Source organism: Microtus pennsylvanicus, chromosome 9, assembly GCF_037038515.1.
Source record: "Microtus pennsylvanicus isolate mMicPen1 chromosome 9, mMicPen1.hap1, whole genome shotgun sequence".
In the NCBI taxonomy this organism is placed as follows: domain Eukaryota; kingdom Metazoa; phylum Chordata; class Mammalia; order Rodentia; family Cricetidae; genus Microtus; species Microtus pennsylvanicus.
Genome location: NC_134587.1, coordinates 56,827,706 through 56,899,794, shown reverse-complemented (window position 1 = coordinate 56,899,794; position 72,089 = coordinate 56,827,706). Strand labels below are relative to the sequence as shown.

General features: G+C 44.8%; 1 pseudogene; it reads left to right on the top strand.

The window, feature by feature from the left end:
* Positions 1 to 19,972: 19,972 nt before the first annotated feature.
* On the top strand, positions 19,973 to 21,161 carry LOC142856846 (NAD-dependent protein deacylase sirtuin-5, mitochondrial pseudogene; annotated as a pseudogene).
* The last annotated feature ends 50,928 nt before the right edge of the window (positions 21,162 to 72,089 follow it).

The window sequence follows — 72,089 nt, the reverse complement described above, 5'->3', positions numbered from 1 at the left end:
TTTTCTTTTATTCCTGTGTCGAGCTCCACAGGAGATGGCTTTTTGTTCCTGGACCACTTCCCCTTCCCCTTGCCAACTAGGTCCTCAATAAATACTTGTTGGGTAATTGGATGGAAATGCCTTAGCTCCAGTTCCTCTAAACTTCCTAACATTCTCAGTAGGGCTGGGCAGATGGCTGCCACCCTGCAGCACGGAGGGAGGTGGCACTCTCCCCTTCATGTCAAAACTTTCGAGATAGCTGAGTGGCCTAGTGGGCTCCCTAAACAAAAGAAAGTTTAAATACTTTAAACTCGTCTATAAGATTCTTAAGTATCTGTCTCCTGAAAATATTGCCAGATGGATTTCTTAATACTGAACCTGGCACTGAGACTCCGGGCGTGAGCCTGTCCTGATCATTCTAGCTACAAAGCATAACAAAAGTCCAACAAAAAACTGTCAGGTTCACAGCACATGAGATCTCATTTGTAGCTTCCCACTAGAGTGATCCAGTGCTTGGCCACTTGAGTTGCTGAACACCGCTGTCCGCTGCTGGACCCTTGACAGATTTACCCCATGCTGGCGCTGACAGTGATTTTTCTTCATTGACCATTTTTATAGAACAGAAGTTAAATGAGCCCAGGCTTCTGCAATTAATTTTTACAGCATCATTGATTAGATTTCCCCAAATAATTTATCCCTCACTTCATAGGTTAGAAGGCAATCCCATTACCTATTGTAGTACAGCATTTTAAAGCAGACTGCCTTGACGTCCCATTGAAAGATTTACACGGGTCTGAAATAAGAGCTGTTTCTGCCTAATGATCTGTATGCAACAGTGGTAGAAAATATAGAAGGTAGGGGGAATCAATCTATAAGATGCTATACATCTCCCAAGATTTGTCTGCTTGTTCAGGGGTTTCCTGGTGTGGGTGGTTATGTATTACCCGGGCTTTAGGTAACTAAACACTGAAAATATATGTTTCTCCTGTATATATAACATTACTCCTGCACAGCTGGGACAGTAAACCATTTTGGGTGGTCCATTCAAATATACAGCCTAATCACCTAATTCAGTCAGTAAATAAAGCAAAGTGTTCATCTGAGCTGAGCAGGTACCTGTGAGTGTGTGTGAATGTGTGTGTGTGTGTGTGTGTGTGTCTGTGTCTGTGTGTCTGTATGTGTGTGTGTCTATGTGTGACAGAGACACTCCTTAATCTGGTGCAGTTTCTCACCAATGATATTTGAAGACACAATTTGAAAATTAGGTTGAATGCCCTTTTCAAGAGAAACTTCTGCCTCGCTGCAAGATAATACAAGGGTACCAGGAGGAGGGGAGAACACGGCATCACGTGAAGTCAACACATACCAAGCACTCTTAAGCACCTCTCCCTTCGGGAGCCGACCAAAATCTACAAGTGTAATTTAGGTTGATAACTTATACTTCATAGGTCATTGAACTCAGAGCAAGAATTTAGTACAGAGTTCAAGGGCAGAAAAGTGAATGAATAGTTTTAATTCCGCATTCAGTGGTGGCCAGCATCACTTATCTTAGTCGTCCCCTTGCTACGCAGAGTTCTGCCGATAAACATAACATTAGCAGAATAATTTTAGGGCTGACCCTCCAAAATACTACCTATTTTACTACTAAATAATAGGAGATTTGGAGGGCTAAGTTACTTGCTCAAGCCAGTGTGCCTAGGATGGGAAAGACTGGAGGTGGTAGACATGAACCCCACAGAAGGCTTGCAGCAGAAGCAAGTGTTGGTCTTAGGGAAAAGGTGCATGAAGAATTGTGCACTGCTTTCCCAGGTGTGAGGACGTAGCCTAACCTCTTGCGTACGTGATCTAGGATTAGGCTCAAAGAACGATAGTTCTTGAGTCTTTTCTAATTTAAATTGTTATTTGACAAACTCACATGGATTGGTGGGCTTGCAGAGCAGTTCTTTGCCCGAGCTCATCACTCTTATTTCGGGTTTCGCAGATGTTTATAGACAGATTCTCAAGGCGTCTAATTCGGTTTCTTCATAATTCTCTCTCCTGGCATATTTTACTTGAACGTGAGTTCAATGACTTCTTTGCCCCTTACATATGCGTGGTTTAATTTCTAGAGCTGACATTATATTTTCATTATAAGTCCCCAATTGCAGTTCGGCCTATGACTTATTTTCGGTTGAAAGACCTAAAACCTTTCATCTCTTCCTCTCCCAGCCTCCTAGAGAGGTGGCATCTCAAACCTGGCTCCGGGTGAGTGCCCTGAAAAGATGTGTGGCTTTACATTCTGTGACCATGTGCAGGCTCCGTGTTCCACAGCAGCTATAACGGGGACACCAAGGGTTTTAACTCCCTCATCGTGTGCTTCTGGCTGTACTCGTCTCAGGAGCTTCCAAAGCAGGAGCCACTGAGATTTGAAGTAAGAAACAGGCATTCTCTGGTGACCCTAAGACAATACCATTAAATAATAAAAAGACGCGTTTCCCCGACCAGAACAGTCTTCCTCGGTCCCGGTATCACCTGCATCCTCTGCTGGTACCATCCTGATTCTCTCCAGGAATTTTTAATAACAGAGAGTAACTCTTCAAATGATGGAGCAGGCCCTCTCCTTGCACTCAGACAATGCTCTCTGATAAAAGTGGAAAAGTCAAAATAAAGCAAACCATGCAGACAGATTAATTTGTGAGTGTCTGTGTGTGTTGTGTGTGTGTGTTGTATGTGTGTCGGGGTGTAACAACACCATGATATATATCAATATATCATTTTTTTCTTCTGGATCAACAACTAAAACAAAGACTAGACATAAAGAATCTCTTCCTGTCTTGAAAGCCACCTGACCCTGACCCTTATACAGCACCTGACTCTACTTTTGTGTGGGGGAATCATTTCTAACGATGAGGTGAAGGCTTTGGCTGTTCTGTGCTCCTGTGGAAAGAAGCTTCCGGACACCGAGAAAGCACAAACAACTTCGGATCTCAACGTTTCCGTGTTCTAAGTATTTTCACATAATCATGGCAAGATGACCAACTTTTTGAGGCATTCCTGACATGTCAAGATGTAACTTTCATCATAAATAGAAAACCAGGTTTATGTGATGAGGCCACAGAGGCCACCTTGGATCTTCTCCAGACATTGATTGCTGGCGGGGCAGCTAGGAAATCAAGTTATGACATCATAGGATGCTCACAGTATTGATTCTTGGTCATGCCACTTCTAAGAAAAACAATATCATTCTTGTCCTCCCCCGGAATTCAGCGCAGTGGATTTTGCCTGTGGCCTTCCTAATCAATGTCAGATCTCCTTGGAGACAATGTCAGAATCAGAGTCTGGTGAGTGGAGTGACATCGTAACTGGAGATTGGGATGAAATTATTTCCATCCACAGCTAGCATAAAATTATGTTTACTTTGTCTCCTTCACTCCATTGCCCTGGCAACACATTTATGCTAAACACATGCAGCCTGTTTAAAAGATTTGGTATAGAGTGAAGGAGAGTGCATTCTGAGTATCTATGTCTGATAGCCTCTGCGAACGTGTGTCACGTGCTTTAAATTCATCATAGGAAAACAGATGTGGCTCCTAGATGCTAACATCTTTCGCGTTGGGGTCAACAGGTCATTAAGTTGCTTCTGACCTTAGGCTTTGTGCAATGCATGTAGCATCCTGGCTTTGGCTTGCGAGGCGGACTCAGGACTTAATGCTAATGATTTCTATTGACAAGGTTATTGGATTCAAAATGAATGTTTACCTTGAAAAGGGACAAGTGTCAAAGAATCCAAAACAGATGCTCCCAACAGGAGGGACTTATCGTGGCTTAAGCCCTTCGCTGTGTTCCCGCTCATGAAAGCAAAGACAACAGAGGACATGGGGATAAGTGTAATGAGGAGAAACAATAACAGAATCCGAGGGGTTAATCCAGGCACAGCAGAGTTAATCTACAAGAGCCAGCGGAGGTTTCAGGCTAAAGACTTTGGCAAAAACTTGTTACTTTTTGATCCAGTAGGAGCTAATGAATGAGTGCACTGGCAAAGAAGATTCCAGGCTCTCGAGAGGTCACAAGGAACCCTTGGTTTTTTTTTTCTTTCAGCACACTTGTGTGTTTGTTGAATATCCTAATTTTCATCTCAAACAACAAAACAAAAGGAACCAAACAATACAGACACTTAAGGAGGCACAGAATGTGACCGGATGTCAAAAAGTCCTGTGGAGCAAGACTGTAAATTCAACATATGCCAGGTTAGTGTGAGGTGCAGAGGAATAGAATTTATTCGTGCCCCAGAGTGAACAAACAGAGAGCTGAGTAATTATCACTTGCAGACGCGATGCTTTGAAACTGTCACTTGGTTTTGTTGTTTTTGTTTTGTTTTTTTTATCCTGACTATTTCATCTAACACACAAAGTCAGTCAGTGACGCTACTTCCAAAGGTGCTAAATTTGAGTTGGAAATCTGCTTTCTCACCAGCACAATCTCTGCCTCACAAAGCTCAATGTACTAATTTTCAAAATAAGAATGAATTGAACTTGTTCAAGTTTTGCCCAAGACAAGATACCAACCATGGCCTAACATTGACGCAGAAATATAAAGATCAAATCAATATGTCTGAGAACTAACACAACCTTTGAATACCCTGCCGAGCTTCCCTGTCGATGAGTTTCCCCACCAGCAGGCTTTGAGACTGCAACACAGATACCACCACTGCCCTACAGCTTCTACATAATGGCGAGTGAAAGAGGCAAATGAAACAAAACCTCAGCCTTTGGCAGCTGGACAGGAAGCAAAGGAGATGCTGCAGCCCCACGTTCAGCCAGGGACTCTTCTGATCCTAACCGAGGGCTTCCGTGTGTTCTGATTCTAGGATGGATGCTCAACTCCCACAGCAGTGTGGGGTTCTTTCCTGCGGCATCTGAAGTCTTAATATGGAAATGCATCGTGTGGAATGGGAACTTTCTGTTAGATCCACCTAAGGTTTTTTAAAAAGTGCATCTCAGCCTAAACAGGTAACATAAAATTATGATAAAGCCTCAGGGCTGTTTGAAAGTGTACCTACCATTGCTATTTCCATCATTTTAAAAAATAAGCGTCACAGCAAATGAGACTCATTTCCCTCAAATCATAATTTTAGGCATTGGTAAGTGCATTAGAGAGTGAATGTATCTATGTTGTGTCCTTTTGGGCCCCACGAGTGCAGTCGTATTTGCTGTTATGATCTAAACTACTTTTACATTCTGGAGTATTGTTTTTACATTGATCAAGACAGGATAAAGCTGTTGCAGGAGGTGGCCACTTATTCGTCCCGGCCAACCAGAACCAAAAAAAAAAAAAAAAAAAAACCACACAGAAACTGTATTAATTAAATCTCTGCTTGGCCCATTAGCTCTAGCTTCTTATTGGCTAACTCTTACATCTTAATTTAACCTATCTCCATTAATCTGTGCATCACCACAAAGTCGTGGCCTACCAGCAAAGTTCAGCATGTCTGTCTCTGGTGGAGGAGGCTCCATTGTGTCACCTTAACAGATAAATAAACCTTTTGTTAATATATTGCACATAATATTCCATATTAACAAACCCCTTGTTTTCCACCAATCAAAGAGCTATGCATGGTGCCAGATGGCATCAAATGCCTAGTTCCTTTTCTCTTGCTTTCACTCGCCTGCCTTGTGTAGGCAGCTGAATGTACTTTTATGACTTTTCCTTGTTCAGTTACTAAAGCGATCAGGAAATTGCTACCTCATTGGAACTTGGAAGCTGGGCTAACCTAAACCTATGGTGCCTAGCGTGGTCACTCATATTTGGCTCCAGAATAAACTACATCTTATTCTCTTCAAGCTGAGAGCTGTGTTTCTACAGTGACCCCTGGTAACTTCAGCCTAGGAGGTGGAGATGGAACCCCCAAGGGACAAGCTAGACTAGCTGGAAGTGGTGAGCTCCTGTGTTCCCTGAAGACCCTGCCTTGATAAGTAAAATGGAGACGAATCAAGAAGAGACAGGACATCAATTTTAAGTGCACCTCATACTACAAACACCTGTCTGTACATGTATGTACAGCACACATGTACAGCACACACACCCACCAATACAGAGGTATGGGTTTTCAGCTGTTTTCTGTTACATCCAAGCTTAGAATCCTTATCAAATCAGGAAGCAGCTGACTGAAGAAGCCACAGGAGGTGACTGACAGAGCAGGACAGAGATGATAAGCTGACATGCACATGCTCCCAGCCCCATCAACATTCAAACTTGGGATCTGCTGTTGGGGTGAACCAAAAAGAGCATGCTGTCTTTCACGGGGGGGGGGGACATATTGCATCACTGATATCACTTCTGCCAGGAGATATCTGTCTGCACAGAAGGGCTAGGTAACCAAAGCAGAGACGGCACAGCCTGTAGGAGTCAACGCCCTTTTCCACATTTCTCAATGAGTTAGCAGATAGACAACGTTGCCCTGGGTCTCAGATGGAAGCTTTGTTGTTTCAGACTTCAGCTTCTTGTTCCTGAAGAGCAGAATAAGGAAAAGAATTTCTTTCCAATGATTAATTATTGAAATCTCAGCCTGATCTCAGCAGAAACGTCAAACTCCAGAACAAGAATATCTGTCAGCATACCTGGTCAGTGTCCTGCACTGTCAGAGGTGCCAAAGAAGGAGCAACAACAAGAGAAAGAAAAAGGCAACAATTCTCGTCCACACCTTTTCTCTGTTTCAGTGCATCATCTTGCCCTAGATGTCTCTTCTGGGCTGTGATAGGATGCACACAATGCCCAAAGCAACTCTCCATGTCAAAGCCCAACACTGAGGGAAGCCAGGGCAGGAGCATGAAGCAGGAGCTGGAACGAAGACCATGAAGGAACACTGCCTGCTTCCTCTGGCTCGCTGAGCTACTTATGCAGCCCAGGCCCCATCTGCCTAGGGATGGTACCATCCATGGTGCGCTGGACCCTTCTACATTAATCAGCTGTTAAGAAAATGCCCCGCAGACATGCCCATGGTTTAACTCTTCCCAGGTGATTCTACCTTTGTGTCAAGTTGGCCGCGGAAACTATGACAGATCTTAAAGAATTTTGTAGATAATTCTTCGTATTTTAAGGGTGAGTGGTCATCAGTGTAAAATTAAGATGGAACAGCAATGAAAAGGTGAGTGATAAGAGTCCACAGGCACACGCAATGACAGCTGCGTGTGGAAGGTTATACCATCCGTCTGGATGCCTGAATTTACCAGGATGTGTAGCCCATGGCAGAAGGTGGTCCATACAGAAGCAGGTGTGTCTGTGTGGATTTCATGATGTAAGAGACCAAAGTTATTTGACAAGTTCGTTATGTGGGATATTGGAGTTATTCGAAACTTGGCATCTTTCCCCCAAACACCACCTGGCTGACTTTCCTTTCCATTAATCACTGGATATGACTGTAGTCCCTTCTTAGCAAATGACTAGAAATGAGACTTAGGTGTCACAAGCTATGGATAATATTTTAAGGTTTGTCAACGTCACCAAGTCACCGTCCAAGGTCTTTGTCACTGAATACTTTAACACGCCGAGTCTGTGAGTGCCTACGAGGCTCCTCCCTAGTTAAATCAATGCTTCCTAAAAGATACCTACAGAGATCTTTCTATATGCCGTGTTTATAACCAGGAAAAGCTCAAAATGTGAAATAGATTACTGCATAATTTCTAAGAAGAAATGCTCAGAGTTTAAAACCATAGTCATCAGTACTAAAAAATGCATTGGTGTCTTAAATGCATCGGTTTCTTTCCTTAATGCTTTGCTATAAAATATAAATTCATATTATTAAATATAAAGCATGTTAAATAATGAAAGAAGAAATAGGCATTTATTGGTGGATATATGCACTTTTCTAGCTCCCATTATAACGAGACTTCAATTAAAATCAGTTCAAAAGTGGGTTTATGTTGATAAATTCGGTAAATTGGAGATAGATCAATTGAGCTCATTTGTAACATAACCAGGAAATGTGGTGTTATTACCGTATAAGGAATGTCTTTCAGCCAGCACTCACAAAGCGTCCAGGAAGCCGGATAGCAAGAGTCCCAGGCCACCACATCCAGAGATGTGGTCCCAGATGTTAGTGTCATCTCCTGCCCCAGGGGCTTTGAGATCCTTGCAGGATCCTTGGAAGCTCAAGTCCCCAGTGGCTTCTACCTCTACAGTTGGAAAATGAAAGACCTTCGCCCCTCCTGATACTGGGAGCCAGCCCTGTCTGCACCCGCTCTGCACATGCTCTGAAGCTCAGGGTCTGTCTCCTGCATGGGTTTTCTCTTCTGCAGATGAGAGTCGAGGTTGTGACAAGATGTGCTGGAGCACACTTTAATCCCAGCACTTGGGAAGTGGAAGGGGGAGGAGCAGGAGGAGCAGGAGGAGCAGGTAGGCCTGTACTACTGCTAGTGAGTTTGAGGCCCACCTAAGCTCCACCTAAGGCCCACCTAAATCTCTCTCTCTCTCTCTCTCTCTCTCTCTCTCTCTCTCTCTCTCTCTCTCTCTCTCTCTCTCCTCTCTCTCTCTCTCACACACACACACACACAATCAGAGATCAGAGGATAGTCAACCTTAATTTTCTAGCTTTCCAAAGCTTTATCTTCCTCTTATTATAGTGACCAGCTGGAATTCTAAAAAGAGAATAACAGGAATAACAAGACATTGAGATAATGACTCGACCTTGCTAAAGAATTTCCCCAAAGGGAGATCCAGCTGACTAGTATATCCAACGTCCAGGGATGTCTTCCCCGACCATAAGAATGGCCTGGGAACTAGCTGAGCAGCGGAAAGGAGTCCTTGAACAACTTAAATGCAAGGAACAAAAATATCTGGGTGGCATGCTGGATGGCAGGCAGCTGTGTATATAAGGGTCGATATCAAAATGATCAGGTCCTATTGTGGTGGCGTCAGGCTCTACTGCAGACAGACTTACAGGATGGTGCTATATGCAGACCTATTCCACAGCGTACATGGGCTACTCCTGGGTGGTGCTGGGCGTCTCCCTCAACTTTGACCTCAGATTCAAGAGTTAGCCCAACAGATAATTAGGTGTAGCATGAATCCCAGAGAAAACCATGGGCCTTCCCTGTTCCCTGCTGCACTGGCCGGCTCAGGGAGCCCCTCAGAGAACAGAGTCCAGGTTTATAGCCTGCAGCATGGTTCATAGAGAGAACATCCCGCTTAGCCATGAGCAGGGATGCTGCTAAGACACACCAGCTCAGGGGATGCCTCGTAGCAAGAAGTAAGCTGTGTCGTGAGTTTCCTGAAGTCTCCACGTGAATGCGAGAGGCTCTGCTTCCTTGAGAAGGCAGCCACAGGCATGTGGAGCTGGGAGCAGAGGGTCACTGCAGTCAAGGGCTTCTGAAGTAACCGTGAAAGAAGGGAGAGAGCTGCTCACAAGCTTTATGGCACTTCATAACAGATTTTAGCAAAACTGTTCTTTCACTTGGAGTGAATCCCCTTTCTGTGTCCACCCAGCCCACACACTCCAAGTTTCTGTGACACCGTGTGTCTGTGCATGCCGGTGCAGTTTGTGGGAGTCTTGTCATGGCTGCGTGCAGGCTTGGGTCCTTTCCTGTATGAAGCTTCGTTCTGATTTCCATTCTTTCCCTCATTTCCCTCCTAGGAGGAAGTCACAGGGACACACTGAGCCATGTCTGCACAGCTCTCTAGAGCCATGGTGGGACTTTAAGGGCCCGAGAGGTTCTGCGTCCCATAGGAGGGTCAGGAGCTGGGCTTCTCGGCTGTCCAGGCTCCACACCTAGCACCACACTTGGAGCTTCCTGGAAAGAGTGTCAACGGAACTGAACAGGGGAAAGGTGAACGTGGAATCAGACTGTCCTCTCCCTGCTTTTCCTGTCGCAGACAGCTCTGCTCTCTGGAGCAGAGACGCCATGCTCCTCTCTCCGGGGCAGGCACACGCGATGAAGCTCCGACCCAGGATGGACGTAGGCTAGAATCTCCCTGGTAAGCACACCTCGTGGTGCTACATAGATTATTAGAAATGGGTTAAGAGGCTGAAACTAGTGGGCCAAGCAGTGCTTAAAAGAATACAGTTTGTATGTTGTCATTTCGGGGCATAAGTTAGCCAGGCGGCCAGGGTGCTGGGGACGCAGCCCCACCGCTCCTAACACTACAAAATGGGGGCGGTGGAACTTGTCCCAACCTGCCAGTTCTCCAATGCAGCAAGGAAATGACCTTGTAAAACTTGGAGTATTGTCCTAAATTGAAGCTGCGGGTTTGGGGGGTTTTGTTCTTCTTGTTGTTGCTGCTGTTATTTTATTTTGTGAGCAGTGGTTTCTCATTTAATTTCAGCACTAGAATCTATTACTCCTGTCCCAATTACTGGCTATAACCGTAGTCCTAAAACTGGACTGGGGATGGAAAGCTCATCCACATGTTTGTCTGAGTGTCTTCAGTCTCACTGCTCCTGGTGGTGACACAGCACACCTGGATGCAGGGAGTGCTGGTGTGCACACGGAGAATCCAGTCTCTGGGTGTCATTATCCAGCCAGCGTGTCCATCTTCAGTTGAGACACGCATGTCTATCCCATACCATACGGCATGCTAAAATCACAAGGTGCTCATTGTTCTCTGGAAAAATGTCTCCAAATTGCCTTAATTTTACGTTAATATCTTTTCTAAGACTATAGAGGTTTCTGGCAGAGAGACTTAATTTCCTGTACGGTCATTGAATGCTGTATGATTGGATGGCTATATGGAAAATCTGGACTGTGTGTTCAGGGCCCTTTCTGAGGAATCTCTTAGTGTTTATGAGCCCCCTTCTTCACTTCCATCCATCCAGTCAAATGCAGGAAAACCCAGCCAATTACTGGGGCCCATTTCCTCTCAAAAAAAAAATTAGGTTTTTCTTGGATGGTAACAGAATTTTGTTAACAAAGATCTAAACAAGCATTTTTGAAGTTAGCAAACTGGTCTATGAACAAAAATTCTGTTTTGTTATCCAGCCTGGAACTGTTTTTGAAATATCTTATTCTTGGACCACAAGAAGAATATTTAAAAGCACAAAAGGAGTAAGCGAGCACGTACGAGATATGCTGGGGATTTTATTTTTCATTCAGAGTCTCACTCTTAATATCCTAGACTCATCTTAAAACCACAGTCCTCCTGCCTCAGCCTCCCAAGTGCTGGGATTGCAGGTATGTGAGCTTGACAGAAGAATGGAGAATTCATTTGAACCAGGTGTTATTATTATATAAAAGCAATCTTGCCACATCTGGAGGATAGTTACCTCTTCATTTTTCCCCCAGAAATAGAAATGACTTTAAAGATGTCCAAAGGATCTCAAAGCTAAATGCCTTTTAAAAACCACAAGTGCTCACTCATTACAGAGAATCTGCATCCTCAGGATGCCAGCCACATTAGGCAAAATCAGGATTCAACCGAGCGTCCTCAGGACACCAAGAAGGCTTTCTCACACATCCTCCGGCTCTTTTTGTCTTTCTCGCCTTCGGGTGGATGGATGGATGAGCAAACTTAAGGAGTTAATGGGCAGATAAAGGCTGAGATGCAAAGGACTGTGATGTTAAGAGTTAAAAGACTCGGGCTCCCTGCTCCTCCTTAGCCACCGTTCCCCCTGTGAACTTTCAGCGCTTCATTCTTTCCTGGAATAGGAAAGGGGGAGGCCAGGGAAGGCTGCCTCCTGCTCCATTGACTCCAGCCACCCTGCAAGCAAGTTTAATGGGTTAGAACTTAACACCAGTGACAGCGGCTAGCAAAGGTTTCCAGGGCAGAGGAGACTCCCCGCTGCTCAGGCAGCTTCCATTTCCTTCCACTCCCTTTTTCTCTTATCTGTGGACGCTTCCATGACAATCAAGGGGGACCCCATTAGGCCACAAAGCCCAGGGATGATAGAAGTGAAGGAAGCCTCATTAGCAAGGGGCTAGGGTCGGTGGGGACTAGAAGAGCTACCTCTAATTACTGCAGGCTTAACAGTCCATGACCAGGGAACAGATAAACTCTTGAAGAGAAAAATCAAATTTCCTTTAAACTCCCTGTCGCTCAGTTTGTCACTGGCATCTGCCCTCCAAGTCACACACATCTGCTACATCTGACTTCTCTTTGCAACATTTCCATATAGTGTTTTGTCAACTAAACAGCTGTCCAGGACACACAGGAAGAATTCCTAATGGATGAAGCATGAAGCCGGTTCTTTCCAGTGAGGACAAGAAGGGACTTTGCCCTCCTCCAGTCTCCCTAGCTCATGCTTGTAATCTGTGTATCGTAATCATCATCATTTTAGATAGGGTCTCAGCGTGTGTGTGTGTGTGTGTGTGTGTGTGCGTGTGTGTATGTTCATGTGTGTGTGTATGCAGTTGTACATGCCTGTGTTCCTATGTGCAAAGGTCAGTGGTCTTGCTCATTTTAGATAGGGTCTCAGTGTGTGTGTGTGTGTGTGCATGTGTGTGCAGTTGTGCACGCTTGTGTTTCTGTGTGCAAACGCCAGTGTATGTGTGTGTGTGTGCATGCCTGTGTTCCTGAGTGCAAAGGCCAGTGTGTGCGTGTGTGTGTGTGTGTGTGTAGTTGTACATGCCTGTGTTCCTTTGTACAAAGGCCAGTGGTCTTGCTCATTTCTTGATAGGGTCTCAACATGTATTTGTGTGTGTGTGTGTGTGTGCGCGCGCGCACGCGCAGTTGTACATGCTGTGTTCCTGTGTGCAAAGGCCAGTGGTCTTGCTTATCTTAGATAGGGTCTCAGTGTGTTTGTGTGTGTGTGTGCAATGTGCACGCCTGTGTTCCTGTGCGCAAAGGTCTTACTCTGTCACTTTCTACCTCTCCCTGAACCTGAAACTAAGCTGATGTACAGCAAACCCCAGAAATCCTCCTGCCCCTCTCCCAGCAGTGCTGGGATCACAAGCCATCCTTTATGGTACTCTTGGGTACTAGGATCCAAAGGCAGGTTCTCACACTCATAGTAAGCACTCTTAGGAGTCGTACCTCTAACCCCATAGGTTGGTGAGTGTTTACAAGTCCCCATAGAACCTGTGCACCATTTACAAAACACAGAGTGCCTTGCCTGTTTGCTTCCCAGGTACTGAAACATTCCCACAAGCAAGGTAACTGAAATTGGTGGTAATTTGACCTCCCCTCTGATGACTTGAGGGGAACTCAGTCTGGTCCAGGCCTCTGTCCTGGCTTGAGAGACAGCTGATTGTGATCTGCATCTGTGTGCTTGGTTGATAGCAAGGCCACTCCAATCCATGCTCACAGCTTTGCATGGCTTTGCCTCTGTGTCTGTGTCTCTGGTGGCTCCCTCCCGTCCTGTAAGGACACCACATAGATTATATAGTTTTACTCCAGTATTTGCAAATGAGGTAACAGGTCCTAGAAGTGGGGTACTAGGGTGGGGACTTCTGTACCTTTTGAAAGTGCTCCAGATAACCCATCATCTTTTCTTGTGGTTTCTACTCTCACAGCCAAGGTGACACATCTGACCTCTGGAAACGTGTTTTCTTTTTAGATTCATTTAAAGTGGACATTTCAAATCTCCTAGTCCTGGGCTAAGCACATAGACTCGTTAATGTAAGTTATTAATTAGTTAACAGCTCAATGGGGAAGAATAATGATGTGTGGGGGGATTACTCAATTTGTAAATTAACATAGCAAGTCATTATTCCTTAGATGTTCGAAAGTCACTCTAAAAACAGTAACAGATTGATCAGAAACAAAGAGCTCTTGAGAGAAGCTGAGAGTCTGGGCATGCCGACCACAAACTGAGTTTTGGGGAAACCTACTGGAGTCGTCAATATGGGCGTCTCTCTCAGGAGAGAGTGGGGATCAGCTAGTAGGCCCACGTGATTCATATCAGTTAACGGAAGCCAGTCACACTTACAGAGTAGGGGTACCCTGTTTCATCAGAAGAAAGCAAGGCTCAACCTTGGTGCCAGGGAAGTTGTAATTAACGTCCTAGTGGTCACAGCCACAGCCAATGAAAGAGCAGCCAGGCCTTGTCAGCACAGCAATTAGCCCACACAGGCTGAGTAAACAGAGGGAGAAGCGACTTTCCAATGGCTTTTCCCATTCTACCACTTAGAATGGTGTCAAACACCCTACAATGAAGACTTACCTAGCAGTGAGTGACACAGGTCTCACTAAACCCCACAATGGCTTCCTCAGTAAACACTTCCTGGGTTTGAGTGCCACACACCCAGTGGGTGGGAATGAATGTCAACAGTAAGTGATACAGATCCTGAGGTTTTGTGTATCTGTGCTGTGTGAATGCTTCGGCAGGATGAACTGAGGCTCCACTGGAGAGCCAGTCTGCTCTGCACGGTCCTACCCATCCATAAAGGCAACCTTCAAACCAAGAGTGAGGGGCAGCTGTCCCTCCTCTGCATACAAATGCGTGGGGGTGGGTGCAGCTAAAATGGAGCAGGAGGGATTTAAGTCCTATGGGCTTAACGTGCTATCAAGGGCAACAGGAATTACTTAACAGAAGCAAGAAGCAGCAAAGGCTATCTTGTTGTAGGCTGCTAGAAGTACAACCACAGTGCTCCAAATGAAGACAGGTTTGTTCTGGGCTCTTCTGGGAATTCTTGTGTCTTGGGACCGCAAAGACGTGAAACACGGAAAGGGCGAGAAGTCATACAGCGCTCTGACTGTAGCAAGACAAATCCTAGAGACTTGGTTCCGATTCAGGTATCACAGCTGTTTTTCACAACCACCTCCTGTGTGGGAACCACTACAACAAAGCAATTTGGTTACCACAGGAAAGACTAACAAAAAGCTGTATTTAGATATCAAAATGACCCGTCTCATGCCATTTCCTAGAAACTGCTTCCAGGGCTTGAGGTGGGGCAGGGGTGGGGGCTTACCTGCCCATAAAGTGCTTTCAGAACAAGCATAAGGACCTGAGTTCAGATCTGGCACCGACATCAGAAGCTGGGCATGGCAGGGTATTTTTGCAATCCCAGACATTAGGGTTGAGGGTAAACAGGAGATTCTCTGTGGTATGCTGGGTACCAATCTAGAAAAACAGCAGTGAGCTCCAGGTGCAGTAAGAGACCCTGTCTCAAGGGAATAAGGGAAACTGGGAGAGGTAGAAATCTTAACTCCTTCCCTCTGCTTATGCATGTATGTGTGCACACACATACAACATGCATACATACACCACACACAAAACTGGGCTCAGTGGTTCATGCTTAGAGTCTCAACACCAGAGTGGTGGAAACAAGTGAGGCCCTGAAGCTTGCTGGCCAGCCAGTTTATCAGTCAGGTTCAGTAGAAGACCCTGTGATTTGGGAGGTCCTTCTGTCTGTGTCTTGCTTTTATTAGTTAATGGATAAAAAACTGCTTTGAGCCTATGACAGGAAAGAACAGAACTAGGTGGAGAAAGCTAGGCTGAATGCTGGGAGAAAGAGGGCGGAGTCAGAGAGAAGAGATGGATGTGAGTGGATCCTGGACATTAGACACGGATGTGAGTGGATCCTGGACATTAGACATGGATGTGAATGGGTCCTGGACATTAGACATGGATGTGAACGGGTCCTGGACATTAGACATGGATGTGAGTGGATCCTGGACATTAGACATGGATGTGAACAGGTCCTGGACATTAGACATGGATGTGAACGGGTCCTGGACATTAGACATGGATGTGAACAGGTCCTGGACATTAGACATGGATGTGAACGGGTCCTGGACATTAGACATGGATGTGAACAGGTCCTGGACATTAGACATGGATGTGAGTGGGTCCTGGACATAAGACATGGATGTGATCAGGTCCTGGACATTAGACATGGATGTGATCAGGTCCTGGACATTAGACACGGGTGTGAGCAGGTCCTGGACATTAGACACGGGTGTGAACAGGTCCTGGGCATTAGACACTAATGTGAGTGGATCCTGGACATTAGACATGGATGTGAGCGGGTCCTGGACATTAGACATGGATGTGAACAGGTCCTGGACATTAGACACGGATGTGAGTGGGTCCTGGACATTAGACATGGATGTGAGTGGGTCCTGGACATTAGACATGGATGTGAGCGGGTCCTGGACATTAGACACGGATGTGAGCGGGTCCTGGACATTAGACACGGATGTGAGTGGGTCCTGGACATTAGACACGAATGTGAGCGGGTCCTGGACATTAGACATGGGTGTGAACAGGTCCTGGACATTAGACATGGGTGTATTTGCCGAGCTAGAATTCAGTTTTGCTTTAGTTTGGTTGTGACTGTGCCCTAGTTCTTCCCTCTTAAAATAAACAACTATTCAGCTTATTTTTGATTCTGTGGGAGTTCCCAGTTGAGAGCCCTAGGACTTAAAAAGATTTTAAGAGACTTTGAACGAGGCTGTGGTGGCACACACCTTTAATCCCAGCACTCAGGAGGCAGAGACAACACACACCTTTAATCCCAGCACTCAGGACGCAGACACAGGCTCAAACTCCGAGTTTGAGGCCAGGCTGGTCTACAGAATGAGTTCTAGGACACTCAGGGCTATACAGAGACCCCTGTCTTGAAAAACGAAAACAAACCATCAAATAAAACACCCACTTATGCACACACACACAAACCGAGTGTTGCAAACTGGAAAGTGGTAGGACTGTTTACAATTATAAAATGTTTTATATTGTGATGTTTATAATATGTGTGATTTTGGGTATGAAGAAGAAAGAAAGGGATGTGGTTTAACAGTTGAATATTTATGTGTCAAGTTAACTAAGCATCAGTTGTTCTGGTGAGTTTTATATCAGCTATAGTCATCAAAGAGATGGGAGCCTCAATGGGAAAATGCCTTCATAAGATAGGGCGTTTTCTTAACTAGTGACTGATAAGAGGGGCTAGCCCATGGTTGGTGGTGCTATCCCTGGGCTGAAGGTCCTGGGTTCTATCAGAAAGCAGGCTGAGCAAGTCATGATGAACAAGCCAGTTAGCAGCACTCAAGACTCCTGCCTCTGAGATCCTGTCCTAACTTTTTTCAATGATGATAGTGATGAGGAAACCCAGGCAAATAAACCCCTTCCTCCACATTTCACTTTTTGATCATGGTGTTTTATCTCAGCAACAGTAATTCTAACACACACACACACACACACACACACACACACACAATTAAGGAGAAAACAACAGGATAATAAAACTTGGAGGGCTTCTTTGGGAACTGGCACGTAAAATTCAGAACAAAGTCCTGTGCCATCAGCAGGATGTGGGTTCTGGAAGGGCTTGGGAACATGTAGTCCTACAGAGAAAAGATCCAAATCAGAGGCCCAGAATCTAGTCTCATGTTCAAGTGATACAAAGAACACCTTCACCATGTGTCCAGCTGCCTTTCTCCAGTTCAGTGGGAAAGGTTCTGTTGAGTCTGAAGTTTTCTTAGACTCTCAGGGGAGAAGCTGGGCATAATTCATGCATCTTTGAGTTCACGCTCTTAAAGACTTGGCTGAGAAGAGCTTGTCGGTGAAGGCTGAAGAAAGATTCAGATGTCACAGAGGGGAGCTGAAGGTTCAGGGGGACACTGGACTTTATCCAGCAAACAGAGGCCGCCATGGCAAGGTTCCAAACAGTGTACTGCGAGGCAAGTGACAACTGAGGTCGGCAAAGATCACATGGTGGCTGTGTGGAGAGTGGACGGTGAAAAGGCAGGAGGACAGCAGCTGTCTTGGGTACCCGGAGCTCACATCACTACTGGGGGCCTTCTGTGCTCCTGAAGATGAGTGATGATGGCGCCAGGGCTGCTGGAATGGGACGTGATGAGAAACATCAAGTGGGAAATGGAGCTGGAGTGAGCAGAGAATCGGGCTTGATTATCAGCCAGATCTGGGGCCAGGTGAGAAAAGACGAGAGAAAGTCATAAATCAAATATGACTCCTGAGAAATCCATGATTGGGGGTGTCATTAAAGAAATTCTGGGATGTCTAGAGAAGCGGAGGACTGAGGATGGGAGAGACATGAGCTGACAGCTAAACCTATGAGCCTTGAGCTCAAAGGAGAGGCAAAGCCTGGTTATTTCAATAAGAGAGTCATCAAGCATATTAAAGCACTTAAGCCACACAACTGGAGGAGATCCCCTGTCAGTTTCTCTTTGAAAGTCCCTCAAACACATCTCTTCCTCCGATTTCTGCTGCCATTAATCTTTGTTTCCCAGAAGATCTGATGCAGTATTTCTGTACGCAGTGTGTAGTCTCGCTCCTTGGCAATCTTTCTTATACATAACTGGACCATTCATCTTCCTGTTATACAAATTAGATCACTCTTCTCTTCAATAAAAAACCAAGTGCTTATTATGTGCAAATCCCTCTGTTCAGGGCTTCGGATGATTCAAAGAAGAGTAAGAAATGGATCCTGACATTGGAAGTTCATAGTCTATAGAAATGATGTATCTGTTTAAAAAAAAAAAATCATGCTTCAGTGTAGAAAGTGACAGGGCCATAGAAAAAAAAACAAGGAGGAAACAAACATTGTAAGCATTTTTGGGGGAAGATGACAAGAGGCTTTCAATATCATGGAGACAGGAAAGTTTGTGCAGAAGGTCATGTTTCAGTTGGAAAAGGATTACAAAATGGTGCCTTCACCCTACTGCTGAAAAGTCTTGGTCCCAGTCTCTCAGCGTCTCCCTTTATGTGGCCGTTCTTCCACTTTCTGACATTAAACACTGGGATTTTTTTTTTTTTGAGAATTCAGTGTTAGATCTTTTCTGGACACAGCAGTCCCTGTCCAGAAGTGTAATGTCACGATACATTTCCACCACGATACTGTCTGTCCAAGGCAAGCCTGATCCCTGCAGGGTCCCCTGAAAGCTAGATCTATGGCTGTCAAATCAACATTCAAACTCTGCTTTTCCCATTTGCTTTCTGGCTCTCACCTCTCTGGAATCCATCTACCCACTTCTTCCAGTGACAGACACTCATCCTGTGGTTATCCCACCACTTGGATTAAAAACAATCCCCTTACACATGTGATTCCCCGCAGTTGTAAATGTCTACCTGGCTATCTCACTCTATGGATTTCCAGTGTTTCACAGGTGGGAGGCCTCAGCTGCACAGGCACTTAACTGGACTTGGTATCTCCTAAGAGACACATCTCGGAGCATTCCTTGAGGCTTAGTTATAGAAGAAAGATCTGCCCTGATTGTGGGCAGCAGCATCCCGTGGACTATCCAGGGTCAATGAAGAGATATCAGAAAGCCAACTGAATGCCAGCACTTTCTCCTCTTATACTGAAACGTGAGGAGCCCTAGGTAACTGTTACTTCTGCCTCCGTGCTTTCAATGGTAAGCCAAAATACTCTCTTCCTTCCTAAGCTGCTTCTGTGCGTATTATGTCACAGCCACAACAAAAGTAACTCATGCACTGCATGAAATGTTAACTTAAGGAGACTGCTCTGCCCCTCGGGACTTCCTGCCTTATACTCCGCACTTTGTCCTTTTCCTTCAGTGGACTACTTCTCTGTGAGGGCAACTCTTACGATGGAAGCATTTAATTGGGGTTTGCTTATAGTTTCCGAGGCTTAGTCCATTATTGTCTCAGCAGAGAGCACGGCAGCACACATGGTGCCGGAGCTGCAGCTGAGAGCTGCATCCTGGTCTATAGGCTGGGGGAGGTGGCTAGCATGCACCCCAGGGACACACTTCCTCCAACAAGGCCACACCTCCCAATCCTTCTCCAATAGTGCCACTCCTTGTTGACTGAGCATCCAAATCTCTGAGCCTATTGGAGCCATTGTTATTCAAACTACCACAACACCGAATGCAGAAGTTAGTGTAGCTATATCCCTCTTATTTTCCTATCTGAAAAATCAACATATGTCTTGCCATGTCTACCATAAGGTTCTGGAAGTAAAGACATATTCAAATCATACATTTAAAATTAGTGATTATCCAGCAATGCATTGGTATTCATGTTTGGGAAATTCTCAACTAGAGAATACTTCGTTCCTACTTGACATTGGATAAAAGGAAGTTACCATTCTCAAATGTGGACTCTCCAAAGAACTAAGATAGGCTGCTTCTGCTTTCCTGGTCTCCGCGGGAACGGTGGTTCTATATGGCAGATTTCCGGAAGTGTTTTGCAAACGCCAAGCACATAGCCATCATCTCAGGGGCTGGCGTTAGTGCGGAGAGCAGGGTTTCAACTTTCAGAGGAGAAAATGGCAAGCCCAGGACCCGGCGACTCCGCAGGCCTTTGCCCGCAACCCATCACAGGTGTGGGAGTTCTACCACTACCGGAGGGAGGTCATGAAGTGCAAGGAACCCAATCCTGGGCACCTGGCCATTGCCCAGTGTGAAGCCCGGCTACGTGACCAGGGCCGACGGGCTGTAGTCATCACTCAGAACATCGATGAGCTGCACCGCAAGGCTGGCACCAAGAACCTGCTGGAAATCCACGGGACCTTGTTTAAAACTCGGTGCACCTCATGCGGCAATGTCGCTGAGAACTACAAGAGTCCGATTTGTCCAGCGTTAGCAGGAAAAGGGGCTCCAGAACCAGAGACCCAGGACGCCAGAATCCCAGTTGACAAACTTCCCCGGTGTGACGAGGCCGGATGCGGTGGCTTGCTGCGACCTTATGTGGTGTGGTTTGGAGAAAACCTGGATCCTGCTGTTCTGGAGGAGGTGGACAGAGAGCTCGCCCTCTGTGACCTGTGTCTAGTGGTGGGAACATCCTCTGTGGTCTACCCAGCTGCCATGTTTGCCCCTCAGGTGGCCTGCAGGGGAGTCCCAGTGGCCGAGTTTAACACGGAAACCACCCCAGCCACCAACATATTCAGGTTTCATTTTCCAGGACCCTGTGGGACAACACTTCCTGAAGCCCTTGCTCCTCATGAAACTGAAAGGGTTTCTTAATTGTCCTGTGGAAAGAAGAGAAGATTGTGTAGCTCATAACCAGGGCACTAACAAGAGAAGAGGTTTTGTGGATGACAAGCTGAACTTTGGAAAACCTAAAAATACCCTTTGAGCCCCTAGACGATCTGTGAAGGGATTGGGCATTAAACACCAACAGCAAATGTGTTTTCTTTGGAGAGGCTGATGGATTGTCAAGTTCTTCCATCTTATTTGATTTCAACTGAAATATGAGTATTTTGGATTTGCTATTCTTGGTCAATTACTGGGAGGGAAAAATTTGTACTTAAATTGCTTGAGAAGAAGGTGATTATACAAACTGTTTGTTTGTATCTTGGGCAAAAATAAAAATAGAGAATTAAAACCCTAAAAGTTAAAATCTAAAAAAAAAAGATAGGCTTATCTGATTTTGAGCACCGTAAATAATTAATCTTAAATTGTTTGCCGTCAGGCTAACGGGATCTTCCTGAAGTGACAGCAGCTCCCATGACTCCCCATGGCCAGGTGGTGAGGGAATTTGAATCCCATCTAGGGAGGACAGCTTGAGAATATGTGGCTGTAACTTTCATAAAAGAATGTGTATGAAAAAGAAACAGGCATCCTGAACATCTTCAGATAGGAAGGGACGAAGACAGAAGAGGATTAGACCGCCTCTAAAGGTCTCCAAGGAACCTTTCTGGAGATAATAAATGCCAAAGAAGGGGGGGGGTCAATATTTACTTAAAATAAAGGAGAACTGAGAATATCCAGAGATTTCCACCGGCAGAATGAATGGAGCTACTGAGTCTCCTTTTATTTGGTGCAGTCAAGAAGTTATGTAACTCTTCACAATGACTCGTGGGGCCTCTAACTTAGCAAGGCTACACCTAGTATTTTTCCAGCCCTAAGAAGACTTGATTCTACCATAAAAATGGGAAAAAATGCACAGATCACTTCTCACATGCAGGGTCCTGTTCTACACATTTTATATGCATTACCTCATTTCTTTGACTCAATAACTATTATTACATCCATGACTAAAGACAAGAAAACTGAAGGAGAGAGACATTAAATAATTTGCTTTGGTTCCCACAGTTAATAAGTATTTGATACCAGGAAATCTTTTTCCAGAAACTAGTCTTTTATTTTGTCTTTCATAATTCCATGACAGATCTAAGTCCAAAGTGGGAGAGGCCCTACCTAATAAAGGGAACAATAGGTAAGGGAAGTTATCGTAGGATTATGTGAAGACAATGCCATTTTGCAAGCCAAAAGGAACAGACATTAGGGAATGAGAATTTTAAAACCTGGTTCTGGACATTTCTTAGTCCCATGTGACAGAGACAAGGCAGGGGCCTCTCAAATGTGTAACCTATCTTATATTTAGAGAACCATATATTTTTCTTATAAACTAAATCTTGTGCACCATGCCCACCATGGAGATGAAACCCTGGAGTCTACTACTTTTGCAAAGTTGGTGTAGGCACTCTCTCGAACCAAGAGAGCACACAAGGGAGCAACAGATGTGATGTGGGGTGCTTCTGATGGTAGGAAGAAGAGATGCATGTGGAGAATCATGGGGGAACAGGAGAGAATCAAGAAGCCTCAATGTGGGGCATCAGAGCTGAGCTTTAGGGAACTTGGTGGAAACAGCCAAGTATGTGGAACCTGGTGTTGAACACAGAAAGTGTCTTGCTCTGCTCCCATTCTGATCTCTGGGAAGACACTGTTCCATGGAATGTGCCTGCATCTATCGGCACAGGGAGAAGAGTGGAGGAGAGCCACTGGTGGGGACTAGAAGTTTCGGAGCATTCTTGAAGCAGGACATGGAAAGTCACCTGTGAAGAGGCAGAAGGGCCATGTAGAGACCCCTTCTTGAGAAGTGAGATTACCCATAGAAGCAAGGATATGGCACCCAACCCATGAGGAGGTTGGAGAGCTCAGCTGAGACCCACAGATGCTGTGCACCAGCAAGAGCAAGTACAAAGGCAACATATGTTGGAGGAGGCCACTTGTTGGTTTCCCGGCTGCTCAGCCCTGAAATAATCACACAGAAACTGTATTATTTAAATCACTGCTTGGCCCATTATCTCTAGCTTCTTATCAGCTGACTCTTACATATTAATTTAATTCATTTCCATTAATCTGTGTATCACAACATGGCTGTGACTTACCGGCTAAAGTTCCAGTGTCTATCTCTGGTGGGGCTACATGGCATCTCTCTGACTCAGCCCCCTTTTTCCCAGCATGCCATTTAGTTTTCACTGCCTACCTAAGTTCTGCCCTATCAACAGGCCAAGGTAGTTTCTTTACTCATTAATGGTAATCACAGCATACAGAGGGAAGTCCCACATCAAACATGAATCTCATTAACGGGGATAATGTCTAGTCCTCACTGTCAGCTTGATCAGGTATTCAATCAATTAGGAGATACACCTCCAGGAGTATCTCTGAGAGCATTTCTACCATGCTGAGTTTGGATAGTACCACATCATAGCTTGGTATGAATAAAAAGGGGAAGGGAAAAGTCAACTGAGTGTCAGCATCCCCCATCACTGCTTCCTGAGTCCACAAGATGTAAGGGTCCTACCCACACCTTCCCACAGCTCTTCGATCACTGAGATGAATAACGAAAGCAGCAGGGAAGACTGGAAGCATTGGCCATGACCAATGGGAAGAGAAGCAGCGCACAGGTGCCTGATTCCATCTGTAGACTTTGGAAGGCACAGGTGACAGTAAGGCACAGCCTTCAAGATACAGGAGTTTAGGGGTCAGAGCCCAGGCTGGCACTTGAGATTGGTACCATTATCATAAAATGAAAGCTATTTTCTTTACCCAGGTACTATCTTGGAGTAAAGGACCACGCAGACATACTTGAATAAAAATAATGATAAAGATTTATACATACATAAATGAAGTTAGGCAAGGCACTCGGGAGGCAGAGGCAGGCGGATCTCTGTGAGTTCGAGACCAGCCTGGTCTACAGAGCTAGTTCCAGGACAGGCTCCAAAAAGCCACAGAGAAACCCTGTCTCGAAAAAAAACAAAAAAACAAAAAAAGGAAAAGCTAATTCAGAGTAATGGCATTGCTTCTTTAGTTGATGATTTAGAATAGACTCCCTTTTCCATCCATCAACACGTGTAGTTAAGAAGGCAAATGGCAAACTGTCGAGAGTAGTTATAATTTGCATTTGAACCTTAAAGTTAAATTTCTTGAACTATTTATACATGGAAGTTAACTTATAAAGATATTTAATTGATTTAGAAGATGTTTCTTCTGGTTTGAAACAAATCTAATAGAAAAAAAATCAAATCTGCAAAAGCGTCTAGTCCAGTAATGATGGTGAGAGGTAAGGCCCTCAGACTTGATTGCCCCTTGCTTCTGACTCTTGCCTGTTGCTGGCTCCCTGGGGACTAGCATCAAAAGTAAATTTTAGTTCCTGGTCCTTTCTGATTTAACATTTGCCAAATGAGTTCTGAGCTGGAACCCGCCGAGTCACCCAGCCATCTCATTACAATTTACCCCAGAGCATCCTTGACCTCACATATGTCATTAAAGGTGTGTGGACACGGTAAAGATAACTACTTTAATCTTGTAACAAGCACTTCTATTCACTGCCTCCTTTTAAGTTAGTGCACATGCTTCAAAATCCCACATAGAACAGTGTGTTGGAAAAAAATACCTGAAGTAGGAACAGGCCATATATGCATTTTAAATAAATTACAAGGGTTTTTAATTTCATACATTGGAGTTGTTGTAATTTGTTCAGTCCATAAAATTTGGGGCTAATACAATACAAAGGATAGTGAAAAATTATAGATAAACTCAATCCTCACAATCAGCTAGATTCTGAAAAACATTTCACTATAACACAGCCTGACCTCAAAACCGCAATCTGTTGCTTTCCCTCAAGATGTCTAAGCAGGAAACGTTGTGCCCCCTGGGAACCTTAGTGATTGCCAGTAGAGTTAGTGTCCTATGCTTTGACGGACCTTAATACACAAAATAGTTAACCAAAATATTAATAAGAAGAACAATATCATAGGAAGAAAGTTGAAGGGAATGTTGTTAAGTTTTGTTGATGTTTGGGGGAAGCCAGAAATAACATATGTGTAAATTCTTGACGTTGTGTACGCATTTAGAATACAAATTGAACAAGATGAGCATCTCAAATCCTGTCTTGACTTTCAGTGAGGCCAGTTTCACAGTGATAAAGAATCAACATGCTTAGGAGAAAATCGAAACCTCCATTAGATGAAGGCATGATCAACCCAGGTCCAGATGCTCGAAGGGCTAAGGGGGTGTATACTGTATGTGCTTCTCTGATCCAGCTAGTTAAAAATTAAATTTGAGCTACCTAATCTTTGAGGAACTCTGGGCACTGGAGGAAAAGGGGGGGAAGGTGACTGTTAACAGTAAGACTAAATACAACTGAAAAGAGATTATTAAAAATTACACAGGAATTTTTTTCATATATCCACAGTTTTGATTAGCCCATCCGTGACTCATGTCTTCTATTACCCCACCCCATCCCTGCTTCCATTTTAAACCCTCGGTGTCCTCTCTCTTCTTTTATTCAATGTGCTCTTCTGTTCTGTGGTGATGAATGAGAAATGTTCCCGATTGTCTCAGCATTTAAACTCATCAGTTGGTGGCACCCTATGAAGGTTTAGGAGGTGTGACCTTGTTGGAGTAAGTACGTCACTGGAGATGACAGTTTCAAGTTTAAAGACTGGTGAAATTTCGACTTTTTCTCTTTGCTTCACACTTGTGGTTCAAAATATGATCCCTACACTTCCTGTTCCTGTGGTCATGCCTATATTCTGCCATCATGAACTCTAAGCTTCTGGAACCATAAGCCCAAATAAACTCTTGTTTCTGGAAGTTTCCTTGGCTGTGGTGTTTTATCTCAGCAATCGAGAAGTAACCAATACATCACCCTTCTGATTATATTTTTAATTGAGTTGCAAGAGAGTAGGATGCCGTATGGCTTCTCCACACACCTTTGGTTTTTGTTAATCTTCTCCACAACTCCCTCATTCCCTGTACTTGTTTAACCTTTTCCAGCCCCAGTATCCTCCCTCTCTATTTTCATCATGTGTTTTCTACCATCCTCCCTCCCCTTAAGGTGCCCCCCATGAAGCCTTTGTTGTTTCTTGGCTTCCACGTGTATTCTGTGTCAAACACACAGAACAAAAGATTTGAAGTTGGAATGCAGATATGAGAGAGAAAATAACACAGAGAGCTGAAATAAAACACAGAGCTGAAATCCTCAAATAATAAATAAATGCATTGCTTACAATTATGCATGAACTCCTAGAAAAGGAGTTTCTGTCATTCTCCAGCAAGCTTTCTTTATTCCCTTTCTAGAAACATCTATCAACAGACCATAATATTGCCTAAATAATGTTAACAATATACAAAAAGGTAGATTGTAGTGCCATTTTGAACAAGGTCTTATTCAAAAGGAATAATAATTCCTAAAATGCATTGACTAATCAGTTGCTCTTAGCCTAAAGTAATACATGAAATAGAAATCTGTAAGACACATCTTTATCCCTATATAGAGGGGAAGCTCATGTCTTGCAATTTATTTTTTAAGAAAGTCAGGTTCTTCTGACAAATGTATCAATAGAATTAGCAAAAGCAGTTTACAAAGTGTTGAGTCACCTTCATTATTGTGTTTTAGAAACTTAATCTGAAAGAACATAAATAAGAAAGCTAACTCATGAGTTTGAATTGTAGTATCAGGATTTCTCCCTATTTTTTCTCTCTGGCTGAGACACTGAAGCTACCCATGGTTGTCCTGGTACACAACTGCTTCAGTGGTTCACTGTGTCAGGTAACATTGTTTCTTCTGATAGTCCAGGGGACTTTGTGCAAAGTACTGGTTGTGATCTGTTGAGCTGCAATGTTTTAAGTAACTGAGGTGGGGGTAATAGGGGCTTCTCTTACCAGTCAGAGTGAAGGTCAACTGTATACCAGAAGAAAAGACCAACAGAGAAAGTGAAGTCCAACTGAACCATGTAGGACATGCGAAACATCACAGGGTGTACCAGGTCAAGAAGGGAAAGTCAAGATGGCAGGGAAATGGAGGAGTACAAACACAAAAGAGCAGTTGAAAACCATGACTGGGTAGACCAGATGGCTCAGTGGATAAAGGCATTTGCCAATAAACCTACCACCTGAGTTCAATGATTCCTTTCACATGGTGAAAGGAGAAAGCTGATTCCTCTGAGTTGTCCTCTGGCTTTTACAAATGTATGCATGTGTAAGGGCATGCACACAAATACTAACACACAAGCACATGCACACACACACAAACTATATATATTTATATCTATATACATATATGTATACATGTATAATTAAAATTATGTGTATATGTATAATATGAATATATTGTGTGTATAAATTATGCATATGTTATATGTACATATATACCTACATATACACATAATTTAAAACTAGCCAGCACACTTGTCCATTAACTGATGAGTAAAGGTCAGAGGTCTTGCCAGGATAGTCAACTGCTTTGGGGAGCCTGACTACCTGGACTCCACTTAATGTTAATCCCTATGCTAGGGTCCAAAATCTCATGTGCATTAAATACCCAAAGAACATTTTTGTAAGAAAATAGCTTTATGTGTATATGTGTTTGCCTGCATGTGCATATGTGCAACATGTGTGTAGAGCCTATAGAGGCCAGAAGAGGGCACAGGATACCCTGGACCTGGAGTTATAGATGGATGCGTGCACTGCCATGTGTTCGCTAGGACTCAACCCTGGGTTATCTGCTAGAGCAGCAAGTTTTCTTAACAGCTGAGCCTTCCCTCCGATCCCAAGAAGAACATTTTAATGACTACAAACCAAAGTAGTCTGTGGTGTTTTGAAACAATGAAAACAAACAGAAGCAACTATAAGTCACGACCAACTAACATACTAACTGACAGAGGGCAGAAATATTTACCCACAGTGCAGCAAGGAGGCATGGATAGGAGGCTTAAACCCTTCCTGCCTGGCTCTGTGGCCTCGGGATTCCAGGAAAGAACTGATGTTCAGTTAGAAACTCTCCAGAGAAGACAAATATGGTGTCGTGAAGGCTGGGGTATGTTCTAAGAGGGAACAAAGAAGGACAGGTGACCCACTGAAGTTGGTGAGGGCAAGCATGTTGTTGAGCGAAGGAGTGTCAGCATCTCACTTAGCTGGTCTGGGGTTAGAAATTTCTATTTCAGGTACTGGAAACCAAGCAGATGACAAAGCTAGGGACCTGCAGACTAAACGCTACAGTGTGTCTCCTATGGTTTATTCAGACTAAAGGCTACAATGTGTCTTACTGTGGTTCATTCAGACTAATGGCTACAGTGTTTCTCACCATGGTTCATTCAGACTAAAGGATACACTGTATCTTCCTATAGTTCATACAGACTAATAGCTACAGTGTATCTCACCATGGTTCATTCACACTAAAGGATACACTGTATCTTCCTATAGTTCATTCAGACTAATGGCTACAGTGTGTCTTCCTATGGTTCACAGAGACTAAAGGCTACAGTGTATCTTCCTATAGTTCATGCAGACTAAAGGCTAGAGTGTATCTTCCTATGGTTCATGCAGATTAATGACTGCTGTACATCTTCCTGAGGTGCACAGGCCTGTGGTCAGCGTGTGAATGTGGAGACTCCCAAAGAGTCCCAGGAAAGAAAAAAGGAGGGAGGACTAGGGCAAGGCAGATGGAGCCAGAGACTCCTCGTGGGTGATAATTTTGAGTGCTGTTGAGGCCAAGAATGAGATTGTGGGAGAACACTATAGAGCCAAGTGAAAGAATCTTTGTGGAGCATGGGGAGCCAAGCAACTTGAATTCTAGCTAAGGGGCTAGACATATTCCTGGATCTGGAAGCCATGGGATGATGTCAGGACTCAAAGTGGAAAAGTGTGAGTCAGAAACCAAAGTATGCAGTGATTTGAGGGAAGTCATTTGGAATAATGGTCGTTAACAATAGAAGAAAAGGTTTGATGAGGCGGGACCTGAAGGCAGGAACCTCAAAGAAGAAGGGTGTGTAGAGAGTGAACTAATTAATAGTCAATGAAATAAGAAGGGCAGTGGTTTTTAAACAGTGTTATAAAGAAAGAGCACAAAGTTACAGTTTTAGAAGCCAACATTTGAAATGAGTCTGTGGAGCTGAATTCATGGTATAGACAGAAGCAGTCCTGGTCTGAGATTCTGGGAGCGACTTCTGAGCTTGCTGAGGTGAGCCTCCAGTAACTTCCCATATCCACCCCTTGTGTAGTGACTCCATAATTCTTGGCCCTGCATCTTTGGTCATGAGGATTCTTCCTCTGTGTTTACATGTGCCCTTGGATCTCCCTCTAATTCCAGTTTATGTAGAGATATGGCTATGCTTGGCACCTGCCTGGGTAAATGACCCAGAGTAATCTGTGTGTCTCTTCCTTCATATCTGCAAAGCAGTGGACACTTCCAGTCCATTCAGTAAAGAAAGTTACAGGACCCACAAGAGATTGCTTCAGCCATGTTTTATAGCACCAGAACAAGAATTGCTCAAGTGTGTTGGCAGGCCTTCTTCCAGAACAGCTGATTTGCAATGGGACTGCCCTAGGTCAAGGGCAGGGGTAGGTAATGATGACCTCCATGCGCACAAAGCAGAAAGGGACAATGTAATGGCATTTCAATTGTATTTTAATAAATAAAGACTGCCTGAAGATCTGAGAGTAAAACAGTCCCACTGGTCAGTCTTACAGACCAGACTATGGTTACACACACCTTTAATCTCAGTAACCACTGTAGTTGCCATAGAGACCAGGTAGTACACGACCTTAATCCCTGTGTGGCATGCCTTTAATCCCAGCTCTAGAAAGTTATATGAAACAGGGGGAGACAACTCTCATACACAGTCTTATTCTATGATTCCTAAAAGCAGGATTGCCATATCAGGCTGAGGTCGAGGTAAGAGCCAGTGGCTGGCTGCTTTGCTTTTCAGATCTTTAGGTTGAACTCTTTCAGAGTTTTTATTAATTGTGCTTCAGGACAATGCCTTGGAGAACAGGACTGTAAATATAAATAAAATCTGTATGGCTCACTCTGTCACCCTCAGCAATGGGGACAGATCCTAAATTGTGATGAGTACCCAGAAATATGTGAAGAGTAGATCAGAGAGAAAAAAAAATAGCGTTTCCAAAAGCCAAGTTTAGCCATCATGACAACCAGGGTGTTACGAGTCGGGCAGTGGGCTCTTCCCTGCTGTACCAGTTAGGACTTCTACTGCTGTGATGACCAAAGCGTGTTGGGGAGGAGAGGGCTTATTGGCTCACACATCCACATTGCTGTCCATCATCGAAGGACATCAGGACAGGAACTCAAAAGAGGGCAGGGACCTGGAGGCAGGAACTACTGAATCCTGTACAGAGCCTGCTGGCCCAAGCTTCCTGTCTAGCTGGAGCCTTGAGGTGCCACCAAAACTGCCTTGTGCAGACAGTGCTCAGAACAAAGGAAGGGCAGAAGAAAGGGTTTCCAACCCAGGGGGAAGGGTTGGAAAGCACGGGAGCCGTTCACACAACAGTCAGTGCAGAGAGGGCTGACAAGGAAAACAAATGCCATCTGGATGGTGAGGAAGAGTCCTGAAGTCAGGAACTCAGCAGTTAGTGGGGTGCTGGGTGGAGAGACAAAACCTCAGGGATCCTGAGTCAGCCTGGGGCCAGGGAGATGGCTCAGTGGGTGAGGGCATCTGCACACGGGGTTTCCAACCCATGGTGGGGAGAAAGAGCAGGCTGTCCCAGAGGACCCTGCAATGGCAGCGCATACTCATATGAATATATAAACACGCGTTTACATATTTTTTTTTAAAAAAAGAACTATGTCCTTTCCTGGGGCTTCACCTTTACCCAGTGCACTGGAAGCAGAGTCATAAGCTGTCAGAATCAACTTAGACAACAAAAACTACAGTTTGTCCTGGCCGTGGGTGAGTTCATCTCTGCCTCTGGTCCTTTTGTACCTCATAACAATGTCTCTCAGCATCACCAGCACCAACCTCTGACTGATGCTCAGGCAGACTGTCTCTTGTCCTTTTAGGGAAATTGGCCTTCACAGCAAGTGATCCAAAACTGCATGACCCTTCAGCTTTGCAATGCACTGCAATAGATCTTGTGACAGCCACTGCTCAGGACTAGGTTGCCAAAGACTTATAGCTTTTGCAGGAAGTTCAGGTTTCCACATATATGGCTTCCTTTCAAGTGGGGGTCTTTCCCAGTTTTCCCTAAACATCTGTAATCATTATACAGCAAAGGGCAAGAAATCCAGCCTTCCCCAGCCCCTTCCCTCCAGTTCTTAAAATAACAGACCAGCATCATACCAGGCCTCACATCTCTTGCCCGTCTCTCTCGCAAATCTTACACTGGCAGGATCCAGTCTTCACTTTAAAGAGATGTTCTTTTTTTTTCTTTTCTCCAAGAGAACTTGGAAAACAATCAGTGAAAGTCGTTTTCATTTTCAATGGCTCCTCTCACACATGCCACGCTTGTCCCGTGACCACTGGAAACTGAAAGTCTGCCACACTTCCTGGGAAGATGTGCTGGAACGAACCAATTAGTATCCACCTAGTCATTGTTCACCTAGTGAGTGTTCTGCTCAATGCCAGGCATGCGTGACAAGCGCAGACTCCAGAGTCCTGCAAGGAACCTGCATCCAAACCACCGATCAATCAGCCAAGAGGCTTTTCAAGCACAGAAGGAAGGCAGCCGGGAGCCAGACTCCCCGGCCTCCCCCACACTTAGGTGTGCTTCAGAAGATGCTTCTATGAACAAAAGTGATAAGGGCATTCGGTTCTTCCAAACAAAGCCAAACGTGATCCTTGGTGGCAGCTCATTGTTAAGTGAATGGTACTCCCCTGCCTCGGCTACCTGGGGACCTAACTAAAACTGCTGGTACAGACCAAACCAGTTGAGAAATTTGTTGTCTTGTACCACCTAGAGCCACAGAAGTCCAGAGAATGTGGAAGGAGGTGGGGGTGGGGAATAAAGCAGCATTGTTTAAGTCAGTCTTTGAAATTCAGAGGCTTTCCTTAGCATGAACCCATGTTCCTCTTTGTGTAAAGTATGGGGGAAGGGTGCCTTTGCTGCTCCATGAACATTTGGAGAAAATCAAGATTGCATGACCGGGTGGCTCAGCGTTGGCCAATACACACAAGCTGATGTGCACCCGTCTTTGAAGCTCTGCTGGAGAGGAACACAGACCCAATTCTGCAGCCTAAACTGAAAACTCGGAAACTCTGCCTTTGCTCTCTAACTAACATTCTCTCCCAGTTGCCTCCGCCCAGACCCACCCCTTTCATAAGGGAGCTACAGATTCCAAAGACTCTGCTTTGCACACTGTGGAATATTAAAGTTGGAAGCAATTTTAAGACCTCATGGAGCCTGACTCCTGCTTGCTACAGGAAAGAAAGTTGAGGTTCCATTACACTGAGTGCTAGCCAAATCCTACACTTACTTAGCATCCAAGCCAGGAACAAAATCCAGTCTCCTTCACCGCAGTGGAGAGTGCTTTTCGTAGCACCTGGGATTCGCAAATGGCTCAGGGCCCCTGCAAGAAGTAGAGCCCAGGGCTTTCTCGTGAACACGAGGAAACGGCACTCATCTTTCCAGTGACGCTTGTTGGGGAAATACCCTGTGACATCGCTTCCCTTTTCACAAGAGGATGGTCTCTCTGTCATTTGCATAGGACGCTTTGAGTTGGAGAGCCACAGCAGAGGTTGGGGAGAGTCTGGCTGGTCACACTTCCCAAAGACTCTCCTAGGAATGTCACCTCCAGGCCTTGCCTCTGCAGTCCCCAAAAACTGCTCATCTGTCCAAATTCCCAATCCCTTCCTCTCTCTTAGCATACCCTCCCATGCTGCCTGTCACAAGGCCTGTTTTCTGTTCCTGATGGCATGTCTACATTGCAAGAATAAAGGGCAAAATAAAGAAGAGAAAGAACTAATTGCTCCTTCTTCCCAACTGACAAAGTAACTCGTGGGACAGGCTGTGTACCATCACCTGTCAGTCACCGTGAGACACTGGGGAGAGGCAGGTTTTGTTTGTTTGCTTTGTTTTGTTTTTTAGGGGCAAAGTTGCATTAGGGCAGGGAAGGCATGGAGTCAGTAGCTTGAGACTGCTGGTCACATTACACTTTTCTCTGCAGTCCAGAAGCAGCCTTAAACAAAGCTACCGCTACCGCTTCTAGTGGCGCCTAAGCAGTACCAATGGGAATAGATGGCTTTTTTTAGTGAGGACACAAATTTGGATGGACATGGAGTGAAGTTCGATCTGGAAAGACATAGGGCAGGGGGATGAATATAACCAAAACAGGATGTGTGAAATTATGAAAAAATTAATAAAATAAGTTTTAATAATTAAGTTACTGACTTGTTCACTAACTTGATTATGGTGACAAGTTTATACGTATGTCAAAATTTACCAATGAGTATGGTTCATATTTCAATCATATCTTTCCAAAGCTATATTTCAATAATGTGTCCCCAATGCGGAGCCTCTGATGATGAAAGCAGCTGGGCGCTGTCATGCTGATCTGATGATTTGGTAAAGTCGTGACACTGTAAAGAAAAGATACCACTCTACTACGTTTAAAGACGTGAAAGTAATGTTTCTATGCCAGATGTCATCTGGAAACACATCATGCGATCATAGGGAGCTAAGGTGTCGTCAATGCGATATTCCTATCTGGGAAAGGGATACCTTCCGACTGGAGGAATAACACTTGGCAACAGTATCTGCTCCTCAGAACTGGGTGAGAAGGGGAAATGCTACCCAATGAACCAAGTTACCAGGCTCAAATATTCTGTCAACTACACATCAGCTGTGTACATCAGAAGTGATATACTGAGCTCAGATAAGTGCTTTAAGGGCTGGGCGCAATGATGAATGAGGCATGCTCCTGATCTACAAGGATCTCCTAATCTACGGGAAGGGTAGAGGCTAGATGCTCTCACCCTAGCAGAATGCCATTTGGCTGGGGGGTTGTGTGGAGCAGCTTCTAAGTGTCTGGAAGCCAAATAAATAAATAAAAGTAGGTGGAGTCATTTCAGTCTAGAGCTGAACAGAATAAAAACCTATCATAAATACATCAAAAATTAAGTTACAGGTAAAGTAGATAGAAGAAAGTAGCTGTAAGAGTTACAGACGAGAAAAATTAAAGAGAAACTTAATTTTTGTGCTAGGTCAACAAAGCTGCCTAGAGAGGAAGAAGCTTCCCAACTGAAGGCTCCATGTTGTAAAAATACAAATCCAGTTGAAAAGCGAGGACCTGAGCTGAGAATGTCCATGAAGGTACTTTCTGCTCAAACACAACCACTCGGGACTGTTTTGGCCAGGTACAGCCAGCCACAAATCCCACAGAGGCCACTCTGGGTGTGTCAGAAGGAGCCGGAACACATCTCAAGTCAGTGGCAGAGCTTAGCATCTTTATCCACATAGGACTGTTTTTGCAGGTGTGCAAACTGCAAGAGTTACAAGGTCACGCATGACTGCACCAAGATTCTAGAAAACCCTTGAGGTGAAACAATGTATAGGAAAGTCAGATACTCTGTTGTTGTTTTATACTCTTTGCTCTTTTGGGAGGGGGCCCACCATCCAGCTCCCAAATAAATACACATAGAAGCTTATTCTTCTTGGATTATAGTTCTGGGGTTTGGTTAATTTTCTTCATAGTGGGGAGCATGGTAGCAGGAGCATGCCTGCGCTAGAGACGTAGCAGAGAGTTCTACATCTTGGTCTGAAGGCAGCAGGAAGAGCGAGAGATGTCTTGGCCTGGTGTGAACCCCTGAACATCAAGGCCCACCCCCAGTGACACATTTTCTTCAACAAGGTCACACCTCCTAGTAATGTCACTCCCTATGAGTGTATGGGAGCTATTTCCATTCAAACCACCACAGCTAGGAGTGGTTAGTCTTTGCTGTCAATTTGACTGCATTAAGAATAATCTAGGTGGCACAGCTCAGAGTGCTTCCCTGGGGGCATTCCCAAGAGGTTTAGCGATAAATGAAGCCCACCACCCTGAGTGTGAGGGGCTCCATAACCTGGTCATGGGATCCTGGACATAAGGAAAGGAAAACTAGAGAAATTCAGCTGAGAGCCAGCATCTCTCTCTCTCTCCACTTTCTTTCTGAAGGTACAATGTGACCAGCTACCTTATACTCTTGCTCCCATGTCTCCCTGCCACAATGACCTGTACTTCAAGAATATGAGCCAAAACAAATCCTTCTCTTAAATTATTGTTCCTGGGCATTTTGTCACAGTGGCAAAATAAATTAAAACTCATATTGCTGTAGTCTAAACAAGGGTGGTGACTGAGAGACCCGATTGCAAGGAGCTGAGGCCATTCTAGACTGAACTCCAGTTACACCCCTTCTCACTTCTAATTTGCTTTAGCTTGGGTTTTCCAGTCCATAAACCCGGGAGAGCGATATCTATTGCAGGTTATTCTAACTGTAAAGAACCTTGTGAACACTAGAGAATGGTCCTTCCTCCCTTTGGAAGAGACAGACTCTCCCTCTGTCTCTTCTAAGAGAACTGTGTTCTTGTCACCCCTGAACCAAAAAGAGGACAGACTCAAGCCATGAGGTCACCCCAAACCAGCAGGAACAAAATATTAAACACTAAGGTGAATAGTTCAAGGCTAAATTCTACCCAGGATTCTAATCCTTGTGGCGAACATGTGAATTTACTGGAGATAAAAAAGCAATGGAGAGCTACACATATTTCAGGTGAATTGATTTTTCTTTGGAAAAGCCTGAGTTAGAGAATGTGGCAGGGAATCTGGGTGAGAACAGCACAATTTTCAGGGGCAGCTCTAAAGTTACAGGTATCTCAACCCCACTTTGCCTAAATCCGTTATTATGTGACTGACCCGGAAAACTATAAAAAAGGCTGTTTCATCAAATCCGGACTTAATTCTGAACTTAAATATTTCTGTGTCCCTAAAATCAGGTTAAAATTCCTCCTCTGAGCAAGAAGTCCAATAATTATACAATTTGGCATCACTGGGTGCAACCACCAGCTACGAGCCCTGCTTTAGTTCCTTCTTGCTACTTTTCCATACAATGTTTCACTCCATCACGCCTCCTGGCTGTGTTGTTGTTGTTTGTTTGTTTGTTTGCTTGCTTGCTTGCTTTTTGTTCACACAACAGTCTGTCTTCAGGACAGACTATTGTGACAGCTATTCTCATTGTCAACTTAGCTACACCTGGAATTAACTAAAAACCCCAAAAGGGGCACATATGTGAGGAATTTTTCTTTCATTTGAAATGGGGAGATGTGCTTCTAACTGGATCTTTGAGATGGGAAGACATGCTTTAATCCAGATTTTTAGCTGGGAAGACCCACCTCTACTCTGGGTCATGCCTCCCTACCTACATAAGGTCATGGAAAAAGGAAGGTTCTGCTCTTTGCCTGCTTGCTCTCGCCTCACTGGTAAGTCCATTCCTTCACTGGAATTAAAGTCTACTTTTTCAGGAGTCTGATGTATGAAGACCAGCATCATGGTCTGAACAACTACTAGATTCTTGGCCCTTCCATTCAGAGCTAGTCATTATTGAACTAGCTGGACCACAATTATCAAGCCATTCCAGTAAATCTCCTTTATATATATATTTCCTTTGTAAATATTCATTCTATAAGTTCTGTTACTCTAGAGAACCCTGACTGATACATTCACGTTCCACATTCCCTATCCTGTCTTTGAGGCTTCTGGGTCATGTTGGTACTGCCTTCTCTGAGTAACTACACCACATCTTCTGCACACAGGCTCTGTTCTATCACTTGTAATCATGATCTCCTAGGTGTGTGTGTCTGTCTGTCTGTCTGTGTGTGTATGTGAGAGAGAGAGAGAGAGAGAGAGAGAGAGAGAGAGAGAGAGAGAGAGAGAGATCTAATAACTACTCCACTGATAAGAACAGTGGCTGGCCCTCTGCATCTTGCTCTACCTCAGCACTCTTCCTGGAAAGTCTGCATCTCTGACATGTAAATCAGAGCCGTGGGTATAATTATCTCCCAGCAAGTTAGGTAGTTGATTCTCAGTGAATAGATAACAGAAGTTTGAAGGCAGGCATTAGTTAAAATGGATATTGTGCATAAATGGATACTTTCAAAGAATAGAGTTAGCTTTCCGTTTGTTCTGGATTCAGTAGCCATGCAGTCCAAGCTTTCATAGTAAAGAAATCCTAACTCTCTCTGTTTGTCCCTTGTCACATCATCAAAAACACACAATGACTCCCAGCTTAATGGGTTGGTCTCTTGTAAATATTTCTGACCAAGATTCCTTAAATTCAGAGGCTCTGGTTGAGAGTAAGTGCAACCGTGTTCCGAGATGCTAGCTTAACTGTTTAATTGTCTTCCAGTTTGTTTCTGTTGCTGTGATGAATGCCATGATCACAGAGCAACTTGTGGAAGAGAGGTTCTGCTGCCCGTCTAGGTAACAACCAATCCCTGAGGAGTGTTGGGGCAGGAGCTCAAGGCAGGCAGCTGAAGCAGAACCTACAGAGGAAGGCTGCCTACTGGCCTGTGGTTGGCTCACGTTCAGCTAGTTTTCCCAGCTAGCCCATGCTTCCCTGCCACCCACAATGGACCAGACTCTCCCATATCAATCATTAATCAAGACAATTCCTCACAGATATGTCCACAGGCCAATTCAATTGAGTTTAACCATCTTTAACTGTCCCTCCCCAGGTGCTGGGATGATTTTACTGATGAGTCTTAACTGCAAGTGGACCACATAAGCAGAAAGAACGAAAAAAGTCCATTGTGGCGCACACATAGCTGTATCCTTTGCTAGTGGAGTCCAGTTCTCCACTGAAAAGAGCTCAGAGGACTAGATGGTGTCTGAGAAAATTGCATACCGTGCACAGCGTTTTAGAATAAATGTTTCTATGGTTCTCTTTCTTCTGAGCATGGATCTGCAGAAGATCAAGAGTTTTGACTACTCCAGCACCGCATATAGTAGAGAGGAGAGTTGTCCCCATATACCTCTTTATTGTGTGTGTGTGGGGGGGTGGTATATGTGGGGCAACTTGAAGGAACACTTCCTTCCTTCCATCTATGGGTCCCAGCGAATCAAATGCATTTCCTCGGGCTTGACAGCAAACACCTTTGCCTGCTGAACTAGCCAACCAGCTCACTTTGTCATAATTAATACAGTCCACCAAATGTGTAGCAGGAAAGGCTAAACTAGAGAGAAAATTTGTATGGGTTCAGCATAGCCCACTGCAACTCGGTATAAGGGGTAACCCTTAGTTTAGGAGTGCAGGTTAGCAGATGACCTCACTGCCTGACACCCCAGGACCATTCAAATCTCAAGGTCACAGGGCTTGGCCCCTGCTTTCCTAGCAACTGCATGGCTGAGTGTATGGTGGCTCAGGGGCATGGCTATCATTCTGCCACCAGGAGTCTGCTGTAAATAAGACAGGGAGAGGGGAGGAACCGCTCCCGATGCCTCATATCACCTATGTGTTCGTGGTAAAACAGCGATATAAATTCCATCCTGAGATGAAAAATTATGCCATCTTGAAGCCACAGGAGGAAGTTATGAACTCACTGTCTGTAAAGATCAGCCAGAATAAGAAGACTAGAGAGCTCACAGCTCCCCCTGTCCCTGAATATCTCCCCTCAGCTTGTTCCAGCCTTCCCTCCCGACCTGTGCAGTGTCCAAAGGACTATCCATCACCAGAGCCTTGTAGTTAACCAGAGCCTTGCAATTAACACAAGAATCTCAAGGAGAAACAAGTCTGTGTCTTCTAGGTTGGCTTTGGAGAGGCACCCGGAGAGGAGGAACCCGCAGAGACAGAAGCAGGGCGATATAGCATAATCACAAGTCACGTGACACCTGGAGCTCCTAAAAGAAGCTGGAAGGGGTATGGAAGGGAAGGTTCCTGAGGTCGTAGAGGCAGCATAGCCTTGTGTTCACTTTGACTCTAGACTCCTATAATCCAGACCTGTGAGAACATTCATAGTGGTCATTTTCTTTCTGTTGTGAAGTTTTGATGTCTTAAAAAAAATAACAAAAAAATAACATCCTCCCTCAGAAACGCGTGTGCTGGGGAGTGCTGAGGCAGCAGCCAGCAGCTTGTGATGGCACCAGCACCTGGGAACTGTGGTTTGGAAGGAGGGAGCTGCACACTGGGCCTGAGCACGCTCTACACCACTGCATGTGCTTCCTGCCTCTCGGCAAACCCCTATTATCCCTTCACTCAATATACTTCTATGGGACCTCTGCAGATGTCAGAGAGACTTGGCACATCCTGGTGACCAGAAGTAAAGTCACCACCCTCAGGTATCTCAGAGAATGAAAGACCAAAAGATCCGTTCACAGGACTTGATAGAGCATCCTCCAAGGCAATAAGGAATAGCCTAAGAGGTACCGAGGACAGAGAGTGGCCATGGAACGAGCCCTAGGTGGGGAAGTCAGCTTCAAGGTGAGGAGATGGGGGATGATGGCCCAGCCAGTCAGAACAAAGGTGAAATTTGAACCCTGCAGGGTGGAAGATCAGTACTGGGGTACAGGTGCCTGAGCTGACAGCGCCCTGCAGTGCGTGATGGGACAGCCCTGTGTCTCACTGCTCCTAGTAAAAACACTAAGGTACCCACAAGGTCCTCCTGTCTGAGGGACATACATCTCCCACCTACTGGTCCTGAGTCTAAACATAGGAAGTCCAGGAACCATCATCCTCCCTACTGGAATAGGGATAGCAGATGTAATTCAAGCAGGTCAGCACATGTCTGCTGTCCCAGCACTCTGGAGCAGAGGCAGCAGGATCTCCCACGAGTTCGAAACCAGCTTGGCTGACAGTGAGATGCCAACCAGTCAGCCATGATTCCAGCCCCGTCTCAGAACAGACAGGAAAACAAATCATCCGGGCACACTTTCATTCTTTAAACCTTCCTCCTTAGCTACACAACCACTATATCGAACGGTAAGAGCTCTCATGAAGCTCAGATGCTTGAAATTTCTCTCAAGGCCACAAATCCACACGTAACAGTGGTGTAGGCTATGTGTACTTACCAATGTGTGTGCTGATATGGCCATTTAGCTAATCATATTTATCGTGAGTGTATCCGTGAGCCTCGGTGTGTGTGCTGTAATCGGTTTTAATGAGCAGATAACATCACAGTTAAATCTCTTAGAATAAAAGCATAAACTGTATAAACACAAACAGGATTTGTCTGCCTCTGCATTCCAAACCCAGCGCCATCTGTGTTGACAATAGCTTCAAATAAAGGCTATCAATCCATGCTGGAGATCTAAAAGGATTACCAGCAATAAAAGTCTCCCAGGAGCCTCACCACCATCCTGAAAGCCTGCCCCCACTCCGTTCATTTTGCTCCCGCTTCTGATGGCAGCCACGGCATCTCCTTTTCTGGCGGACTGGCCCAGCTTCCACCCTGTGAATAGCAAGCAGGTCCAGGCCAGGGTGAAAGACTTGAAGCCTGGCCACCCCAGAGGGTGCCCACAGGTCAGAAGTGAAGCTGCCCACAGCTGCTTCTTCAATAGAACGGAGGATGCCTCTGCATGCTCCCTGCACTTGTCCGCAAGCTCCCAAGCAGGGCCTATTGTCCTGTTTGCAAGCTGAGGGCACTTCTGCCCCCAAAACAAAAGGACTAACTATTCAATGCTGCCAGTGGGAGCCACTCTGATGGGGAGAGGGAACCCTAAGATTTTAATGAGTTTTTGTAGTTTTGTTTTTTTGTTTTTGTGTGTTTAGTTTTTGTTTGTTTGGTTGGTTTGAGGTTTTGGGTGTTTTTTTTTTTCAGTTTTGGTTTTGGCTTGGGGATTTTTGGTTTTTTTTCTTCTCCCCATTCTGATCTCTCTGGTTTGTTTTGTTTCATTTGCACACCTGGGCTGACAAACTCCACATGCCTTTTATCTCTAGGTCTTTCCCTTCTATCTCTATGGTGACCTGGCAACAATCTCAGGATGTGGGGGTAGGGTTCCCCTGTTCTGGTGAGGAGTCACACACACACACACACACACACACACACACACACACACACACGCTGATACCTGTGGGAATCTACCTAGAACAGTAGAGATGTTTCACAAGGGAGAGCGGTCAGAGATCGTTACACTGTTATTAATAAATTTAGCTTTGAAGAAAGAAAGGAAAGGGGTGAGAGCATAGGGTAGCGATTGCTCATCTTCCTTCTCAAATGAAAGGTGATGTGAAGCCTGAAAAGTAGGCATTAGGAGAGCTACTGAGGTCCTTCCATGTGCTTCTGACTTACTAGTACGGGGAAAAATGCACAAGGACCGGGCTGGAAACACAGAGAACCTGTAGCCTGCCAGGGAAGCGATTTCACATCTCACTAGTTACATGCAGCTGGGGCAAAGCCGGAGGACAATGCCGCGCCCAGCAGCAAGGGGTCTCTGAGCACAAGCGAGTTCACCTGCAGAGCACATCGCTGGTGGCCCAGCCCATTGACCTGTCATCCAGGGTCACAGGGCATAGGCCTAGGCCACCCAACCTGTTTCAGCCCTAGCATAGAATGCCCACTTCTGTTTATGAAAAAGTAATCTCTATCGAGACAAAAAGGAGGAGAATAACAGGAAAGCTGACATTCTCCACTCTGTCAGATAAGCACAAAAAATTGGCTTTTGTGACCTGCAAGGAAGTCGCACTTGGAGCACCGTAGGAAATGAACCATATTTCAGTGGCTAAGCTCCACTGCTCAGGGCCTGCGATGGGTAAGATGGTAGCCACAGATGAAACCCATAAAGACCGAGAGAGCAATTTCACACCCCAAACCCTTCAGAACTGTTTGTCACGGGGTAAAGCCCCAGCTAAATTCAGCATCCTGGCATTCACTAATAGATGGAAACAGTGTGAGGGCTTTGAGTGCACCATCTGTAATGAGGCGGTGGGGCGGATTTAAAATAAGGGAAGAAAGATGACTTAAATGTACCGTACTCTCCTTGGTCTAGACTTGCCCACCTCCCCAGCCAAAACGTGTAGTCAGGAGCAATAATGCAACGGCCACTGCTCCTTCAAGGGAGAGGATCAAAACTAAGCCACCAGAGGACGCTCCCTAAATACAATAAGGTTGCTATAATATGTGCAGATATTATTAAAAGTCCCAGTTGGAAACCAATAATATTGACAGATTAACATAGGGGTGCTTACAGATATATACAATACAGTTACGGCTATTATCCAGTGAACAGGTCATCAGTAACTGTGCTCTTCTTTATGCATTTTTCCTCTTATTTTTCCCTTTAAAATATTTCAAATGAATAAACATATATATATATATATACATATATATATATATTAAAAACATGCATTTAAACCAAATGTTACAATCTTACAATTTTTAGTGATTTTCCTGCTTGGAACATGAAGCTGCTATAGTATTCCTTTCAGAGAGAAATCCTTCTAGTCAGGCCAAACTTTTCATCATCTAGTTTCCTAATGACACTAAATTAATGCGGATAATTACTGGCCCACGTTCAAAGTCAGTCGCTCTAATTTAAAACACACGAATTATTTAATTAAGTCGCTTTCCACACTAACGATTATTTTGATGCTTTTGTGACTCACTGGAGGTAAACAGCAAATTAGAAGGAATCAAACATCTGAAAACCTCTTTGTGGACACTGTCAATACAATTTTGTCTCAGATGACCTGTATACCTCAATACACATGTACAGAACACCCCAAATCTCAGCCAGTTCCTGAAGCTTATCTTCAGAGTTATGAGTCTTACGTACAACATTAAAGCAATACACATTGGGAAAAGATTAATTTCCTTTTGTAGCAACCATAATTCTCTCTGAAAAGCTAAGGGTTTTTTAAAAATGGCATTCATTCATACATTGTGCTTGCTACCTTATTTTGACAAATATTAAATGTGAAAATATAAACCCAAGTGGCTTGATTATTATGAAATGCCAAACCATAACTTACCCATCAGCCTGGTATGAAGAAACAGGGTTTCCAGGAAGCAGAGGCAGATGGGGGAAGGACAGGCAGCCTCTCCCTCCTGCAGGCACCTGCAGACTTAGTTTACAAATATTTACTTTTTTCCATTTGTCCTGATACAATGTTGCAAAAGCAGTGCTTTATGAAAGATGACTGTGAAAAGAAAGATGAAATCCTTTATCTGCTAACGTCCCAATATGCTAAGTTCTTTTTCAACTCTTTAAATCACACATGTAACACCGATTGCAAATGAGAAAAATCGACAGAAATATTCCAATACCCCAAACAATGACTTGGCTCCCTCTTCCTTCTATGCCTCTCCTTGATTTCCCCTTATTTTTCATTGTGTCACACACACAAATGATTGTTAATATCCTTTTTGCAAATGGACTTCTAGCTACATTTCTCTTCGGCTAATAGCTTAGAGTAGGCAGGCATGCAACCATAAAAATATAATCTTTAATCTTAAGGACTTCCTGTCCAGGAAGGCAGCGAGGCAGACCAAGCGGCACCAAGCAAACAGCGTGACCTGCAGTGGCTCCCACCGTGAATAAACACCCCTGATTAAGAGCTACATTCTGATAGCAATGTTCTCCATAGCCCAGCAGCCAAAACAGCCATCTTGCATACCCCAAAATGCCACTCCCCGTACTGCCGTCCCCCCACCCCCAGAATGAAATGAAGGTTGTTCAGAGGGTGAGGGACTGCAGCATTGCACGTCCCTGCTGGGCTAAAGATGCGCAGTCATTCGGTGGCATCCTCCCCTCATGCCCCTGGAGATAAGTCTCCAGTGGGAATGAGCCAGCAACAATTTAACCCATCTGCTCTTTTCTTCTATCTATCCCAGTGTCCTGACACTTCAACTTCCATGCCCTTCTTCAGGCTCTGGACACAGGCTTGTCTACTCCACAGCTCCAACAGCCCAGCTCACGTGGCCTCCCATGCCTAGTGAGGGAGGTTTGAAACCGCACCAATGCTGGATTCCCCGCTCTCCTCAGCTCCTAGCTCCGGAGTCCCTCCTTTGCCCAGGAGAACCAAGAGCTCCTCTGGAAATGATAGGCTGTGAAAGGAGAGAAGTTGAGAATCTGTTCCAATTCCTTGGATATCTTATCCCCAGCATCCCCAGGTTCCACGAACAAATCCAGCACACACGCACTACTCTGGACACTCTCCTTCTTGTTCACAGAGCTATCTCACTTGCTCCTTGGTAGAAAGACACAGTATACTTCAGCTGAGGAACTGTAGGAAAAGGTTATTAGAAATAGAGATTCACTGAGCTTTTTTTTTTTCTTAATACTTGCTGAGCATGGAGGGCCAGGAAGTACAATTATGTGTAAAGAAACATATGAACAGTTTTCCAGATAAACTTGTAGTTTTTTAGAAGCATGTGGTGAACCCCATTTTTGCCCTTCTTTGGGAAGAGTAGAAAGCTGTACTAGATAGAAAGCAAGGTAATAGGAAATGGCTGTTGAGGAAGGAAGATCTGGAAATGTCTCATGTTGATCTGACCAAGAAGCACAAGAAAGACAGCTCGTCTACAGATCTTCACACTGTTATCCAGGAGCGGCGGTGAGAATGCCGGCTCCCAGCTTCCAACTCAGATCAGCTACAAAGAGAAGCTTTCCATAGCATCAGAAACCCACATGATTCTGTTAATTCAGAATCCTTCCTTACTTCTGTGATAAAAACAGCGTGCGTGAAGTGAAATCTAAATGAACTGCTTCCTTTAATTGCTGTCCTTTTCAGAGTTCTATTTCTTCACCTTTTCAAACCATTGGGTGTGAAGAGTAGATTGTAAAGGCTTCCCAGATGTCTCCATAGCCAGTTAAGTATGCCAGAATCAGTGAACATCCTGAAGTAGCTCAACCAAGGCAGCTGAAGTAAAGACAACACCATGTGGTCCATCCTGAAAACATGCACCCAGGTAACATCATGCAGGCCAAGCAGGTTTAGAAATTTATGGGCCGGAGGGTTGACTCAGCAGTTAAGAGCGTTTATTGTTCTTCCGAAGGACCCCAGTTTGATTCCCAGGACACATATAGCAGCTCACAGTTGTCTGCAACTTCAGGGGACCTGAGACATACAATTAAATCTGTCTAGGATGGCTATGTGCTAGAAAAACCAAAAAAAAAATCCTCTCTAAAATGTATCTGATCTAAAAAGATAAATCTACAGTTTTAGAAAAGTGTGGGAGAGTACATTGGATAGAAGGTAGGGTTGGGAGTCCTGCTTCTCAGCCCAGGGCTGGTTTTACCCAATGCACTTCTGTCCTGGGGCCTTGCCTTCCTCTGAGCAAATTTGATAGGGTCCTCAGGACCTGGAGCAGACCCTGACAACAACACTGGCTCTGTGCATTGAGCCCTGGCCCCATTGTCCCACAGAAATTTATTCCATTGGCTTGGGTGAAGAAGAGAGGCTAAGATAGACTTCCAGAATCAAGAGTTCTAATTTAAACCAGGCCACTGTTTTGCCTGCATGACGGACCACTCACGATCACTGCCTTTCACTTGGGGCCTCCATTTCTTGCCTGAGAGGGAGCTGAAAAAAGTTATTGGTGGCCCAAAGGATTCATCAAGTACTTTTACAAATCGAGGAAGCTTGTTCTAGGTGGCATGCACACATGGTCTCTCTTCAAAATGGTCAAATATCTTGCCATCACTTGCCAAAGTTACTTGTGAGCAGATGGGATCACCAGATTCAACAAAGGGATGGAGGGTGCTGTTTGTTCTCCTGTTCTTCCATCTTCCGAGAACTGGATTTAATAAATGAAAATACACAGGCTGTCTAGAGTGCTTATATCAGTACCTCAGATTCCTACGCACAAGATTGACAGGGACTGCATCCCACATCTCAGCACTGCTTGAATTATCCACACAGGGACCCAGCTCTGTCAGATTTGGTTCCCAACAAAGACCATCTTCTTTTGTGCTCTGGATGCGCCCGCTCATGCTCGAGACTCCCCGCTGGCTGGCTGTGCAGGTGCCTGGCCTGTTGACTAGGTGGTTCAGCCCTGGAGTCACAGCCTGAGCCTCCTATAACACGGTTCTACACATCTGGTCCCTCTGTGATTTTTTTCTCTTGCTACTCAAATTTTCCTCATTTTTACAGGGCAATCATGATCTTATAGAAGATTCCAACAGAAAAAGATAGAAAGGTTAGAAAACAAAAAAGCATGATAGCTTAATGTGACCCGCATTTTATCAGAATCCACAAGCAACGAAGCAAGACAGCTGTAATGCAGGACAGGATCCCAGAGAGAGGCTCAGAGAGCACCACAGACCTACAGCTGGCTCTTACACACTCCCCTTAAAGGGCCAGAGCCCTGACTTGAAGAGATGGCCACCGTGGGAGAACCCTCACTGTTTATGATGTGGTCAGTGTTTAGAATCCTTTCTGTTTTCCACCAGTTAGCTTCTTTTCAAACGTTTGGAAACTGACAGACAGACACCCATTTTGTTATCAAATAGCTTTGATAGAAGATCTTCTTTCTTTATCTCTGGCTGTCTGTCAGACAATTGGGGCAAATGCTGTAAGATCAGGGAACTGGGAAAAGCGTGTTGTTTTATGCCTAGCCGTATCTTTCTAAAACACTCGCCCAGTTCTGGGGTCCTGGGGGGGGGGTTGGGCACGTGCTCCTTTCCTGCACAGCTCGTGGCAGTTCTCCAGACTGCACAGTAACCTGCTCAGAGTGACAAAGGACCCAGTGACTTTGTCAGAAGAGAGTGGACTCGGGATGCCGTTCCTGCCCAGTGATTCTGACCTGGCACCATCCTGTCATGATGATAAATTGCATGTACAATTTATAGGTGGAGCAGATGGGAGACTGTGGGTTATTAAAATCTAAGCCAGTTTCTTGAACAAAAAGAGAATTGTTTATCTCCCAATGAAACATAGATTTTCTTTTTATAAAGGAAAGTCTGGATACCCCAATTTTAGTAACGAGAGCAAGCATGCAAGAGACAACCGAACTCTTAATGCGAGCCACAGCCGATTCTAAATGGTATCAAGAAGACGATTGTTCGTCCGTTACCCAAGTTCACCGAACACTTACTAGCCTCTGGCGATGCAAAGGTTTGCAAGAAAATAGATAAATGTGTAACATTTCCTACTCATTGAACAATTTGTGGGCGATAAACATCTTATGTGTGTGGCCTGAGTCCAAGCACTGCAGCAAGGTGTCTTAACATGTACTCTACAAAAACAAGGATACATTTTAGCTTTGAAAAAAAAAAACTAATTACGGGGGCTGGAGAGATGGCTCAGAGGTTAAGAGCATTGCCTGCTCTTCCAAAGGTCCTGAGTTCAATTCCCAGCAACCACATGGTGGCTCACAACCATCTGTAATGGGGTCTGGTGCCCTCTGCTGGCCTTCAGGCATACCCACAGACAGAATATTGTATACATAATAAATAAAGAAATATTGAGCTTATAATTAGTGATCCTAGAGAAGCTAAATAAGGAGAACCCAAAGAAAAACATATAGGCATCCTCCTGAATATTAACCTTCAGCAAGCGATGAAAGGAGACAGAGACAGAGACCTAAATTGGAGCACAGGACTGAAATCTCAAGGTCCAAATCAGGAGCAGAAAGAGAGAGAGCACGAGCATGGAACTCAGGACCGCGAGGGGTGCACCCACACATTGAGACAATGGGGATGTTCTATTGGGAACTCACCAAGGCCAGCTGGCCTGGGTCTGGAAAAGCCTGGGATAAAACCGGACTCTCTGAACATAGCGGACAATGAGGACTACTGAGAACTCAAGAACAATGGCAATGGGTTTCTGATCCTACTGCACGCACTGGCTTTGTGGGAGCCTAGGCAGTTTGGATGCTCAACTTACTAGACCTGGATGGAGGTGGGGGTTCCTTGGACTTCCCACAGGACAGGGAACCCTGATTGCTTTTCGGGCTGGGGGGGAGACTTAATTGGGGGAGGGGGAGGGAAATGGGAGGCGGTGGCGGGGAAGAGACAGAAATCTTTAATAAATAAATAAATTAAAAAAAAAAAACTAATTACGGTTTAAGGGCAAATGCACTAGTATTCTAATCTAGATTTCATAAAACTAAGCTCACCAGTCGGGAAAGTTAATAGAAAATGTGAAATTCAGTGTCTGTTGTCCCTTGGGTTTTATTCCAGATACAACTAAACCAAAATCAAGGCTTCTCAGTCATAATTTTAGCAATGTATTCTTTTGTTCCTAACTCAGCCCTTCGAGGTTGAGATCCAAGTGACAGTATGGAAACCTCCAGAAAATGATTGTTAGTGACTGAAAAGTTGTCATCTTGGCCTGAAGCTCCACCCAGGCCATCAGACTCCCTGTGTAAAGATGAATGGTGTGGCTCAGTCTCATTGTCTAAGTGAGCTCCAGGAAAGCTACACCAAGAAATTAACCAATTTCCTGCACATGCTGGGCCCTTGTCACCCACGGCCGTTTGCCTACATAGCATTCCTGATGGCTCCACTCAGCCATGAATAAACCTGTGGCTCAGGCGAGAGGCCTGATACCAGTGTCACACCGATACCCAGTAGCAAGACTAAGCCTAGAACTTGTGTTTCGCTGGGCCCAAATGTCCTTCTCATTTCATTGCACCACAGTGTTTTCCAGGAGACCTCGGCTCTCCACCCGGGCCAGAGCACAGCCCAGACCTCTGCACGCCTTCAGAAGGGCATGACGATTCCGTTTAACAGTGACATAGGTTTTTCCTCAGTGAGTGACAGTTCAAGTGTTTTGTTTCCAGAAACTTTTAACAGTGAATTCCCCATGAAGGAGCACTTGCCAGAACTTACAAATGATGTGGGAGTGTCATATATCAATCTGTTGATTTCATTGGTTAAGCAATAAAGAAACTGCTTGGCTGGCCCTCATATGTTAAAACATAGGTGGGAGGAGTAAACAGAACAGAATGCTGGGAGAAAGAAGCTGAGTCAAGGAGTCGCCATGATTCTCCCACTCCAGGCAGATACAGGTTAAGATCATTCCTGGTAAGCCAGCTCGTGAGCTACAGCAGATTATTAGAAATGGGCTAGTCCAGGTGCGAGAGCTAGCCTAGAAGAGGCTAGATAGAAATGGCCAAGTGGTGTTTAAAAGGATACAGTTTTGGTGTAATTATTTCGGGTAAAGCTAGCCGTGCAGGCGGCCGGGTGCCGGGGACGCAGCCCTGCCGCTTCTATTACTACATACAAAGAAATGCTTGAAGGGTCGATTTAAGGGCAATTGATTTACATAAACTTGCAGATCTTTCTAATCCTATTTCCAAAATCATATCAAAAGTCCAAGCAGCCAAATTATATCGTCTTCAGTCTCTTGTGGAAACTTGATCATATGCATTGAAATTTAACATAGTTTAGGAATCTGAGGGGATGGCATACAGAGAATTCGTTAGAGATATTCACTCATTAAACATTCTCAGGCCAGCCCTGCATCTAAATGGCTGAGCCATCTCTCTGGCCCCCCTGAGCCCTGCATCGAAAATCTTGGGTTGAGTCACAGCAGCTTGGTTTACAATTGTGGGGCTGATGGGGTGGTCCAGATTAAGGGTCCACACTGCTCTTTCAGAGGACCTGAGTTTAGTTCACAGTACCCACGTTGGGGGGTGGGGGGAAACACAATGGCTTATGACACCAGCTCAAGACTGATCTGACAGCCTCTAAGGCATCTTCACTCAGTTGCTTACTCACGCATGATTTAAAGTAATAAAACCAAATCTTCAAAAATTCACAATCATTTGTTTCAAAATGTGAACAACAATCCCGCACAGATTACAAGCCCAATAGACACCACACAGCAGGAAAACATGGTACTGTAGACAGGCGATAACGGGACTTGACCGTGACAGGAAACTCTCCTGAAAGACGATGGTTAACACAGTCTAAGAGAATGTGATTTTGCTACAATCCATAAATGAGGCATGTTTCATAGAATTAAGCCAATTAAAAATGTCTCCCAGTCTACATGTGGCAACATATGGCCTGTTGTCAACACTGGCGAGGCTACGGCAGGGAGGCTGCCACCAGGTTAAGGCCAGCCTTAGAGGTGGTGAGAACTGATCTCAAATAAACAAATAAAAAAATAAATACTTTTAAAAGCTCAAGCATGGTGGCAAAAACTTGTAATTCCAGCATCTGGGAGGTAGGGCCAGGAGGACCTAAGTTTCAACATTACTTCCAGCTAGCTGTACAATGAGTTTGGGGTCACCCTGAGCTAGGTGAGACTTTACTCCAAAAATCACCAAGAAAGGGGCTAGAGAGAAGGCTCAGTGGTGAGGAGCAGCCAGGGCTCTTGCAAAGGACCCAGGCTGAGGTCCCAGCACCCACATAATAGCTCATGACTTACAACCATCCATGACTCAAGCTCCAGGGGAATCCAAACATCCTCTTCTGACCTCCACAGACACAAGGCACGCACATGGTACACAGACATACATGAGAGCCAAATGCCCATACACATAAAATAAATAATCTTCAAACAATAACAAGAACTGAGAAGGACTTTACTACTTTATTGTCTCCTTTCGCCTCACCTAACAACAGGATGAGTTCTCACCAGCACAATGCCACCTTGGCTAACCCTCCTGGAACTGAGCACAGGGCTGCCTAATGCCGTGGATGGTGTCTGCTCCTCTTTACTTTGTGTTTTTCTCCCACTATCATGGTTACACTTTACATATGATTTAAGGATTGATACGCTTTGCATGTTTCTGTGAATGAATAAGTGAAAAATCTATAATTAACAAACACTTTTCATTGTCACCGATTGCTTAGGTTTCTTCCCCCTTCTGGCTCTAACCCTGCTTGAACCGCAACACAAATACTGTGGACTCTTTTTGATTTTTGAGACGATTTCAAAGACGCCTGAACGGCTGACTTCCTAGGAAACCCCAGGGCAGTAAACAGTTTTTGAACTGTCAAGACGAATGATCCTCAGATACCTTTAGGAGAGAGAGTAAAATTTCACAAGGTTCCGCCTTTTCCTCTTCCGCTCCTACCCCGTACCAAGAGGGACGGAATTTAGAGTACAAGCACCTATCCTTTCAATCAGCATTCTGCTTTCAAGTAACACACATGCAAACATGATCAAAGCCAACCACTGATTTATAGCTCGCCCAGGCTGTAAGGAATGGTGGAAGTGGGGTGAAGGAGGCCTGTGAAGGGTGTGGAACCCTGGCAGAAGATGGAGAGTGTGGTGAGACAGAGACATAAGCATGGGTACCGTCTCACACAGTGAACCTGACCACAGCCAGGGCAGAAGGTGCCTCCCCCCATTCATGCTGCTCAAGGCAGAAGAAGGTGCTGTGAGCCAAGCTGCTCGGGTCCCAAGGGTCAGACGCATTGTTGGAGAGCTGCCTCCTGCACACGCAGGGGACATAGGAGACATACCGTCTGTACACGATCTATCCCTATGGAGGGAAATTTTAGTTACTTAGTAACAACCCTTCTGAGTTTTTTCTCACGACTCATCTCATTTTTTTATACCTCAGCCTTCAAAACAACTCTGACATCCTTACCCAGTGACCTTCTGTCTACTTTATGAGACTTGCTGATTAAAGAAAATAAAAATCTTTTTTCCTTACACAACAAAACTCCTTACAAAACATTTGCTGTGCTTTGTAGATATTGCGTTTTAAAACTCAATTCCCAAATCAGAAGGGGGGGAGGGGAAACAAGTGATTTTTTTTTCCCAGTCGTCTTTGACATTAAAGATATTCCTATAAAAGTCCAAGGTTCTCTGGAAAGGACCAGAGAAATTTGAACAGCTGCCACCTACCTAATTCCTCACATTCTCCAGCTAGCTTGTTAAGATTGCATTTAGCCACTGAGGTAAGCATTAAGAATCTGCTCCCTTTCATCTAGAGAACAGGAAGGAGACACCATCAATGAGCGCTTTTGACACGGGTAAAATTCTGCTTTTGCAGAATTGCTCGGAGCTCTTTTATTCAGGCAGTTGCCCCCAGTCCAATCAATCTTTATTGTGTCACACACACAAAAAGGACCCGTGATGCCTCTCCTTCATTTTACGCCCTGAGTGCATACACAGCTAAAAACTAACCAGTCCCAACAATGTCCCCGGCCTCGACGATCATCTACAGTCTTCTCTGCACCACTAATTTATCTCCTGCAGATCTTCCTCTTCGTGGGACAGTTTGAAAACTGAAAAGTGAAACCAGTACTTTGTCCTTTGTTGACTAAACTTGTGAAAAATGAGCTGACCGGATTATACTCATATTTAGTTTAGAACATAGCAATGTCTTCTTTGGTTCATTGAATTTTTTTCAAACAGTGTTAAATAAAGAAGCCAGTCCACCCTGAATCTGCCCAGGAGCTGAGATCCGGCAGCTCTGGGTGAGAGTTCTTTCCAGGATCATCACAGCTATCTTTAGATCAGTTAGCACACCAGTGAGATGACCAGAGGAGGGGTCGATCCTTTTTATAACAGCGGAACTCATCTCCTTTCTCTCTCTTTGTTTTGTTTTGTTTTGTTTTGTTTTTTGTTTTTCGAGACAGGGTTTCTCTGTGGCTTTGGAGCCTGTCCTGGAACTAGCTCTGTAGACCAGGCTGGTCTCGAACTCACAGAGATCCGCCTGCCTCTGCCTCCCGAGTGCTGGGATTAAAGGCGTGCGCCACCATCGCCCAGCTCCTGCCTTTCTCTTTTTAAGGGTTATTCTTACTTACAAATGTAACTGTGTTGTGTCATTTCGATGGATGTAAAAGAAATGTCAAGGTGGTTTTTCAGAGGTTAAAACTGCTCTCTAATCCCCTACCGCAAACCAGAACACAACACAGATGAACAAACAAACCAGCCCCCATATCTGAGTAAATGATGACTTGATGTCACAGAAAGGCTTGTGACCTCTACAGATCAAGACTCAGTGCCCATTTTTGGGATACAGGAAAATGGTCTTGAGATATCCATCCCTTCAGCATTTTTAAGCTTGTGTGCTAAGGATGAGTATTAGTCTTTCTAACCCTTTGGCTTTCTCTCAGGAAGACCTGATTGTTGTCTGTTTCAGAAAGTTGGGTGAGCCGTGCTCCTTGTCGATGCTGCGATCTTCATGAACCCCACCATCAGAGCAGGGGAACAGAGGCACAGGCAGAGCCCAAGTTAGGAAAGCCATGGGCCAGCTAAGAAAAAGCCTGGATGTGCCTTAGGGGTCATCAAACAGGAAGAATAATGCCAGGGGAAAAGATCAGAGAACTGAGCACATTCACTGTTGCGTTTCCTTGAGTTTCTCCACAGGGTGATATGATATTGCCTTCCCAAGAGAAAGCAACCCATCTGAGACAAACGAAAGTTGCTGTTTGGAAAGAAAATATCCAAACAGAGAAAATAAATCCAGAAAGGTATGGTGATCGAAGAAGACAGAGTAGCAGTGAGCAGCCACGTTCAGGAAGTGGCATGGGCAACCTGATGTCCCATATAGGAAGCAGGGTCCCACCTCCCCGGCTGTGGGAGCACCTCTTCCCACAGGAGAAGTATCACAATTAAAGACTCTAACAAGCCCAGGGTTACCTGAATCAGGAACCCCCTCTCCCCATCCTGTGTCAATCTTCCTCAAACCTTTCCGGCCTCTTTTGTTTAAGTACATACTTTAGCACCAAACCTTTTAAATAATGACAGCATAAATATTTTAAAGCATCAGCCTCTCTGAAGTAGAGTTTCCAAGAGAGGTTCCAGTGGTTCTGCCTTGGCAGCCATCGTTTGTGATTCACTGTTCCCCTGCCAGGTGCCATTACCAGGCACACCCAGTGTCGTACTTCTGTCAAACCCCAAGAGGTCTACCATGATGAGGAGGCGAAGAAGGGAGGTTACCCTGAGGACAGCTGCCAGTTCTTTACATGTGGTTATTAATGTTTGTCTTATAGTTCACTTGGAATGACCTCCAAAAAACTCAAAAAACATAGGGCTTAAAAACTATGTCCTAGTAGAATTGGGATAAATAATGTGTACCCTGTGAGTGCCTGGTTTTCACACAAGGTTCAACATGTGCGTGTGTCTATATGTGAGTCTGTGTCGGTGTGTGTGTCTCTGTGTGTCTTACATGTTTGTATGTGTATTTTTGAGGGTCTGTGTGTCTGTGAGCATCTGTCTGTGTGTGTCTTTGTGCATATGTGCGCTCAGGACCATAGAGTGCAGACAAAGAACGGCAGGAGGAACAGACACGGATCCCATAGTCCTCTTCATTCTTTGATGAGTCAGGAAGCATCTGGCAAGCCCAAGACTGGAGAAAGCAGAGTCCATTGCATCTGTGGATGGCAAAACTTGCCAAGGCTGTTGGGGAGCAGATGGTGGCTATATCCGAGGAATGGATTGGAGCGTACATACAATCTTTTTTCAAAAGAAACACAGAAGGAACTTATAATGCTCGGTGGTTAAGAGCATTTACTGTTCTTTCAAATGACCCCAGTTTGATCTCTAGTACCCAAGTGAAACAACCCACAACAGCTTGTAAATCCAGCTCCAGAGTATCTGATGCCTTCTTCTGGTCCTTGGGGCACCCATACTGGCACGTACACACACACACACACACACACACACACACACACACACACACACAGAGAGAGAGAGAGAGAGAGAGAGAGAGAGAGAGAGAGAGAGAGAGAATTTTTTTAAGAGAAAACAGAGAAGGCGGATAAACAAGCAGTACAGCCAACCAACAGCAGGTAACACAGAGGAACACGTTTTCTAGAATGAAAGCAAACCGAGACAATGGAGTTCTGCTGCTGCTGCTGCCGCCTCCAGCAGGGATGGGTGTGCTTTTGTGTGGTGTGTGCTAACCTATGACTATGGTTTGTGAGGTAGCACATCTCCGTGTTTCCCCTTTTCTCTTCCTGCCAGTCCTCGGTGTCTGCATTGCTCACACAGCCAGCATTTTTAAAAAGGTGTAACAGTTTGGCGCACGTCATTTTTGTGGAGCCATGGTATCCTCTTTCAATTTCTGTGCGCTAGCTGGACAACAGGTAAGCCAGGGGTAAGAACTTGGGAGTCGTTGGGGGTTTTGCAAGTTGGAATGAACAGTGTGGAAATAAACCAGCTTAATTTAAATTTGAAAGAAAAGGTACTGCTGGGCTTCTGGAAAAGTCCAGTAGTCAGAGGACTAAGTCTGATCAGAAAGTATGGTGGGTTGGCTTAACAAAAGGCTGGCGGACATGGTTTGAATAGTTCTTCTCAGCTTCGACACCACAGGCATTTTTGCTAAGTATGTTTTCAAAGAGAACATGCGAACACAAAAATAAGATGCCAATCGCTCCTGAGAGTGCTGGCGTACTTCAAAAAAAAAGTGTTTCGAGGTTTTATTCTTTTGCTTTTACATTTGCTTCTTGTCCTTAAAAGCCATCATGTGCTTTATGGCTCTCGAAGGGTGAGAACTTGAAGCTGCTCCCCCTTATGCTGAGCTGTCTGCACTTAACTGAGTATTTTCAGGCGGCGGGGGGGGGGGGTCTTTTGTTACTTCAATGTGAGTTTTGACTCTAAAATTTCAGTATCAAACGGAACAATAGGGTTCCCTCTGTATGGTTTGTGGAAATCAGTGCGCAGACCTGGGCTGCTGATACGGTTTCTAATGGGCTGTAGAGAAAAGATGGGAAACACACTCTCCTCCAACATGGACAGCTCTGTTTAGGAAAAGTGGCGCTTCTTACTCTTCCGAAGACAGAAATGAAATGTCAGAAGTGGCGGTGTGTTTGTAGACTACGGCTGCTGCTCTTGATAAAGTGTTGTGGTTTGGTTCCTGTTTACCTCGTTATGGGGAAACAAGGTTCTGATCCCTTGTGCTGCTTCCCGCTCAGAACTAAAAGAAACGGGATACGCCGTGGTTGCACGCAGCACCGCCATGGGAATATCTGCCCATGACCAGTCGAGCTCGGGTTAACGACAAACGTCGTTTCCACCTTTCTGTCTCCCTTCAAACAGTATCGAATTCTTTATTCTTCCGCCCATTGACCGTACATTTTTGTCTCTTGCCTGGAGGTCATTTGTTTTTCTTTTTCCTTTCTCTCATGAATAAGAACCCGTTCAATTTTAAGCGCTGCTTTGACTCCTCCTTGAGCCTAACCACTCTTTCCTCTGCGTTTCCACGGCAGTTTATAGCCACGCGTATGCCCGTCCTCCTAAGGATGCTGGGAAATCAGATATGGTTTTTTTGAAGGAGCGTCCTGGACTCTCGTTTTGCTATCTCTCATGTCACAGAGCGGATGCAAAGCTGCCACTGGCATGTATGTTGGACAAATGGTTGGACGGGTAGTGACTGAATCATTTCTCTGAAGCAGTGCTGTTTAATCTAACTTATTCCAGACCCGAGCCACAATAATACGGTCTTACAGGATTCGTGTATAGCAGGCAAGAACAGTCACCTCAAGGAAAACCAAGCTGAGCTAACAGGCTTCGGAGAGGCTTCGGAGAGACTTTCCAACTCTGACTTCCATTGCTATCAATGCAACCCTCCTCCCCTATTCCTTTACCCACGCACGATACAGAATATAAGGAAAATGATGGATTTGGCACACCACTGAGTCACATTTGCAGCTGTATCCTCCATATTGGTGAATCAGATGAGAGAACTATACTGCAAAAGCTTCCTCTACCACCAGGCTCCAGGCACTTTCTGTTTCAAACAACAGGCGTTATTAAGATCCGTTCTCCTTGCCTCTCTCATGCAGTTTATGCCAATGCGCTGAGTGACGGCACTGGTTTTTGGTTGGTTATGGAAGAGTCAATCCGACGTTAACCCTGGTCGTCTCTGTGAACCACATTCTTCCAGGTCAGCTGTAATTTTCAAGATGACGTATTTCTGCGGCGTCTCCTTAGGAAGCAGATTTTGACATTGTACAGGAAAAGACTTCTACGAAAACAGCTCCTCGGCCATTCCTGAGCGAAAGGCAGTCCCAATGGAGGTAAACTCTGTCAGTTCTGTCCCGAGATAAGGACGAGTCAGTCTGCACATTTACAAGCCCAACAGGCATCTCACAGTGGTGTGACTACACCAGCCCCCACATCAGATTCTCTGTTGAGGCAACAGAGATAAGGATGGCCATTAAATCATATTCAACCAGAAGCCTCTTCCCATGGGGATGGAGCAGCGCTCTCAAAGCTTTGCTAGCCTGACTGCACAGAGAAATTCTAGTTTCTATATGGAGAGATGAACTCTGCCTTCAACTCTTTACTCACTGAATTGCTCATGTGATTCTCCGTACAAGGTAATGCAGCTTCTTGGGGCTCCTCCAGAGGTACATTCATAAAAATTAACATAAAGACACTGGGAATGTTCAGAGCAGGCCCTAGTGTAAGAACAGCCTAGCAACTCACACCTCATTTGGGCTGCAACAGTGATGGCTGGAATACGCCCTAAGCGCCAAGCCCTAAGCCCTTTGCCTGTGCTTGCTGGGGTGGGGAGTGGGGGCAAACACATACCAGCATGCACGGAAACATCTTCTTTGTGTAAGTGGCGTCAGCGCTCCAGTTTTCTGCTTTCAAAAGATTGTGATATTGGTAAACTGTCAGGATCGTGTAGGGATATTCACCAACCAACCATCATAAAGACAAATGGCAGACTCGCCACTTCATACAGGGCCAGGGGAAAGTGTTTTACCGGGAGCCACATCCATTAGCTCAGCGCGGTCACGGGTTCCATTCTGATTCTTGCATAAGAAACGTGACTGCCCAGCATCCTGGCTCTTTTATCTCCGAAATGTTCCCAGGGTTAAAAAGAAGAGAAATAAAGTTCTTAGCAGCAAATCATAGCTACTCAGATAAGCTGAACAGGCTTCCTGGAGAAGATCGCACTTGAGCTCCATCCGAAATGATGGGAGCGGGATAAGCGGGGGCGGGGCCTCGGCAGGCTCCTTTGTGAGTCCGAGGGAACAAAGCCAGTCTGTCGGTCTTGCTCAAAATGCGAAGCCTAAAACATTTACCTTAATTACATTTAAAACATTGAAAAGTTCATCAGCCCCCGCTTCCCCGCCATGAAGCAATACCGGTTCATCTGCAGGTACAATGCAGGAAGTGCCTCCCCACCTGGAGTACTAATTACTCTAGCCGAGGAGTTCTGGCCCCAGCATGTGCTCTCCGCAGCTCTGCACTCCAGACTGTGTGAGGATTAACCAATCAATTCGAAACACCTTGTAAAAACATGCCAGGCTTACTAATGCTTTCCTGTATTAGTTCCTGTTCAATCTACATTTTTCTGGTGATGGGTTTTAAGCGGCATGTCCAACCGTGGCATGCTGACCCAGGACTCCAAATTTTGTCCAGCTTGCTTGTTTTGCATCATGTTATGGCTTCAGAGGCAGCAGAAACCAGGCCTCTAAACTCTACCTGAGCAAGGAACTCCCTGGGGTAAGGCTGCTGGTACTTCTACACAGATCAATTCCTCACTTCTGTTTTGCCTTATTCACAGATATGTAGATATGTTAACAAAATTTCAGCAAGATTTAGAATCACACTGAGAATTCAAACATGTTGTTCACTAATTTTCATGACCAGAAGAGCCTATACGGGGTCCCCCCCCCCCCCCTCTCTCTCTCTCTCTCTCTCTCTCTCTCTCTCTCTCTATATATATATATATATATATATATATATATCTGTGTCTCTCTTTGTCTCTCTTTCACACACACACACACACACGCAGACACATACGCGCAGATACACACACAGTTATATGCACTTTTACAAAGCTATAAGCTGTCATGTTTGTTTGCCCTAGCAGTGCCTGCAGCTCTGGCTCCAGAGAAAGCTGAGCTCATTAGAACAAATAAATCCCAGGAGCTACTTCCCCTGAGAAATTAGGAACCCACTGCAAGGGTCTCCTTCCCTACACCCTGCAAAGAGAGTGCGTCCCACTAAAACTCACCTGTACACAGCAGATGAGGCCTCATCTTAAAGAGTCAGTGAACTAGCCAGGGAAGTGGGAAGCCAAGATGGAGAGGGTCAGGCAAATGTTTGCTTTTACCCAACTGTGCCCACTCCCGGTCACAGACAGACAGCTTTGCATTTCTGCTGAGTTTTGGTGCTAGGAGTGAAGTAAATTAGTCATTCCAGTGTTGGAAGCTGAAAACATGGCTCAGCCGTTCGTTAAGAGCACTGGTTGCTCCTTTAGATAACCTGGGTTTAATTCCCAGCACCCATAGGGCAGCTCACAACCATCTGTACCTCTAGATCCAGGGGATCTGATGCCCAATTCTGGCCTCCATAGGTTCTTCACAAATATGTTGCATGGACACACATGCAGGCAAACATTCATACACACAAAATAAAAATTTAAAAAAATTTTAAAAATACTATTATTAAGGAGTGAATGATAATGCCTATTTTTAAAAAAGAACAAATGAACCACCAAAAAAAAAAAAACCTTACATGGATCCTTAAGACACGGCTCAACAGTTGGGACCTAAACCACTCTTGCAGAAGACCCAAGTTCAGTCCCAGCACTCATGTGGGGCAGCTCACAAATGCCTGTATCTCCAGCTCAGAGGAACCCAACACCGAAACTAAGAGAGCAGTGGTAACTTGTAACCTGTGGTGTTACACATGGCAGGCGGCTAGGGATAGATTGTCTTCACTGTCCCTCAGCAGAACACGGACAAGGAGGTATGTTGGTATTTTGTCATTTAAATGTAATTCCTTCCAGACTCATTTTCTTCGGGCCTTTAGCAAAGCATCATCCAGTGAGCAAAACCATGAAATCATTTGATTTACAGAACTGTGTGTAGGCAACTGATCAAAATGTAGAGAAAAATTAATCTTGGAGTACCCAGTACCAGATATCAAAACAATATAGTCACCTAAACAAGACCTGAATGATGGAGAAACTAACAGACATCCTAACATGGAAGGGGGATATCACATGCTAACATGGGGGGATATCACATGCTAACATGGAAGGGTAGATATCACATGCTAACATGGGGGGATATCACATGCTAACACAGAAGGGTAGATATCACAAGGCCAATTGGCCACTAAGGAATCCTGGGAGCAGGAGGAATAGTCTTCCCCAGGGAGGAGTCCCATGATTGGCTAACGTCAATGGTCAGCTCTGAAATCTTGTACATTAAGCAACACTGAATAGACTCGGCAGGTTGTTGAACAATAACAAAGAAAGAAAGCCACAGATTTGGAAGGGAGGAGAGGGATGGAGGGAAGCAGAGGGAGGAAAGGGGAGGAGAAATGATACAATCATAGTTTAATTAAAAAACAATTAAATTCTTAAGAGCTTTGCACATGGAGACCGTAGAGACAGCTTTATGGACTCACCAGAGACCTGAAATGATTTTTAGAGCAGACAAAAATCTCAGAGAAAGATCCAGCCCTAGTGTGAAGGCACAAAGCAAAGCCACGAGGCTGCTGAGGGGGAATTCCACCTCAGAGATTTAGAGCATGCGAGTGGTGGGGACCTGAAGTCCAGACCCCAGCTGTGATCAAAGTCTTGGGTGTGGAAGATAGCTCTCTGCTCCAGCAGGGTCAGGTCTGCTCTCTGAAGGGCTTTCAAAGGCAAACAAGATAAGAAGCGGCCTTTCCTGAACGCTGTAGTTTGGACTCCTTGCACGAGAGTGGAGTGTTGGCACTTTTGAGCATCCTGGGTGGTGAGCGAGCCCAGTGAGACCTGGCCATTGTGTTCCCTGTAGAACACAAAGCATCGCTCATGGAATTGTCTCGTGCAGAGCTGGAAGCCAGCATCCTGTTAACACTCAGGCCCCCAACTGTTCACAAAAAGCAGGGAAAATAAAGAAGGAATGGAGCCCAGAATCCTCAACTCTTAAGTAGTTATGATTTATGAACTAGGGAGAAAGTGAACCAGAGCGAGAACTCATTAATTATGCTAGTTACTTAAATGTAACCACGACAGGAAACTTGTATAGCAACTGCCTTGCAGAAAACACACTAACGTTCAATATCCAACGTTGTATCTGGAGGCTGCAAGCTGGTTGAGTCAGTAATGTACTCGCAGTACAAGTGGTAGGACCCGTCTTCCAGTATCAGAGCCTGGGCACAGAAGCCAGGCATGGTGGCACAAATCTACAATCCCAGTGTGGGGGAGGCAGAGACCAGGTAGATCCTGGAGCCCACTGGCAGCTAACCCACCCTGCTCACTGAGCTCCTCCCCAGTGAGAGGGAAAACAAGGCAGGCAGAGCCTGGGAAGCCACACCCAGCACCGCCCTCAGACCTCCACTGGCGCACGTATGTGAATGCACAGCTAGATGCATATAAACATGGTCATACATGTATAGGAATCTTTGTATCTGAATCAGGTGCTGGAAACCAGTGTGGTGACTCACAAGTAAATTCCCAGAGAGACAGGAAGGGGAAAGCTGCAGGAATGCCATGAGTTCAAGGCCAGGCTGGGTTACAGTGTGTGAACCTCTGTCTCAATATGACTAATTTTTAAAAGTTAAAATTCAAAAGTACACACTCTACTACACGGTGTTCTTGCAATCCGTCACCACCATCCTTGACCTATTATTTCTTGGCCAGATGAATTTTGAAAGGAAGCATAAAGATAAAACCCCAGCCTGGCAGTGAGGTTTTCTCTCTCTTCCCCTGTGCTGGCTCCTGAGTTCTGCCCTGGGCATTTCACCTCAGTAACAGCCAAGTACCAAGGACTATCTGGAATGGCTGATGATTGCCATCCGGAGGTCCCCAGACCACAGAGGCAGCTGTGTCTTGGCCGTCCCAGGCATGAGTAAGATATCCTGCCTCTGAGTCATATTAATAGTGTTTGTCAAGGTTACTAATTTGGCAATAAATCTGGAACGGTGAGTGGCACTTCCTCCACAGCCAGCCACACACACAGACCCGTTTCTTTAAAGCGTGCTGTACAGAGATGGTGAAAATATTTCTAATGAAAATTAGTATAGCAATCACTAATTAGCAGTGTACCTCGGCTAGAACCATATTAGCCTTACCATTGATCTGACCACCCGTGTTGACAGGCTGCTGGACGGTGTTTCTATGTGACCACATCATCGGAATTTCAGTTGGGTGTGTAGAAACACAACATCCTCAACAGAGGCCAGCACGACCTTCCTCAAGTGATCCTGACAGCTTCTTGAAGGATTCAGATTTTCTTCCAAAAAAGGCAGGGTGCCTCGGGGTCACCAAGTGTTTCTGGAGTATAAGGTAGGATCTATCATGGCAGGGTGCCTGGGGTCACCAAGTGTTTCTGGAGTATAAGGTAGGTTCTATCATGGCAGGGTGCCTCGGGGTCACCAAGTGTTTCTGGAGTATGAGGTAGGTTCTATCGTGGCAGGGTGCCTGGGGTCACCAAGTGTTTCTGGAGTATGAGGTAGGTTCTATCATGTCAGGGTGCCTCAGGGTCACCAAGTGTTTCTGGAGTATGAGGTAGGTTCTATCGTGGCAGGGTGCCTGGGGTCACCAAGTGTTTCTGGAATATGAGGTAGGTTCCATCGTGGCAAATGACGGTTTTATGCACAGAAGAAAATCCTTTATTGCTCTTAGAGTAGGAAGTATCTATGTTACACTTGATAAATGTTGATTTCTCGAGTTATCTTTGTCAATATTGTCTCACGTCCTTACGCCTTACTTTACCTCTATCGGTGTCTTAGCTCTGTCCCTTCATCACTTGTAGAAAGAAACTCAGTCTGTGCCTGGTTCCACGGGTCAGGATGGACTTGATTTTTCACTTGAACCTTATCATTGGTCTGGAAGATGCGGCTAGTGTTCTGGCTTTTATCAAGTGATTAGCTGAACCATGCCTGTTGAGGAGATCCCAACTGTGTTTATGGTGCAGAGACTGACTAGACTATCTCCTCAAAGACAATTACAGAGCCAGACAAATGTCTGCGGTCCACCAAGTGTCCACCTGCCCTTAGCGGGCCAGCCTTGCACATTTGTAAGGAGCAGGAAGGTGGCCCTGGAGAGCTGAGTGTGCAATGACACCTGGAACTGTGCTACAATAGTTCCGGGGATGTGTGCACTTATTTCAAGAACATTGGGGCAGAGAAAGTATAATTGGAAGTTTCTCTCCTCCCACCAGTTCCCAATAAACACTCAGAGGCTTAATAATAATTACAAACTGTTTAGCCTATTGCTCAGACTTATTTTTAACTAGCTCTTACAACTTAAATTAACCCATTTATATTACTCTATGTATTGCCACATGGCCAAGGCATTGCATCACATCTTGTTTCCCTGGCAGCTGCTCGTGTCTCCTCAACACTGCCTTTTTTTTCTCTCTGTCTCTGTTTGGATTTCTCATCTGACTCTACTCTGCCTGGCTATTGGTCAAGCCAGATTCTTTATTAACAAATGATAATAAAACATATTCACAGCATACAGAAAAGGATGTGGGTCAGAGGGGAGTTTTTTGGATCATAAACATACTTTTTAATTATTTTTCTTTGGGAGTAAATGTTTTGAAGCGCTAAAAATTTATTATTATTTTATTTAATGTGTACTAGGGTTTGCCTACATAGGTGTTTGTGCACCATGTGTGAGCAGTACCTGCAGAGGTCAAAAGAGAGTGTCAAATCTCCTGAAACTTGAATTATGGATGGTTGTAATCTGCCATGTATAGGGAGTGAGTATTGAACTGAGATCTTCTGAAAGAGCAGCCGGTGCTAACTACTGAGCCATCTCTCCAGCCCCAAGAGAAAACATTGTTGAAATTGTATAGAAAAAGACAACGTGATACAATTTTGAATCCTCTCAATATGACCACAGGGTAGACTATAACACTATGGAACACGAAGTCCTCTGGTAGCATAATGCAATTAAGCCAGGAGGATTTGCTGTCTTTGGTCTTGCTTGGCACATTATAAACATGAGCCTGTGAAATGTTATTTAGACGAGCTTGGTAATCAACCCTGATTCTTGAGCAAAGCCCTTTGCAGGAGACAGTGAGCATGGCTCAGTTGCAGGCAACACTTCCCTTCAGGTGTTGGCTGGCTTGATCTATTTCCATACTTCAGATATTAACCATTAATTCCAAACTCCTGTTCCCTCTCATGAGTCTCTGGCACATCCTTTGATGCTGTTTGATGTCTGAATAATTCAGGTATCATGTCAGAAACCTGATGGAAGCCGTGAGGTTGTGCAACACCTGACATCAAAGCTCTACCCATCCGTACAGAAAAGTGTAAGCTAAAGATCCCCCTTCCCCTCCATGTCTTCAACATTGCATACAAACTAACCAGGCTGGCATCAAAGCCAATTAGAAGACTGGAGAATCTGCCCACCTCCCCTTCACAGGGGCCTTGTTCACATTCAAGAAACAGGGAGGGGGCACCGGAGACCTGTGTGTCATATTATAATTGGGCTCTGCTTTCAGTGGCTGCACCTATGTGGACTCCCTTTCTGTATTCCACATGTGTGGAGGCGCAGGAGATGAAGAAGAAATGACCCATCTCTACAAGGAGCCATTATCACACAGAATCCAGATAGGAGACACCCAAGGGAAAAAAAGAAAACAAAACATAACTAATGAATGATTAGTTGATTAATTCATGGATTTCAAAAATATGTATGTAGGACAGCTGACTAGAATATTAATATAAAAGAAGAGGAGGCAGCTGGCAAAGGAGCAGATGTCTGCCTGTACAGGTGATGGAGAAGAAGAGGAAAGAGGGAAAAGCAAATGGAGACGCTATGGCTATTTAGGCCTTCAAGCAAGCAGCCCACCCTGCAATGGAGATGCATGCATCTCATGCCCCCTCTGCTCTTAGCATCCCCCCCTTCATCACCCCTACTCCTAGGGCCCTGCTCTCCAGTCTGCTTCCCCAGCACCTGTTACCTACTGCACAGGACAGGGAGAGGGAGCTCACATTCAGGGCTATCTCCCCTCACCCAGGTCGTTCATCTCTCCAGCACAGGTAAGAAAGCAGGTGTCACAGCCAGGTGCGTTAGGCACTGGATAGGAGATCAGGGCCCATGACAACTACCAGCGTAACACCTCAGCTGATACTGGTTTCACCTGGCATGGCCAACGTCCCCTCCCCAACGAAACATGAATGGTGTGGCGCAGGTCTATCTAACTGCACAAGTACAGACTCCGGGGGGTTGCTACACTCCAAATATGCCATGCTGTGCTGCGTACGGACTCCGGGGGGGGGGGGTTGCTACACTCCAAGTATGCCGTGCTGCGCTGAAGGCGGCAACAAGTCCCGATGTCTGAGAAAGATAACCTGTTGTTTTAATTAGTGCCCTTATTCGGGTGTTCTGCACAGCTCTGGTATCTCCCTCCACTTGTTTCCCAATTAATATTTCTTCATTAGAAGAATGACAGCTGGTGATGACATGTTTGGTCACCACAGAAAGGAGGGTTGAGAAGAGACCCGCCCTTGACTGAATCCATTCAACGGGACAGTTTTCTCAGGGTGGCTTGGCCTTTGTTCTCTTCCTCCACCCCAATTGAGTGTACATACTGAACATGGATTGGCACAGCTCTGCCCCTGAGCGCTGGCCCCGTGGTGCTGTTCTCCATTGTATGCATTGTCTTCGAGAGGAAGGACCAAGAACCAAAAGCTCCTCCCACCTACAGAGCCCAGCAAGGGCTAGGAGTTTACAGCAATGGAATAGATACAACTAGGAAGAGGCGCATGCGCGCGGAGGTGCTATGACCCGACACTATACCTTGAAGAAGTCAGCCAGGCCAGGCACTAGAGGCTCCTGGCTGCTTATTTGGCCTTCCAGCTTATGAACCATATGCAGTACTTACCAGGAGTCAATTTAACCTCATCTCTGCAGACTGTAACTCATTCTGTTGAAAGTGGGTCTTTACGACCAGCCATTCATTCTCTCTGTAGCAAGTTCCTTCATCTTTCTTCTTTTTGCTGTTTATACTTAAATCATTTAAAACTATCAAGGTCAGTATTAAGACTTTATTAGTTTCCCCAATTTAAATTTTTTTTCATTTTTTATATACATGTACAAGCATGAATGCATATGAATATATATACATGTAAGCATGTATGAGCCATTCATACAGTTTTCAAGTAGATCTGTAAAACCAAAACCAGTAAGAATTTTATAGTATTTTAGAAGTTGGTTAATCAGTTTTGTCTATTTTTCTGAATAAAATGCCCATTTTCTGAGTAAAGAAATTGATAAAGCTTTAATAACAAGTAATTTTAAACTCTAAAAATAGCCTGAATCAATCACCATTCTTATTAATTCTATGCAACTTTGAGCCCAGGAATATTTATGTTTTCTATAATTACTTAAAATGAACTTATAAGATTTTGTAAATAAAAAAACCAAGTCATACTATTAAAAAGTACGCTAAATCATCAGAAATGACCAAGCATGTATTGCGCATTGCTGTTTATCAGAATAAGGAAGCTGAGCTGATAGAAAATCAAAATGTACCGGGCTGAAGAGATGAGCCATCAGATAAGAGCTTCCCGTGCAAGCATGAAGACACGAGTTCAAATCCCTAGCACCCATATAGAAAGCCAGGTGTGGCCACACATGTGTCTGTCACCTCAGAGCTGTAAAGGACAAAGACAGGAGGCACACAGGGGCTTCCTCATCACCAGCTCAGTTCTGGCTCAGTGTGAGACAATGCCAAAGGAATAATGCAGAGAGAGTTATACAGCAGGGCATCTATAGCCTCTTCTGGAGCCTGCATGCAAACGCATGCACCTACGCGCACACACATATGCTTAAAATAGGTAGGAGAATGCTGTGGCCATATGTCTCTGAGCCTGATAATTCACATCTGACACGGGGACCAGGATTTGGGTACTTGGCACCTAGACACTGAAAACAGGCGGCTGCTAAATGAATAAAAACTTTTAAAAACTTGGAACTCAGGACTGCAAGGGGTGCACCCACACACTGAGACAATGGGGATGTTCTACTGGGAGCTCACCAAGGCCAGCTGGCCTGGGTCTGGAAAAGCCTGGGATAAAACCGGACTCTCTGAACATAGCGGACAATGAGGACTACTGAGAACTCAAGAACAATGGCAATGGGTTTCTGATCCTACTGCACGCACTGGCTTTGTGGGAGCCTAGGCAGTTTGGATGCTCAACTTGCTAGACCTGGATGGAGGTGGGGGTTCCTTGGACTTCCCACAGGACAGGGAACCCTGATTGTTTTTCGGGCTGAGGGGGGGGGGACTTAATTGGGGGAGGGGGAGGGAAATGGGAGGCGGTGGCGGGGAAGAGACAGAAATCTTTAATAAATTAATAAATTTAAAAAAACTTATTATATCTATATGTATATGTTTATCTTTGTATGTGCTGAAATGATATTAAAGGACCCTAACATTGACAGTGTCCTCTCTGATCGATGCACGTATTATTCATGCTTTTATGGGTTTTCCAACCTTTCCACAATGAGCCCATATTGTCCATACAATCAGCGTTGTGCTCTCGCTGTTCTAAGGAAGTGACTCACGGGGTAGACGTGGTTTAAATGCTGCTCGAAGCCTGTCAGATGGCGCTGCAAACCCACTTCCTCTGCAGGTGGAGATGTGGGTTCCAGATGACAATTGAGGTGAGGAAGAATGAGGGATGAAGGAGTGAGCTCAGCGCAGCAGGGGACCATCCCAAGTCCCAACCTCATGTCCCCCTTGGATATTGTGCCCCTTCCAGACTCTCAGGGAGCCTGACACAGTTCCCACTGAAGGCGCAAATGAACAAAGCATTGGGAAAATGCCGATCTCTGCATATTTAAGCTGTGTCATACAACACACAGTCTTAGTACAGTGCTTAGGGTGGCAGAACCTGGAGGAACCCCGTTTTAAATTCTGGCTCTCCATTTAGGGGCATCAGTCTCTGAAAGATCTTAAGAATTCAGACTACTGATAACTAAAGTCACCCCACACTGGACTTCCCAACACATCCTGCCAACAGCGTTGCTGCGATAAAATGTTCGATGTTCTTAACTCACCAAGGAAAGTCAAACGGTCTGGGGCCTGGCTCTTTGAGTACCTGAGAGATATGAATACCCTTGCAAATGAACGCCTAATAAGATTGAAGAGGTAAAGGGAAGCTTTCTCCATGAGCTCACTTCTGTTTAAAGGACTTTAGCTATTACGAAAATCCCTTTATGTGGGACATTGCAGCCCTTGGCAAAGTTGGCTGAAGGGATGCCTATGTGAATGTCAGCTTTGCATGTAAAGGCGTAGTTTTACCCATTGTCTCATGAAGCTTCCAAATTATATTTGCTTTGCTTCAGTAGGGTTAAAAGTGTCCAGATTTTCTAAGCTCGAGAAATATGCTTCTCTATAGTCAAGGAAATTTGATTAAAAGGGATATTCTCAGAAGTTGCCTAGTATTATTATTCTCTCTCCCTCATAAGTAAAAATCAGTGAAAATACTCAAAAAAAAAAGCAATGAGAGCATCTTTCTTTCTCTGTGTATTTCCAAAGTGCATTCTTACCCCAAAAGTTAGCTCCAGTGTCTGGATTCCTCCTTTGAACATGGACAGAATGAGAGGGCAACAGTGGGCCTTAGACTTGGGCTTTACCACAAGAGGAGTGTGGGTCAGAGAAAATCACCAAACACTCCGCACAATTTCAACAAAAGGGACGAAAATGCACAGCATAATGACATAGGCTTATCTCTAAACATATGTCATAATTGCAATCAGAGCCAATTTCTACTTCAAAAATCAGGCCATCATCATTCTAAGAGCCTCTCTGTAAAGAATCTACTTCAGTAAACCTATCAAGACTGATTTCCTTGTCAAGTTTGGGTTATAAAATCTTTATTATTCTAAAACCGTGTTAGCAAATTAGTCCAATTTGCAGAACCTACCATCCTGTGGTAGATGATTTTGTCTAGGTATCCTTGAAATAAGTGAGGTATTGGTGCGATACTGATCTTCTCAATTATGCTAAAAAGACAACCATTTGTTTCAAGTATGCGCCATTCCGTTATTTTTAGCTCCTGCTAGAAATCAAAATATTCATCTAAAAAGCAGAAGAAGCAATCACTCATTTAACTCAGGGGTATCACGGAGCATGCTTGTGAAGCTGATAGGAGTCACAGGCCCTAGCAGCAGCTGTGTATAGAGCCTCCCTGAACATCTCAACCGTCCACCAAAAATACCTACCATTACCATCAGTGCTATTAGTGACCATGACAATAATGTTTCACACAACAGCCTTTAAGATCTTTTGTCACTGGGGGGGGGGGGTTGTCATTCTGCTTCCCAGTGAAACATCCCCTGTCAGTAGCCAGTTGACAATGCTTCAAGTCCTGTGTTTTAACACACGCTCGTCTCTCAACCGTTCTTCAGCATTTGCTCCATCGGAGAAAAGCCCTGACTCATTCAGCCCCTTCCATGAGGCCGTGTAGTATTTGCCCCAATCTGAACTTGAGTTTGGCTTTGTTCTAAACTAAGGAAAGCTTATAAGGAATGTGACTGAATGGTACATAGGTTTGCCCCTTTTGTCGAGGTTTCTTGAGGGGTTTGATTGGTCCTTGTGTGCATGTATGCAAGGCTTGTGTATGTGAGCACAGGCACACGCGTGACGTAGAGGACGACTTCTGGTATCGATCGTCATCTTTCACCATACATGAAACACAGTCTCTTCTGCTCTTCTTCTCTGTGCAGTCTGGGACTTTTCAGGAAAGGTCCTGGCTCTTCGTCCCATCTACTTCCATACCTGTGTAAATACACGGGTTTCGGGGATCTGATCCCAGATACTCACAAGCCAGTGAACTCACTTCACCCACTGAGCAAAGAAAGCAGCCTTTGTCTTGCATTCTTTTGTAAGAGATGCGTCCGTTACGGCATAGTACTATTTTCTTCATAACTGTGAAATTCCAAAAGCTAAGCAAGCAGGCAGTTAAGCAAATGGGATGGTCTTTGTCAGAGAGGAGGATGGCTTTCTGTGAGGCACTTCATTTTAATACGTCATGTTTACTTAAAATGTCTTGTCTCACCGCTATTTTCATTTCACCTGTGTGCAATGAAATATTGTGCTATAGTCAAACAGTATAAATATTTTTGAATCAAAAAGATTTGCCTCCAGCCAGTAATACTGTCCTTATTCAATTGTTGTTCTTCAATTTCCCTACCCGCTCCCAATAGTTAGAGGGAAGAGTTCTCAATTCAACTTTTACAGTGCAGGAACAATAACAAAGCAAGCTCCCGACCATCACAGCATCACGCACCATATCCTTCCCCAGCAAAGGCTAGACTGAAATGCGCCTTTCTCCAGTCCCTAAAGCCTGGACTATAAGAGAACGGGTGAGACACTGGCCCTTACTGTCTAAGGACCCAGCAAACAAGCCACCAGCCTTACCCCCTGCAAACAACCACACAAGTCAAGAGCAGCCCACACTCAGAGTCACATCCACACCCCGGGAGCAAACCGCGGTCACACTGCTCTGCACACTGCTGTAAGGAAAGCTGCAGCTCAGACTCCCGAGCTGCATTTGCCGCAGGGATGCAGTGGGGCTCTGTGGGAAAACCCTTGGATCCTCTGCGTTGCTGTTGCTGCATCCTCTTCCCTCGTCCTGTAGACTCAGGTGCTGTTGCTGCATCCTCTTCCGCCGTCCTCTAGACTCAGGTGCTGTTGCTGCACCCTCTTCCCCCGTCCTGTAGACTCAGGTGCTGTGTCTTGTGAATTTTTCCCATCAGGGGCCTTCTTTCCCTCTCTCTATGCTCAAGATTCACATAGATCTGCTAACATTTCAGAGAAAACCTCTTGCTATCCAAGTCTTGATTCATTTTCCAAAACACAAACATGGAATCCTACTTTAGGTCTCACTAGCTGGCAGGGAGCCTGGTTCTAGTTTGTATCACTACACTTCAGTATCTTGGAATTGCCGAGCGTGTCATTTAATCTGACTGGGCCTCAGCTGCTTCATTTAATCGACCCAGCAAACACTTATTGAATACTCCCTGTCACTTAAGCACCTTGCCAACTCAAGCAGGGGCCTACGAAGGTTGCCCTTGAGGCCTAAGCTGTCTATAGTGTGGAGGACTTGAACTACTGCTAGCAGCAAATGGGACTTCAGTGTGAAGTTTAATTGAATTTTCATTAGTTTAAATTTTAAAACTGAAGTGTCAGGACTGGAGATGGCTCAGCAGTTAAGAGTCCTCACTGCTCTTCCAGAGGGCACAGGTTCGATTCCCGGCAATCATACAGTGACTCACTTCAGTACCCGTGGGTCGAATGCACTCTTCTGGCCTCTGCAGACACAGCTGCACAGACATGTAAGCCAGCAAAAAAGCAATACACAAAATAAAAATAAAGGTTAAAAATTTTTTAACAATTTAGTTATTAGGAAACCTTTGATATGTCTAGAAAAATGCAAGAATCTTAATTGTGTGAATTCTAAAAATAGATCGATTATTTCCACACAAAAAGCCTTAAACAAGTTGGTATGTGCTGTTGCTTTATACACTTGGGAGTAGAAAGGCCTGTTAGGAATCTTCTACGTGGGTTATGTTTTGAGCACTCAAGTTCCTTATTAAACTGTGTAGTACTACACATAACCAACCCATGCTATCGCAACTCAGAGGTGCATGCTGGACACTACCAATGACCTATAATCATTCATCCTAGTATTTTATTTATAGAATAATTGCATGGAAGTACATATCAGTACTGACATACTTTTTACCCCAAACTTTTTAAATCATGCTTGCTAAAATTCACGAAGATAAAAACCCTGAATGATAGAGACCCAACTGTACTAAGTTAAATAAGGTATATTTTAGCATTATTTTTGAGAGTTTCCCTTAAAAACTTTTATTTGTTTTTTCAAAATTACATATATGTAAAACAAGATTTTGTTACCAAGATATAAAGACGTTGACTCCCAAAGGCATTGTCTCTAGAAGTTGCTTAGCATTGTGGCTGCACAAGACAGTGGCCCCATTGAGCAAATGAAGTCATGATAAAAAACCGAGAAGGAGGTAGAGCTCAATGACAGAGCACTTGCCAAGTGTGCTCCGGGCCCTGGGTTCAACCCACAGTCCTTCTCCACCAAGAAAAAGAAACCTAAAGAAAAACCTCGGAAAGGGTTACACACAAGACTCTGAATAGCACTGATGTCGTGCTGGGTTTCAAGAAGAGAGAACATTCAAATATGTGAACATGATCAGAAAAGGAATCTTACCACGGAGGGATCAGGAGCTTCTGGAAACTCTGGAGGTAAACATTATCAGTGAGTAGCAGCCTCCTTTCTGGATCCTTGAAGGTATGTCCTCATAAGCACATACAGAGCCATGGCCTCTGGGGTAATTATTGACCAAGAGATTTCAGCCAGTCTCAGCCCAATCATCGGTTTACTGAACATGAACCAACCAAAAAATTAGCAACTATAGGTATAGTTTATTTATAGACTTTCAAAACAAAATCCATAGACTTTCCAGAGACATTCAGGAGAGCCACTGAACACACATAACAACCATGACAAATCCTGGGCTAGAGGAGCTGACCTCCAGAT